This window comes from Patella vulgata, chromosome 3 (genome assembly GCF_932274485.2).
Source record: "Patella vulgata chromosome 3, xgPatVulg1.2, whole genome shotgun sequence".
Classification (NCBI taxonomy): domain Eukaryota; kingdom Metazoa; phylum Mollusca; class Gastropoda; family Patellidae; genus Patella; species Patella vulgata.
In genome coordinates, this window is record NC_065881.2 from 83,424,387 (window position 1) to 83,496,475 (window position 72,089).

At 36.3% G+C, this 72,089-nt stretch overlaps 4 protein-coding genes across 5 annotated transcripts; 2 read left to right on the forward strand and 2 right to left on the reverse strand.

The window, feature by feature from the left end:
• Positions 1-841: 841 nt before the first annotated feature.
• Positions 842-23,206, forward strand: LOC126816444 (chromosome partition protein Smc). Of its 2 annotated transcripts, none has more exons than XM_050543021.2 (14): positions 842-1,066; positions 7,169-7,247; positions 10,003-10,186; positions 11,530-11,593; positions 12,530-12,605; positions 14,248-14,343; positions 15,395-15,538; positions 16,737-16,880; positions 17,297-17,400; positions 17,904-17,994; positions 18,167-18,629; positions 20,089-20,190; positions 20,651-20,757; positions 21,620-23,206. In XM_050543021.2, exons 1-14 carry the CDS (start codon positions 915-917, stop codon positions 21,725-21,727), a joined length of 1,914 nt encoding a protein of 637 aa, XP_050398978.2. In that variant the 5' UTR covers positions 842-914; the 3' UTR covers positions 21,728-23,206. The 2 variants fall into 2 exon arrangements, with proteins under 2 accessions (XP_050398978.2, XP_050398980.2); XM_050543023.2 differs by lacking the exon at positions 842-1,066 and adding an exon at positions 5,345-5,489.
• Positions 23,207-24,865: 1,659 nt separating this feature from the next.
• LOC126816468 (39S ribosomal protein L3, mitochondrial) lies at positions 24,866-35,666 on the reverse strand. The gene is made up of 9 exons (XM_050543076.2): positions 35,546-35,666; positions 33,799-34,014; positions 32,703-32,793; positions 31,719-31,847; positions 30,219-30,318; positions 29,754-29,814; positions 28,932-29,043; positions 27,289-27,366; positions 24,866-26,674 (listed from the first exon to the last, which is right to left on the reverse strand). The coding sequence occupies exons 1-9, from the start codon at positions 35,632-35,634 to the stop codon at positions 26,426-26,428; spliced, it is 1,125 nt and encodes a 374-aa protein (XP_050399033.1). The 5' UTR covers positions 35,635-35,666; the 3' UTR covers positions 24,866-26,425.
• Positions 35,667-39,077: 3,411 nt separating this feature from the next.
• Positions 39,078-54,406, reverse strand: LOC126816459 (sodium-coupled neutral amino acid transporter 7). Its single transcript, XM_050543060.2, has 9 exons — positions 54,137-54,406; positions 52,787-52,908; positions 47,091-47,289; positions 46,545-46,686; positions 44,378-44,476; positions 43,330-43,387; positions 42,146-42,405; positions 41,618-41,817; positions 39,078-40,634 (listed from the first exon to the last, which is right to left on the reverse strand). The coding sequence occupies exons 1-9, from the start codon at positions 54,267-54,269 to the stop codon at positions 40,432-40,434; spliced, it is 1,416 nt and encodes a 471-aa protein (XP_050399017.2). The 5' UTR covers positions 54,270-54,406; the 3' UTR covers positions 39,078-40,431.
• Positions 54,407-54,647: 241 nt separating this feature from the next.
• Positions 54,648-69,146, forward strand: LOC126816481 (E3 ubiquitin-protein ligase ZNRF2). The gene is made up of 4 exons (XM_050543099.2): positions 54,648-55,100; positions 64,195-64,290; positions 65,357-65,462; positions 67,552-69,146. The coding sequence occupies exons 1-4, from the start codon at positions 54,794-54,796 to the stop codon at positions 67,607-67,609; spliced, it is 567 nt and encodes a 188-aa protein (XP_050399056.1). The 5' UTR covers positions 54,648-54,793; the 3' UTR covers positions 67,610-69,146.
• The last annotated feature ends 2,943 nt before the right edge of the window (positions 69,147-72,089 follow it).

Consider the following 72,089-nt stretch of genomic DNA (forward strand, 5'->3'; position numbering starts at 1 on the left):
GGGTGTAGTATGTGTAGAGATCAGGATAATCCTATCCCGCGGACGAGTGACTACCATAGTACAAGATGCGGCAGGGCATAGAAATATAACCAAGGCCAGTCGCCTCGTAGATCTGACTTTCTACAGGGTTTAAGTGAAAATAATACATTTAGTACTTGTATCCAGGGGCAAGGCCTTTGGATGGAGCCTTTATGGTCATAGGTATAGGCGGCCAATAACAATTGCGGGGGCTGAGGCTATTAGCCCGAAAATTGTCTTTGTCACCGAATTTTCAGAATGAATCAGTCATTAACTGAAACAAATTTTCAAGAAAGCTGTGATGGTTGTTTATTTTTAATTAATTACACAATTACACAAAAATATAAATTTACAATATGTTAAGCAAACAACAACTTAATGTTCCCCATTCTCTGATGTTTGTTTCCGAAACACGGAAATATGTTGCCCTAAAAATGGACGGTTCATGTATATGGTCAAGACGAAAACTACCTTGAACACTGTTACTAACTGATAAGGCACTTGTGCCTTCAACTATAACTATGGAAACGGAAGCGATTAGGTCTCTTAATCGCTTACCCGTCTCCAACCAAAGCGAGACAGACCACGTGTTTGACTCCTCTCGCAAGTTTCCCCAGAAAACACTTGTCTGCGATATCACCCTAGGTAGAAGCCGACGTTAAACCCCATAACTGACTGGATTGAATATGAAGTATTTGAATTAAAAACCTTGACCTGCCTCTTTAAGCAATCTATATATTTTTTTTCTCTCAATAGTATTATGTAGTGTGATATAAAAAGTAAAGCCCGGACATTATTACACACACACACAGAGAGACAGACATTGGATATAAAACCCGAGGTTGTTGAAGGAATACGAATCTACGCTAATTAACTATTGACCGAGAAATCGGATTATGTCGAAGCTAAAAACAGCCCATCTCTGGCAGAGTGCTGCCAGACGATCAAGTCAGCTTACTACTACAGTCAAAGATCTTCATTGTGGCAAAATGCTAAAACATAGGACCAGTTTCCAGAATTTAGCTCTTTCTGCAGTGGATAATAAAAGGTAACATTTTTTTTTTATGAATTATGTATTTTAATCGTGATCTTTTCAAATGATTTGCGATGGAAGTGGTAAATGGGGCTTCGGTGTTTTTTAATTCCCATTGTGTTTTGCTCTTGTTTGTTGTGCAAGATATATGTTTGTGTTGTGGGGGGGAGGGGGGCATAGTCTTATGAATTACGTAATTTAAATAAATTTAGCTCTTTCTGCAGTGGATAAAAAAAGGTAAAATTTAACCGTGATCTCTTCAAGTGATTTGCGATGAAAGTTGCTAATGAATCGGGGCTTCGGTGTTTTTTAATTTACAGTGTGTTTTGTTCTTGTTTTGCCGTGCCGGATATAGTTTTTTTGTTTGTTTTTTTAGGGGGGGGGGGGATAGTCTTATCAATTACGTAATTTATCAATTGTTATATTGAGACACAACCCCCGTCAACAGTATAACTCCATAAGTATCTAGTAAAATTTGGATTTTATCTTTAGTTAAAACTTCGTGAAACAGGCCCCTGGCATATTTCGCCGAACATAACTGATTTGAAAACGGAAACGATTGAATTTAAATCAGTTTATATACATATTCATATTACATTATTATATGCGTTGTGACCCATTTGTGTCAATTTCTAGGTCCCAAATATTAGCGATTTAGCTCATTTAATACAAAACATACCCGGTTCATTCTTAGACTAGCATATGGTAATGTGTGGTCTTTTTTTAGACTAGCATACGGTAATGTTGAGTCATTTTTACACTAGATGGTAATGTTGAGTCATTTTTACACTAGATGGTAATGTTGAGTCATTTTTACACTAGTTGGTAATGTTGAGTCATTTTTACACTAGTTGGTAATGTTGAGTCATTTTTACACTAGATGGTAATGTTGGGTTATTTTTAGACTAACATATGGTAATGTTTGGTCAGTTTTTAGATTAGCATAATGGTAATTTTCCCTTCAACGCAATCATCATTAACGCATATTCACCGACAAACTGGACATTATATCCTGTAAAATAAAGATAAAACACAGAATACTCTGTTCATTTTGAAACAAACATTATGGTAGTTTTCGGTCATTTTTAGACTAAAATATGGTAATATTCACTTTACCGCAAACATCTTTAACCCATATTCACCGAAAAACTGGACATTAGATAAAACCCAGAACACTCTGTTCATGTTGAGACTAACATTATGGTAGTTTTTAGACTAAAATATGGTAATTTTCCCTTTTACCGTAATCATCTATAACCCATATTCACCGACAAACTAGATATTATATTTCCCCGTCATGTGACCTATAAAACCCTGTAAATCGATCACCATTATTTTATATCAATCACCCAGCACATATCATACTATTCCAGCCATTAATGGCGATCAATCGATACTTTCCTATATAGGGATTTATTTATTATTATTATTGTATGACAGAATGGTATGTCAAGTTCGTGTAACAGACTATAGAAGTTAACACTAGTTTACCCATTGGTTTGTTTCATCTATTGTATGTTATGAATCGCCAATAGACCTGTTATATATGAAGATATACATATCTATTCATGTCATTTGTCAAGACTTTTCAATATGATAAGAGTGAAATATGTAATGAATGTTATATTATAATCATGTGTTACAATTCGACTCTAGCATATCGCACGTAACCCCTATCTTTTTCGTCTGCTGTACGACCAAAACAGTAAAATATGTAATAAATGTTATATTCGACTCTAGCATATCGCACGTAACCCACAACTTCTCGGTCTGCTGTACGACCAAAACAGTAAAATATTTAATGAATGTTTTATAACAATCGTGTTACAATTCGGCTCCTGCATATTCCACGCAACCCTCAACTTCTCGGTCTGCTGTACGGCCATAACGGTAAAATATGCAATGAATGTTATATATATATATTACAATCCTGTGTTATTATTCGACTCTAGTATATCGTACGCAACCCCTATCTTCTCGGCCTGTTGGGGTGGGGTGGGGCACGTTGGCTGAGTGGCTAAGACGCTGGCTCGCTATCCTGGAGGTCAGGTGTTAGATCCCTGTACTGGCCGAGAAAGTTCATTCAGATTTTCCAGCCTGGTTCCCCCTTGTCAGTGATGCAGGATGGAGGGCCTGACAAGGACAGCTGTCTAGTTGTTCGGATTGGACAAAACCCGAGGTCCCATGTATAAATTATTTTGCGTGTAAAAGATCCCTTGGCAGTTGGAATTCGATATTAGAGTAGGCCATAGTGCCGCTGTCCGGGCAAGTCGGTGTAGAACAGTAGGACGTTAAATCTCATTTCGGTTTATATTACATATTCATACCTATTACTAACTGTTAGTAAAATTTTGCCCAGGCAGCAGTGCTACGACCTATTCTTATAATCAAATTCCAACTGACAAGGGTCTTTTTTACGTGCATACCTATGTTCTGCATTACTGATAAGAGGGCGCGTCGTAAAATCCCGACCAAACTCTCGACCAACACTGGGACTGAACACGATGTCACCTGGTTAGCGAGCCAGTGTCTTTGTCACTGCGCCACCCCGAATTCCAAGTACGTAAAAAAAAAACTTGCAATTTTCATTCATTCGTGCGAATATAGGTCTACGATTGTTTATATTCATTGACCAATAATTGACCATACCTAGAGCAGATGTGATGTATAAAATAAAAGCCATAAACTGATTGTCGTGTCCTGTATAGTGAAGTTATTACTCCCTTGTCTAGATCTTTATACATATATTGGCCTAAATCTAAATAAGGCCAAAAAACAAAATGTGTCTGTTTTCTGTTACTTGCGCCTCAAAAATAGGGTCGGGAGCCACGGTGGCTAAGCAGGTAAGGCACTGGCTCGCTAGCCTGTGGTTCGCTAGTTCGATCCCTCCATTGGCCGAGTTTTCCGACGTGGTTTCTCCTTGTCAGTGGTGTAGGACGGGGGGTCTGACAAGGATAGCTCTCTAGTCGTTCGGGTGAGACGAAAAACCGTGTATACATTATCATGCGCGTAAAAGTTCCCTTGGTTGTTGGAGTTGATATAAGAGTAGGCCTTAGTGCCGCTGCCCAGGCAAAATTTCCCTCATAGCACACTGTATGGCGTATGCCCGTCTTCATTAGCCCTGTTCGGAGCAGAATAGTAGGACATTAAACCACATTTCATTTGATTTCATTTCCAAAATAGAATCGCTCGCATAACCTTTTCTTTCTTTTGTGGGTCAATATTGGATAGAAGTAGATAAATGTTTTAATAACCTACATCGATATGTTGTATTCTATAGTCTTTATGTCATTTAAAACAGTTTATTATTTATTTCCAAGCATTTCTAGCTTAAAGAAGCTAAATCGCTAAATTTGGGACCCAGAAATTGACACATATGGGTCGCAACGCATATGATAATGTAATATGAATGTATATAAACTAATTTACATTCAATCGTTTCTGTTTTTACTGTAATTTCTAATCAGTTATGTTCGGCGAGATTGGCCATCTCTAGCGCCTGGTTATTCCAGTCTACAACGATAGTATTTATTGCGCATGCTCTCCAGATACGAATATGCGTCGCCGTTTGACATGACTTGTGGAATATGTCTAGCCTCGTTCTTTGACTCCTTTTTAAATGGCGCTAAAACGCATTATGGTACACGATTCGTGTACCAATGGTAAAATGTTTAATTGGTCTTATATATTGAATATCAGAAGCCCATCTTTTCCCTGTAAGATCATAGCATCAATGTTGATTTAAATTGACAAATAATTCGTGTTTTCAATATCAAAGACTTTGGATGATGTTGAGTTAGAGACTTAGCTACTTTTAAATAATGTAAACCGTTTGTTATCTATTTAAATAATGTAAACCGTTTTTTATCTATTTAAATAATGTAAACCGTTTGTTATCTATTTAAATAAGGTAAACCGTTTGTTATCTATTTAAATAATGTAAACCGTTTGTTATCTATTTAAATAAGGTAAACCGTTTGTTATCTATTTAAATAATGTAAACCGTTTGTTATCTATTTAAATAATGTAAACCGTTTGTTATCTATTTCCTAATAACTGAGTAAGGTTCTTGAAAATAATACCAATACAGAAACACACACACATCTATATATTGGCCTAAACGAGGTGTGGGTATAGATTTATGATTTTATGGCTAATCCGTTGTCCTTTTCATACGAGGAGTGCATCAAAAGTTTCCACGTATAGTCGTCTTCTATCTTTTATCAAAAGAATTGTCTATTTGTTTGTTCCGTTGGTTTATTACACGTGTTCTTGTGAACTGTGGTGGTCATAAGTAAGATATATTAGGGAGTTTTTCTTTTGAAGTATGGACATTTAGATTAGTGGTCGTGAACTGTGTGGTCAGTCTAATAACATTGGATGACATTATTAGGATATTATAGCAAGGTATTATGTAGAAAATGGCGTTCAGAAACAGGTATATTTTTTAACTGAACGTATTTTTAATTGTGTGTTTTTATCTGCGGTAAATATAGAATATTGTTTTTAACTGACCGTATTTTTAATTTTGTGTATGTATTTATCTACCGTAAATATAGAAGTATTTATACTTTATCTACTATAATATATATATATCTAAAATATTAGGACAACCGTAAAGCTGCACTACTTTGTTTCACGGTAAACGATGATAAGATAAAAGGTATGCCGAGACAAACTGATTTCAACACTGGTTTAATAACATTTTAACGTTTTTAAAGTGCCTTTCGCTCGTCAGTGAAGCTCGTCAGAAATATAGCCTATATTTATGTATGTTTGTATACTTCTACGAGAAAGCGTGTTTTATTCACGAACATATTAATCAGTTCAAGATTTAACTAGTTTGGAATGAAATGGAATGGGGTTTAACGTCCTACTGTTCTGCTCCTATCCCGGGCTAATGAAGACGGGTATACACCATACAGTGTGTTATGAGGGAATTTTGCCCGGGCAGCGGCACTAAGGCCTACTCTTATATCGAATTCCAACTGCCAAGGGATCTTTTACGTGCACGCTAATGTATACACGGGAACTCGTTTTTTTTCGCCCCATCTGAACGATTAGACCGCTGTCCTACACTACTGACAAGGGAAAACCACGTAGAAAATCCCGATTAACTTCCTCGGCCAATGCAGGGATCGAACACACAACCTCCAGGATGATAAGCCAGCGTCTTACCCACTTAGCCACGGTGTCTCCTTAACTATTTTATTTTTTTTTTGTTTTTTTTGTACATTTGTTTTTCTGGATCTTTTCGACATATCACCATCTTCACAACCCACTGATGATGGACGTTTGTAAATTAGGTTATTTTGAACACGGTTGGGAAACTATAGATTTTTAATTTCAAGACTCCATTTGTGGTTTGAAGGTACATGGGCGTTTCAATATTTTGTTATTTTGTGCATGGATGGGACATTATATAATTTTCGATTGTTTATCGTTTGTTTTAAAGGCTCAATACCACTCTTGTAACTGAATAATATGTCCCAATCTTTATTCTAGTCAACAAATTGTACTATTTTACAATATTCCAATTAATTGATGATACAAATTTCATCGTAACACACCTAATTTAAAAAATTGGAAAAATTCAACTAAATGATTTGAAAAGCCTAACGTAAACCTTTTCAAATGTGACTTGGATTTAAAAATATTTTCGAACCCTCTGGACAAGTAAAATAGGATGAATTGATAATTTACACAACAGGTAGGACACTAACACATCTAGTACTTAGATTAAGGCTATCTTTTATTTTCTGGAGTTGTCAAGCCAGCAAGGGTGTTATTGTCCCTTTAAGGTATTTTATTTTTCTTGTTTTGTGGGTTTTTTGGGGGGTGGGACGTTTCTGTGTCTTGTTATTTTGTACCTGAACGGGGGGTGTTTGGGTGTGTGTGTGTTCGGGGGGGGGGGGGGGGTCTTTTTATTTTTTTGGTTTCCGTGGAATTTTTCGACAATTTCACAACAGACTTGGGATGGGCGTTTCAATTTTGTTATTTTGTTTACGGTTGGGAAGCTATCGATGACCTAAATAACAGAACATACCCTTGTTTTATTATCTGTGAACTAATATCTGGTATAACAAACATTTTCTATTTGATTATTATTATTTTCAGAGACAAGGAGTTAAAAGCCAGAACTAGTGAACTAGAAGATATAAAAGCTAAATATAAAACAGAAAATGAAGAAAAAACGGTAAGTTGTGATATCGTGAGGGTCGTGTATTTCCGGCACAATAACATGGAATTGTTCCCAGGTCTACCTAGAAGGGGATGGAGGATAACCGGATCAGGTAAGTGCATCCGGGGTCCAGGTACGCCTAGAAGAAACGTGGTAAAGATCCATACAGCTTTAATATAAAAAATAAAATTCTCGTGGACATTAGAGGTTAAAGTTCTCATCCCATTCATAGGAGCCGCGGTGGTTCAGTGAGTAAGACGTTAGCTCACTAACCTGGAGGTCCCTTTTTTCTTCCCTGTGTGTGCGCGTAAAAGAACCTGGGCAGTTGAAATTCGATATAAAAGTAGGCCGTAGCGCCGCTGTCCTGGGAAACCACGAGGTTGGACAGGCGACCCTACTCCTTGTCACGTACAAGCAGACCTTTAACACCTGGAATCATTTTAATTATTTGTTGAAATTATCTGAATAAGAATAGTCTAAAGGTACGGTAAGTCCCACAAGCGATTGAAGTTCTTAATTAGCTTTGTTGTCTGCCATTTTCTTTGATGTGGATGCGTGTCGACATTCTGAACACAAGAGACACGCTACCTGCAGAGAAGTATTTTAGTATTCAATCGTTATTTACGTACGTCCTGTCGGAATGAAATGAAATGGAATAGGGTTTAACGTCCTACTATTCTGCACCGACTGGGATAATAACGACGTGCATACACCATACAGTGTGTTATAAGGGGAAATTTTGCCCGGACAGCGGCGCTACGACCTACTCATACCGACTTTCACCCTATCGGGAATCTTTTACGTGCTCACCAATGCTTACACGACTTTACCTCTGTTTTGTCCCATGCGAATAACTAGACAACTGTCCCTCTAAAAAAGAAGCGATCGGGTGTTGCGGTCATTTATTTTTTTTTTAATGGTAGTATCGTGTATATTTTTCATTAGCTTATTTGTGGAAACTTTACTATTTATTTGCTACGGATTCGTGTGTGATAGAATCGTGTAGTTTATTTATGGGAAATTTACTATTTATTTGCCGCGGATTCGTGTCTGCTAGAATAGCATTTTCTTTAATTAGTTCTTTTACGGAGAACTTTCTGCTGTAATGACTAACTTCTGTGATGTGGATTCTTCATTCGTGTTAAAGCAAGTATTTTAAATTTTAACGTGTGAACTGATCTAAAAGAAGTAATCAGAATATCGATCTTGTCTTGTAATTATTTGATCAGGTTGATTGATGAGTTTATTGATTTTCATGAAATGGAATTAAAGAGACAATTCACTGAAAAAAATATATTGATTGGATTCCTATAAAGTTTTCTTAATATTTCTAACTTCTTTTTGATTGGATGTCTGTTAACGGTTCGGTGATTTTATTGGCTTCTTGTTAATTTTGAGGTGATTTGATTGGATGTCTATTAATGACACAGTGATTTGTTTTTTTATAGTTCAAAATTTCGTTTTACTTGTTTTTACTACAATGGAATCTGGAAGAGTTGTTATGTAACCCGCGTTCTGGATGATGCGAGGGATTAGCCAATGAAACGGTCCGTTACGGCGAGTTTTTGACGTGAGATGTACAGAACTGTGGGTAACCCACTAGAAACATCAACGCTGATTGGTTAATCGAATGTCTGACGCCATAGGGTCAACAGACTCTCGTATGACCTCTGGCGCGACCTTCCGTTACAACCGGTCATATATTCATGTAACTATTAAAAGCCAGTCAGTGGGCTTCACGTCCGCTTTCACCTGGAGTGATATCGCAGACAATATCAAATGCCGATAAGGAATCTAGCTCTATACTGACAACGATGTAAACAAAAAGCTCGGGTTTAATGTTCGATCACCAGGTCGTTAGAAAGACAATAAAACAAGTCTCGAACAATAGAACACGATAATAACAATAGTCAACTGTCTACTTGAGTTTGAATGGTTAAATTAATGTGGGTTTATTTCATTTATTTATATTGTCGAGTATACAATAAAGATATCGGGGTTGTTACCCACCCATACATCACTTTATTACTGGATAAACATTAGTATTCTATTTAGACAATCTGATTCAAGTACAGATCTATATTTCGTTTCGGTTTTTTATACTTTCGATGGCCTCCACTACATAAAGATCTGACCGGTTGTAGTGAGAGGTCGCGTCAGGGGTTATACGAGCAGCCTCTGACCCTATGACGTCAGATATTTGATTAACCAATCAGCCCTGCTGATTCTAGTGAGATAACTGTCGTTCCGCGATCCATCGTTCGCCAAGAACTCGCTGCAACAGGTCGTTTCATTGGCTATAATACAATCATAGCAATCATTGTAGTACTATAGTAATCATTCTGCCTCTGCTTAATTTGAATAAAATTTCTCTTGTTTTTACATATTTAAAATGTCTTCCTTTCTTATATTTCTGAATACTAGGCCCTATACGGGGCCGGTTGTGGAAAATGCGAGGCCCAGTTAGGGAGGCCCGAAGTTACATGATATGAATACATTGCAGCAGCAGGATATGAAACAATAGCCACACCTGGCAGCTTGTCTGGAAAGTTTTTATGTTGATGAGCTGCGGGGCCAAATTTGGGGGAATTGGTCAAATATGCCAAAAACCGACCCTGGGCCTATACTTGATTCTTGGTAGCATACAATCAAGTAGTTGGCCTCCATTCATTACCAAACCCTTGCACATCGCATATGACGTGGAATTGGTATAACATAATATAAAATCTCGTAGTATATTTTTTTTAAAGGAATTTTTTGAACATTTTAGAAATTACAAGAGAAGTTGGATGGTCTGATCGTAAACCAGACAGAGAGTTCTAGAAAACTCCAATCTTATGTCGAGACAAACGAGAGACTTAAAGTTGAGGTGAGGAGGAAGACAGACGAGGTTGAGAAATTACATAGAAATGTTAATATTCTGGAAGACCGAGTCAGAAATCTTGAAATAAAGGGTAAGAGAAATATTTATCTGAGATTAAGATAACATCTGAAGCATTCAATGAAATGAAATGAAACGAAATGGGGTTTAACGTCCTACTGTTCTGCTCCTAAACTGGGCTAATGAAGACGGGCATACGCCATACAGTGTGCTATGAGGGAAATTTTGCCCGGGCAGCGGCACTACGGCCAACTCTTATATCGAATTCCAACTGTCAATGGATCTTTTACGTGCACGCCAATGCGTACACAGGACCTCGTTTTTTCGTCCCATCCGAACGACTAGACAACTGTACTTGTCAGGCCCTCTGTCCTCCATCACTGACAAGGAACATCTGAAGCAAGCAAAAAGACATACTGGTTTTCTAGAGAGCAATGTTGGCCTAGAAAGTTCCTCGTGATTTTCGCGCGGTTTCCCCCTTGTCGGTCGTGCAAATACAGCCATGGGCGAAGGGGGGGGGGGCAAACTCAGTTGGGGGCGAGGGTCTAAGGCTATTTGCCTGAAAATTTCCTTTTTCAGAATAAATCAATCATTAACTTAAGTATTATATTATTCAAACGTAAACCGCGAGCGATTTTACAATTATATTCCTATGAGATATGGTCTCATTCTCTGGTATTTGTGCCCGAAAAACGGAAATACATTCCCTAAAATGAACGGTTCGCCGAATCTGGACTGGGGGTCCTATGAGGACAGCCTCGCAAGGAAAGACATCTAGGGTTCCGATAGGACGAAAGAGTCCCGGACAGATTAAAATCGAACCTAGCCTCGCTGTCCTGGCAAAATGTCCCTCACTAAACACTGTCTTGCGTTAGGCGTGTACCGGTCTCCATTAGCCCGGTTGGTGCCGAAAAGTAGGACGCTAAACCCCAGTCACACAGTTGAAGAACTTCACCTTTATCCCATAATAAGATCTTGCTGTATTTTACCAACACAAATGTTGCTAAAAATCTGGCTTATCTTTTCTTCGAGGGTTGGATCGCCGAATGGTTAGCACGGGCGCCCTGTATCATAAGGTCTGTCATTGAGTCAACTGGCGTAGTTTCGATTTCCCGGTTGTACGTGACAAGGAGTAGGGTCCCCGTCCAACCTCGTGGGTTTTCTCCGGGTCCTCCGGTTTCCTCCCAGTGCTAAAGATTCCTACGCGCAAGTGAATTATTGAAATAAAATTGAACCATGTGTTAGTCCCGAAATGACCTAGTAGTTTGTGTCGAGTGGACGTTAAGCCCCATTTCTCTTTTCTTCATCCTACAACAACAAAAAATTAATTTGAAGAATTGTTTGTTAAATAATGAATTCGTTCCCGTGTTATTTTCTCTTAAAGTTTGTGGCAAAATGTGTCTATTAAAATTTCAGCATGCGAAGTGGAGAAAGCGGAACTAACATTGGAGTCAACGAAAAAACTTCTAGATAGCAGTCAGTAAGTAAAATATTTATTTTCTTTTGCTGATTACGTTTTGTTTCTTCTTTGTTTTGATGGTGTAGTTATATAAATAAGGGAGCCACGGTGGCTCAGTGAGTAGGACGTTGGTTCGCTAGCCTGGAGGTCCCGTATTCGATACCTGTGTTGGTCGAGAAAGTTCGGGATTTTCTGGAGAGGTTTCCCCTTGTCAGTGGTGTAGGACGGAGGGTCTGACAAGGGCAAGCTATAGTCGTCCCGTGTACACATTGTCATGCATGTAAAAGAACCCTTGACAGTTGGAATTCGATATAAGAGTAGATTGTAGCGCTGCTGTCCAGTCGGAGCAGAGCTGGGGACGTTAAACCCCATTTCATTTCGTTTCATTTCATTTATTATACATGTAGACGAGAAAACTGTCGACTAAGTAACATAACGTGCGCGGAGAAGAAGCCCGTGGGGTTTTCGATCCCGGCTTTTACTTGTCAGGTTTGGTGTGACAATCAACGTTGGATAGACCGAAACACCGAGGCCCAGTCGTGTATATATTTCAGCGCACAAATGGTGAAACTGGGCATTAGTAAGCGGACACGTCGCTTTCCAGACAAATATCTGCATCCTCAGACTGTACACGAAGCCATAGAAATAACAATTAATTTAATGTTTGTCCTAAAATAACTGAAGTACAATTTTGACGCTGGTGTGTGTAGATCATATACCTCCACCACAGCCTGTCAATGGGCACGAATCTTTAAATATTCGTGAATTTGAGACTCTGTTGAAATACAACAAATGAGGTTATTTTATATATTTATAGAAATGATTGGTGTTGTTTTATTAGTTGTAGAAATGATGTGGTTTTTATTTATAGACATAAATGGGGTTATTTTAATATTTATAGAAATGAGGCTATTTTATTATTTATAGAAATGAATGAGGTTATTTTATTATTTATAGAAATGAATGCAGGGTAAAGGAATCAGAAATCAGACGAATGTCATCAAAGTTAGAAGAAACACAGAATGATCTGAAGGTATTTATATCAATCTATGACGTCAGTATGGTGTTGTTTATTACAAGTTAGTGGGGTTGGATGGCCGAATGGTTAGCACGTGCGCGCTGTATCATTAGGCCTGTCATTGAGTCAACTGGCCTGGTTTCGAATCCTCGGTTGTACATGACAAGGAGTAGGGTCGCCTATCCAACCTCGTTGGTTTTCTGTGCGTCCTACGGTTTCCTCCCACTGCTAAAGACCCCTACGCGCAAGCGAATTATTGAAATAAAATTAAACCATATGTTAGTCCCGAAATAACCTAGTTTGTGTCGATTGGACGTTAAACCCTATTAGACTCTCTCTCTCTCTCTCTCTCTGTATTACAAATTTAACGTGCAACACATAATACATGATATTATGGGCAGGTTAGTTTAATTAAAGAAACATTATGGGAGATTAGATAAAGAGCTGGCAGTTCTCACTATAATAGTTACAAACTAGATAATGTAAAGGGAATTTGCTGAAAATTTCAGTCAAATTGATCCACTCTGAATCGAGAATTTAGCGATTGATTTTTAGGCCTGTCCTCGATCATCATTACTAAGGTCGGTGCGACAAAAAAAAAACATAGCCTCGATTATCCTTTTTTTTATTTAACCACGAATGAGCGTTGAGCAGCAGATCGGATTTTAATCCAGTAAATATCGTAGGCTAGCGACGCCATTGAGAGTTGATTATGGTCTGGATAAGTTAATTAATGTCTAATTAATAATTTAGATAACATTTCAGGCCTAGAGAAAGATCTACAATAGGCAGATTTAGCTCTTGCATAATGTATGTTTAAAGTTGTTCACATACGAAATAATGCAACAGGGTAAAACAAAAAAAAGTCATTGTATAAAACTGTCACTTTAAGACTCGGTGTTAAAATTTGCTGTCGCACGAAGTGAGGGCACGTCATCTTCTCTCTTTGTTATAATAAATTGTAGCCCAAAATGGAAATTTCTTGGATTAGATGGGCACGATCGCTACGCGATCTCGGCCTCTAATGATTTACGCGGTATCAAATGGACAATAACAGTCCTCTAAATTCTAAACAGTCTCCTAAATCAAGTTAAAACAGCTGATCCATGTTTGGTATCGTTAATGCGGATAGAAAAAATCGATAGTGGAAAATAAACTGCTTACTTTATGTGGAAAAGCGAAGATCTTACACTACAAATCCGTAGCTGGATTATTTCCAGTTACGTCAGCATGTTTATCTGAAAGTATTTTTATCAATCTGTGACGTCAATATGTTTAACGGAAGCTATTTATATCAATCTGTGACGTCAGTATGTTTAGCTGAATCTATTTACGTCAATCAGTGTGTTTATCTGTGAGCCACGAATTTACGTTGTTTTTGATGAATTGGTGAGACTGCCACACGCCAAATATGTGCACACGCTGCCAACACCATTGTATACTGTAGAAAGCTACAATTACCGCCCCGGACATCCTATCTCCCTTAGAGTGTTGCCACTCATTGGACCACACACAGGGACCACCATCTACAACCTCGTTCATTTAAGATTGACTAGATAACGGTTATATTATCACAATGTGAATACCTTGGCTGAATTTATCCTACTTTGCTTTCAAATATAGCCACCAAAAAATTGATTCATCTTTTTTTCTCCAGTTTGCAACGACAGAGAATAAACATTTAGAAGCTAAACTGGATGATCTGAAAAAACAAGTGCGACAAGAATTGATGAAGAATGAATTGATAGAAAAGGTATCTTATATTTTCTAACACCATGTTGTGAGCGGGCAATTTCGACATCTCACCATTTATTATTAATCTCACCAGAGATCCCAACTAAAGAAGGAAGTGGGGCCATGAATTGTACCCGTGACTCAATCTGATTAAAACACGGACCTTATTTCGTTTCGTTTTTTATAGTTCAAAATTTCGTTTACTAGGATCTGGAAGAGTTGTTATATAACCCACGTTCTGGTTGATGTAAGGGTTAGCCAATGAAACGATTTGTTGCGACGAGTTCTTGGCGGGCTGCGCTGATATGTAAAGCCGCTTGTATGACCCCTGACGCTACTTCCCACTACATCCGGTCAGATCTTCATGTAGTGTAGGCCAGACAGTATAAAAAAACGAAACGGAATATAGATCTGTATTTTAATCATACATTTCCTCGCCCACCGGGCTTATAAAAACGATCATACCCGAGACATCGTCGAATTCCAACTGTCAAGGGTTCTTTTTCGTGATGAAATAAGTACATAGGTTTTACATCCCACCCAAATGACTTTACATACGCTTTCCTTGCAAAGCCCTCCGTCGTGATGCAAGAATTTTTAAATTAACCAGCGTCTTATTCACTGAGTCACCGCAGCCCCATTTGACCCGGTGCCTGGCACCTTAAAGATACATTATGTAAGATTTAGATAAAGAGCTGGCCATTCTTGTTATAATAGCTCAAAAATAGATAATGCAAAATGAAAATATTGAAAATTTCATTCAAATTACTTCATTCTGAGCCAGGTTATCACTGTTTGTTGTTTTGACAGGATGTATGCATTGTGGTAACCAGAAAACTGGGATATTCGAGATATAGCCATTTTTAAATTAAATTTTTAAATGGCGAACCGTTCTAATCTAGTTCTAATCTAGTATCCGATGCCATCGAGAGTTGATTATGGTCTTGTTTTGTCTAATTTATTATTTCAGGCCTAAAGAAAGACCTGCAGATTTAGTTCTTGTATAATGTATTTTTAATTGTTTTAGTAGCACACAGTCATGACATTTTGTTTTTATTTTATATCTGTAGGGTTTGGATACTATACCGCGTCTACAAGAAGAGTTGGGGGAACAAAAGAAACGTTTAGAGGAAACTGAGAAAGAATTAACCGATAAAACAGCTTTATTAACAGCCAGTAGACAGTCTATTAGACATTATATAGATAGAATAAGGGTAAGCAGAAACAGTCTATCATATATAGAAACAGTCTATCATATATAGAAACAGTCTATTATATATTAAAAACAGTCTATGATATATAGAAACAGTCTATTATATATAGAAACAGTCTATCATATATAGAAACAGTCTATTATATATTAAAAACAGTCTATGATATATAGAAACAGTCTATCATATATAGAAACAGTCTATCATATATAGAAACAGTCTATCATATATAGAAACAGTCTATTATATATTAAAAACAGTCTATAATATACAGAAACAGTCTATCATATATAGAAACAGTCTATTATATATTAAAAACAGTCTATGATATATAGAAACAGTCTATTATATACAGGAACGGTCTATTTTATATAGAAGCAGTTTATAATATACAGGAACGGTCTATTATATATATAGAAGCAGTTTATGATTAATATATAGAAACTGTCTATAATATACAGAAACAGTCTATTATATATAGAAACAGTCTATTATATATAGAAACAGTCTATGATATATAGAAACAGTCTATGATATATAGAAACGGTCTATGATATATAGAAACAGTCTATTTTATACAGGAACGGTCTATTATAATAGAAACAGTTTATAATATATATATACATGAACAGTGTATTATATACAGGAACGGTCTATTTTATATAGAAGCAGTTTATAATATACAGGAACGGTCTATTATATATATAGAAGCAGTTTATGATTAATATATAGAAACTGTCTATAATATACAGAAACAGTCTATTATATATAGAAACAGTCTATTATATACAGAAACAGTCTATTATATATAGAAACAGTCTATGATATACATGCAGGAACAATCTATTTGATATCGAAACAGTCTACTTTTTATATAAACAGTCTATTATTATATAGAAACAGTCTATTATTATATAGAAACAGTCTATTATATACAGGAACAGTCTATATAGATAAAACTATGGTAAACATACAATGCCACTAGGGGCCGTGTATCAGCTGTGAAACGGGGGCATATTATGGTATTTATCTGTTACACGTACACAAATTTAGAAGCCTAGTCTACTGAGGAAACTGAATTCAATTGAGTATCATACCATTTTTAGAGTTCCACATCCCACATATATAGGAAGTGTGGTTACATTTCTCATTTATGTTTCGGGAGTTGGTTTTGGTAAAACTTAAGATATTTTTATTTCAGGAAGTTGAGGAGAGGGTGACAGAATCCGAAACATTAAAACAGAATCTGGCTACAGCTCACCATGAGATTCAAACATTAAAACATTTGATGAGAGGCAAAGATGTCGTCATGTTCCAGAAATTACAAGCTATTGAACAGGCTAAGGTAAGATAGAGGGAGAGATGGGGTTTAACGTCCACTCGACACAAAAGACCAACTGGACCCCCAACGAGAAACTTCATCGGGATTCTTCGACGTGGTTTCACCTTGTGTGTGGTTCAGGACAGAGGGCCTGACAATGACAACTGTCTAGTCGTTCGGATGGGATTAACAACCGAGGTCCCGTGTATACATTGGAATGCACGTAAAAGATCCCTTGGCAGTTGCAATTCGATATAAGAGTAGGCCATGGCAGAATTTCCCTCATATTATCACACTGTATATGCCGGTCGTCATTAGCCCAGTCGGAGCAGAACAGTAGGACGTTAAACCCCATTTCATTTCATTTCATTTATTAGACCAGCTAGTACAGCCAAATCATTTTTATGGAAGAATGAAGAGATAAATAATTTGTGTTTCAGTGTGTTTTATCAAGGAATGTGAAGAATGGAGACGTGACACCTGATATCAATCAACTAAAGACTTCCGTCGATAAACTCAGTAAACTCATCCGAGCTGATAGTTGGTAAGAAAAACATTTTAATAGATACAACAGGCTACGAAACCCGGGGTCTGGGCGTGGACCTAGAAGAATCTCTCGATTTGAGCGTGGGCCGAGAAGAGCACCGAGATCCTAGCGTAGACCGAGAAGAACCCCCGAGGTCTTGGCATGGGCCGCGAAGAACCCCCGAGATTCTAGCGTGGGCCGACAAGAACCTTGGAATCCTGGCGTGGATCGGGAAGAACCTCGGGCTTCTGGCGTGCACCGAAAAGAACCTCGGGATCCTGGTGTGCCCCGGGAAGAACCTTTTGATCTTCGCCTGGACCGATAATAACCTCTTGATTTTTTAATCCCAGCTCCCACTTGTCAGGAATAAATTGTCCTTGCCTTGTCATTCGGATGGGTCCAAATAGGCCCATTCGTTTACACAGAGCAGAGGAGTCGGCTTGAACGGCACTGTCTGGGTAAAATTTGCAATCCTAACATTACTAACGTGACTCTTAAAATCTCCATTCTGTTCTTTACAGTCAAGAAATAAGTGAAGATGATAAAACTGGATCGAGTTTTTCACGACAGAAATCAACCTCGTTTAGATCAAGTTTTATAACTAACGGACATGTAAGTAATTACACAACAAATCTGTGACGTGGAGGTCTGGGCTAGTTCCACCATTGTTTTCTTAAAATCGGGACTGATCAAGATAATTGTACTCGGATTTCTCCCATTTTAAGGGAATATAATTACCTTTCGTAAATTACCAATAATTTTTTTTTCTTTTGTGTATCCAAAGGCAAACAGTATAGACGTCAATATAAAACCATTTAGTTCGGATAACCGAAGCAACAAATCTAAAATCCAAGATCACCGACGTCCAGTAACAGCAATAGTATATCCAAGTGTTAGACCAAGTACGTCAACGGCACGAAACAGGACATTTCACACTTCTGAGTTCCATTCTGGAATTAGTTCTGATCGCCACATCTTCTCACGACAGGGTTCGAATCGATTCAAGGAAAGCACAAGTCCGCGGCAGTGTCGGTTTCAGGACTCTAGTTTAGCTTCCAACTCTGTGGACAGTGAAAATGAATCGTGCTTAAGTAGTTCAGGACCAGAAAGGGGTGATAGAATCCAGCATGATTTAAATCGTATAACGGGGAAGGAAAGGGATGAAATTTTGACCGGTTTTATAAACGTTGGAGACAGAATCAAGATAACTGTTCAACCAAAACAACCCAAATATGGCCGCAAAAAATGTAAGTGATTAGATGTGTCTTTCATATTACTTTCCACGAGCGCGTAAATTTGTGAAATGGTCGTTCCTGTCTTTAATCCTAAAATGAAGGGTGTGTAAAGTGGATGGGGAGAGGGGGTGGTGGTGGGGGGTAACCGCCAGTTTTCATACAACTCAACAACACAAAATATACATTTTCCAGCGATGTACATGTATTGTAAAAAAATTCAATATGGAGATTCTAGCAGCCACACACGTTAATGGGTTTGGATTTTTACCTCTTGTTTCTACGTTTCACTGGAAGGCCCGTTTTCATGTACGCGTTTTGTGGGGTTCCCACTCTCGTTTTCACGGGCCAAAAATTCGGTCTAAGGCAATTGTAATGGGTCCGTTTCCATGTAACATGCGAAAGTGCGCGCGGAAACGGGCTTAAGGCTGTTATGGCCTTCGCGGCTTGTTGATTTTCGGTAAATGCCCAGCCGGCAATCCTATCACAGGTCAATTGCTTTTTGTCACACTAGTTCTTCCATTCAAATCTAGGGAACATATAAAGGTTATTGAGTTTTTAGTTGGGTTGTTATGGCGTGGTTTACATATTACCTTTACGGTCGTAGTCAATCGGCGCAGATTACAAACCAACACAAAATCATATTATGTTAATCTTTCGAACGGAGTTCCCCAAGGCTCTATGCTGGGACCAGTGCTATTTGTGATATATACAGTCAGTGTCGCCAATATACTTACAAGACACCAGCTTCAGTACCTCTGTTACGCTGAAGTTACACAAATTGTTGACAGCTGAAATTTAGTAGAATAACAACGGTTTACACAATATATAAAATCTGGGATATGCTCAAATTCAGTGATGACAAAACGGTGATCGTGTTTATTGGTTGGTACCAAACTGCAGCTATCAAATAAATCATACAAATCACTGACTCCAAGATAAATATTTTTGACTTGGTTAAGGATCTGGGTGTCCATCTTGATTCTGAGCTTAGTATTGCAAACCATGTCGATCAGGTGTGTAAGGTCTAGTACTTCACTCTCAGATATATCTGACAAATTCGACATCTTATTACAAAGGTTGCTGTTCACGCCTTAGTCATATCATTAGTGTCCTCACGATTCGGTTAATGTAGGCCTAATAGTCTACTCCGTGGTATCAATCAGAACCTAATAATAAACTTCAGATTGTTCAAAACACTGCAGCAAGGATCGTCAGTAGACCAGAGATAAGCTTCCATATTACACCGATTTTAAAGATACGTACCTGCAGCATCAATTTTAAACGGTTTAAGTGGAACAGCCCCAAAATATCTTGGCTCGATGCTTTCTGAATATATCAGTGGTATAGTGAAATATAAAGGTTGTTTATCTATTGTAGTTAGACCTATAAACTACAGTGGTATAGTGAAATATAAAGGTTATTTATCAGTGGTACAGTATAGTGAAATATAAATGTTATTTATCTATTGTAGTTAGACCTATAAACTACATTGGTATAGTGAAATATAAAGGTTATTTAGATAAAACAACATATGATTCGAGATTAATGGTGGGTGTCAAGCTAGACGATTCTAGTAAGTTGTTTTATAATTATTATGTTTTATGATAAATGTTGATGGATGTAATTCTTGTCGTACTTAAATCAGTGGCCAAGTTTTCTAACGAATGGGCTTTAGATTATATTAGGGGGATGCGATGGTCCAGTGAGTAAGGCTTGAGATCCCGTGTTCGATCCCGGTTTTGGTCGAGAATGTTCATCGGGATTTTAGGTGGTACAGTACGGAGGACCTGACAAGGGACAACGTATAGTCTTTCGGCTGAGACGGAACTTGGAATTCCATATGTGAGTAGGCCATAGCACACTGCATGGTGTATGCCCATCTTCATGAACCGGGTCGGTGCGGAAACGTAGAATGGCAAGCCCCATGTCGATTTAAAATGGTCCACACCATCTAAAAATTTTATTTTAATGTTGTTTTATATTTACAGTAGGTGATGGCAGGGTTAACCATAATGTTGTTTTATATTTTACAGTAGGAGATACAGAAGGCACGGTTAATGGAAAGAGTTTTATGTATACACCGCTAAATCAAGGAAAATATTTTAAAATACAGGATATCTCATCAGTTTTTGATAAAAAGGTAAATCTTGTTTCAAATAATTCACCAAATATAATTATTATTTATTTTAAAACATTTAATTAAGAAAACCACAGGCAGAAATTTAAGACCGGCGTCCTTACCAGCTGTGTCTACGTCTGCACATTTCTATTTTTTGGGGTGTGTGGTAATGCCCAAAATATCCCAATGCCCGCGCTGCACGACAAACGTTTTAGGGCTCGCCAACTGCGCCTCGGTTTGTTGTCCCTTGCCAGGACCGTCCTACATTAATGGCAAGGGCGAACCAAGCCGGAAAATCACGATGAACTTTCCCGGCCAACGCAGGGATCGAACATAGGACCTCAAGGTTAACGACCCAGCGTCCCACCTACTTAGCCACCGTGGCTCCCTACTAAATAATTAGTTATAACTAATTTTGGGGCACCTTTAATATTTGGGGTCTCTGTCTACGAGCCCCCCCCCCCCCCCCGAAAAATTAAATCCAACCCCGAATTTATATCCTACGTATCACTTTAGTGGTTTCAAAGAATGTCTAAGCGCGATCATTAATCTAAATACGATACTGTAGGGTAAACCAGTATTTGAATTTTCAAGTATTAATGTTAATTTGAAAATAATACAGTAATAATTACCGTTTAGTAATAATAAATGAAATGGGGTTTAACGTCCCACATTTTTGCTCCAACATACAGACCACGCAGTATGCAACTGTCAAAGTGTACATGGGACCTCGTTTTTTTTTTGTACCATCAGAAAGACGAAAGGCTGCTCCACTGAAAAGGGTAAACTATGTTTAATAAATAGTAACCGTTTATATATGTTTCAGACTGGTGGTTATATGTGTGGTTATAACTATATAATGAATATGTTTTATATATTTCAGACTGGGAGTTATATATCAACAGAGATATTAATGGTCCAGTTTGCTAATCAATATAAACAACATCAAGATAAACAACAATATGATGATTCCGATGACTCAGACTGTTGACCGTTACACCAAGATAACCAACAATATGATGATTCAGATGACTGTTGATCATTATGTGTGGTTTAATGGTCTCGAGCTTAAGACATTGTGTGATATATTGAAACAACACGAGGGATGTAGTCGCAATGTCTTAAGCTCGAGACCATTAAACAACTTAAAATACAGACACTCGCACGTGCTTTGCAATGAAATATGTCGCACAGGTCAAAAATTTCAACTAGTATAAAATAATGTACGCTTGGCACAATGTCCGTACCATTATTTGAAATAGTGGTACGCCAACATCAAAGGATGACGTCGCATCTGTATTTTAAATTTTAAATTTTACTAGAAACCGCTGATCGTAATGTCAAACTACAAGAAATATCAGTACAAAAATTATTTAATTCTATTCAGTATTTAAAAAGCTATGATGGATTGAAACGTTCGGATTAGTGCTCAACCTGGGTTTCATTTCTCCCTGCCAGATTTTAATTTAAATTTCATAACATATATTTTTTCCGCCAATAAAATAAAAATGTCCGAACCTCGGATTATTCCCCTTTTTGTCTACCAAGGCATATTATAATGTATATTTCTGTAAGGCAATCCCTCCAACTCTACTCAAAATTCATATAATTGTGTACATTGTTCAGATATGAGCTAGGTTTATAACGTAACTTGAACTATTTACAAAATTTTATTTTAGGTTACTTATATTGTTAAATTATTATATATTATTTACCCAATGAACTATCTGTGATATTTTTGTATTTATAAAACATAATTTTGTTTTAGACCAACTGTTTTCCCCCATACTGACAATTTTTTATGTATAAGAATAAGGCCTGTCACACCCTGTAAATTATATGCAGTTATATACAGAAAGCATCTGGCCAACTGCTCTAATTTGATAACAAATTTGATTTTGTGCATTATCTTGGTGATTCTTACATATGAATCCCTTTTTGGGATTTTCCGACGTGGTTTCCCCTGTGTCAGTGGTGTAAAACTGAGGGCCTGGCAAGGACAGCTGTCTAGTCCTTAGGATGGGACGAAACATCCTAGTCGTGTGTATACTTTGGTGTGCATGTAAAAGATCCCTTAGCAGTTTGAATTCGATATAAGAGTAGGCCATAGTGCCGCTGCCCGGGAAAAATTCCCCTCATAGCACAATGTATGGCAGATACCCATCTTCATTAGTCCAGTATAGGACCAGAACAGTAGGACGTTAAACCCCATTTCAGTTCATTCTCCTTTTTTTACGGACACTTAGTATTTTAAATTTTGTCTTGTTTTAATGTTGATCTACTAAACTTACAGGGGGGTTGGGTGGCCGAATGGTTAGCACGTGCGCGCTGTGTCATACGGTCTGTCATTGAGTCAACTGCCGGGGTTTCGATTCCCCGGTTGTACGTGACAAGGAGTAGGGTCATATACATACTTGCAGGCCGTTCACCATGCTTCATGTTCCTATTTGAAATAAATTGACATATTATATTAACAAAAAATATAAATTTGTTAATGTGTTTTGGTAAACTCTGGCTGTTACCTTGTCCCTTCAATATTCAATAACAATTGGAAGCTGGTGCAAACCTACACATCCCCTGGAAGCCTCGGCAAACCAACCTATCCTTCAGCAAACATCCCCATCGATCCTCTGAAAGCCTCTGCAAATCAAAATCCACCCATGGTCTGAAAGCCTCAACATACCTACCCATTTTCTGTAAACCTCAGCAAACCTACCCATCCCCTGGAAGCCCCAGCAAATTTATCCACCCCCTGGAAGAAGCCCCAGCAAACCTATCCATCCCCTGGAAGCCCCATCAAACCTATCCATCCCCTGGAAGCCCCAGCAAACCTGACCATCACCTGGAAACCCCAGCAAACCTACCCATCACCTGGAAACCTCAGCAAACCTAGCCACCAGCTGGAAACCTCAGCAAACATAGCCATCCTCTGGAAACCTCAGCAAGTCTCAGCAACCCTACCCATCCCCTGGAAGCCTCAGCAAATCTATCCATCACCTGGAAGCCTCAGCAAATCTATCCATCCTCGGGAAACCTCCGCAAACCTACCCACCCACTGGAAACCTCAGCAAACCTACATCCTCTGGAAGCCTCGGCAAACCAATCTATCCTTTAGCAAACATCCCCATCGATCCTCTGGAAGCCTCTGCAAATCCAAATCCATCGTCTGGAAGCCTCAACATACCTACCTACCCCCTGGAAGCCCCAGCAAACCTACCTATCCCCTGGAAGCCTCAGCAAATCTATCCATCCCCTGCAAGCCTCAGAAATCCTATACATCCTCTGGAAGCCTCGGCAAACCAACCTATCCTTCAGCAAACATCCCCATCGATCCTCTGGAAGCCTCTGCAAATCCAAATCCACCCGTCGTCTGGAAGCCTCAACAAACCTACCTACCCCCTGGAAGCCCCAGCAAACCTACCTATCCCCTGGAAGCCTCAGCAAATCTATCCATCCCCTGCAAGCTTCAGAAAACCTATACATCCTCTGGAAACCTCAGCAAACCTACCCAGCCTCTGGAAACCTCAGCAAACCTACCCATCCTCTGAAACCTCAGCAAACCTACCCATCTGCTGTAAGCTTCAGTCAACCTACCCACTCATTCTCTGGAAGCTTCAGTACAGCAAACCTGCCCATTCATTCTCTGGAAGCTTCAGCAAACCTGCCCACTCATTCTCTAAAAGCCTCTGAAACCACCGCAAACCTACCCATCTGCTGAAAGCTTCAGTAAACCTACCAACTCATTCTCTGGAAGCTTCAGTACAGCAAACCTGCCCACTCATTCTCTGGAAGCTTCAGCAAACCTGCCCACTCATTCTCTGAAAGCCAAAGCAAACCTACCCATCCTTTGGAAGCTTTAGCAAACCCACCAGCCCTAAGTCAAGTTTATGCCATCTTAAAACGGTAGCAGTATTGTGTTTTATCCAAAAATACATCAGGTAGAAAGGAAATGAGGGGTTTAACTTTTGCAAACGAGATACAAAGGACTTTGATTTTCCATCCAAATGACTGATCCCTCCCTGTTCCTTGCCAAGCCCTCCATTCTGCACCACTGACTCCGTCCAAGTGAATTTTCTGAGCAATCACCGGGCTTGTATTGGTACCTACTTGTCAGAGAGTCACACGCTAAATTTTTCATAAAATCTATTAGATATAAACCAATTTTACAAACTATTTAGCACTACATGTCTTGATGATACAAAAACAATCTGACTATACATTCAAGCCTGGACATAGGGCACCTGTCATAGACAAATTATCAGATGTATAATTATCAAAAAGGAAATGAAATGGAATGGTGTTTAACATCCTACTCCGAACTGAGCTAATGAAGATGAGCATACAGTGTGCTATGAGGGAAATTTTGCCAGGACAGTGGCACTACAGCCTACTCTCAGATCGAATTCCAACTGTCAAGGGATCTTTTACGTGCATGCCAATGTGTACGCGGGGCCTCAGTTTTTCTTCCCATCTGAATGACTAGACAGCTGTCCCTGACAAGGGGGAACCATGCTGGTAAATCTGGATGAACTTTCTCTGCCAATGCAGGGATTGAACAACTGACCTCTGGGCTAGCAAGCCGGTGTCTTAACCCCAGTATAATTATCAGACAAGGTATATATAACGTCTGATAATTTGTCTGTGGTACTTTACGTCCAGGCTTCTATATATACATGTATGTAAGGGGGTTGGATGGCCAAATAATTAGCCTTTGGGTTATCATAAGGTCTGTCATTGAGTCAACTGGCGTGGCTTTGATTCCTCAGTTGTACATGGCAAGGAGTAGGGTCGCCTGTCCAACCTTGTGGGTTTTCTATGGGTCCATCGGTTTCCTCCCACTGCAAAAGACCCCTACACGCAAGCGAAATGACCTAGTTTGTATTGAGTGGACGTTTAACCCCAGTTCTCTCTCTATATATATATATATATACGTTTATATATGCTGTGTGATAATTTGTGTCTGACTATGTCTGTAACAGGTGCTTTATGTCGGCTTGTATACATTAATGTTTGACTCAACAATATAATACACCTGGCCCCAAGTTCCCAAAGCATTCTCAGACTTAAGTTAACAATTTACTCAAAATTGTTCGCCTTATTTTAACTCAAACATAGCACTTTATAAAACTTTTGGTTTTTTAATGTTTCAAATACATCAATAAGAAACTATGTACAAAGTTTTGTGTTTCTGGATTAAAAATATTATTATCATAAACTGTGATTGGAAGTAGAGTAAATTCTTAACTTAAGTCTAAGAATGTTTTGTGAAATCGGGGGCCAGAACCGGTTAATATGATTCCGGTCCATAAACTTGGGCCACATCAATTTAAATTTTTGTTCTTTCTGAACACTGTGTTTCATCTTTTTTTATGAAAGTCCTTTGTGCACTTCTCAAAAACTTTTACTTCTTAATCTTAAAGTTTTGTCATATGACTTAGGTGGCTATTCTTTTTAAATCTGTCGTATCATCTGGAGTTGAGTTCGGCATATTCAAGGCAACAAGAAGGCATACAGTTGATGCTTCTGTGCCGTAGTACAAAATAAAATTGTGCGACAAGCACCTGGTTTCGTGGGAACAGGTCACATTTGTACTTTGTCTTCAAATCTATAAAAAACATCCACGATTCCTGACCCTTCAACAATGTTCACTGATATTGTCTTTTTCAAAAGTCAACACACAAACACATTCTCACTTCTTTTCTGCAGCAAATTTCACGGATTCCTCCGTAAACTGAAACAAGTCTTTATCAAAATATTCCTCTTCTATAGGTTCTGTAGCATCCTCCGGGTACCATGTAGGCATCGGAGGTGGATTCTCAGGTGCTGGTTTACGTAGAGGTAATTTTGTGTCCATCACTCGAACGAATCCATGTGTATTTCCTGGAACGTTTTGTCCAGTCACGTATAAAACATTATATTTCGTATTCACCCTCCAAATCTGAATAAAAAGCAAATGATATTAAATTGAAATCAAATGAGTTTTAAGGTCCTACTTTTCTCAGAGATACAGAGAGAGAGAGAGAGAGAGAGAGATGTGGTTTTAACCTCCACTTGACACAAGACTAGGTCATTTCGGGACTAACATATGGTTAATTTTATTTCACTATTTCGCTTGCACATAGAGGTCTTTAGCAGTGGGAGGAAACCGGAAGACCCAGAGAAATCCCACGAGATTGGACAGGAGATCTTACTCCTTGTGACACACAAACGGGGAATTGAAACCAGGCCAGTTGATTCAATGACAGAACTTAAGATGCAGCGCGCACACGCTAACCATTTGGCCTTCCAATCTCCCAATTTTGATCATTAAAACAGTACTGTGCCAGAAGGTCAATATAATAAGAGTAATGAGGACAGCCATACGACATGGCAGTGTGCTACGATTTCAACTTTTCCGAGACAGAGACATTTCAGTTTGTTCTTAATGAATGTGGACATGGGACCTTGTTTTTTAATCCCATCCAAAAGGCTAGACAATTTTTTTTTCTTGCCTCACCAGAGGATTTAGAATAGGATGGTAAAAGTAAAACTGTCTGATAAAATAAAACTGACCTTTAACCCTCTTGCTGTTCGCCATCTATTACCCATCAATCCAGGCATTTTCTTGCCCTTCCATATACCTCCCTTGAACTAAAATAACAGAGTTAAATATGCATTATGGGAGATTAGATAAAGAGCTGGTAGTTCTCACTATAATAGTTAAAAACTAGATAATGTAAAGGCAATTTGCTGAAAATTTCAGTCAAATTGATCCACTATGAACCAAGATTTTAGCGATTGAATTTTCGGCCTAGCCTCGATCATCATTACTAAAGTCGATCATCATTACTAAAGTCGGTATCATAAAAAACAGTCTCGATTATCCATTTCATGATTCAATTATGAATGAAAATTGAGCAGCAAATGGGATCCTAATCCAGTAAATATCGATGGCTAGCGATGACATCGAGAGTTGATTAAGGTCTGGATAAGTTAATTAATGTCTAATTAATAATTCAGATAACATTTCGGGCCTGTAATAAGCAGATTTAGCTCCTGCATAATGTATGTTTAATAAACATAGAGCAGTGTTTGTCGGGGAAGGTCCTGATTAGAGAGGAGGAAGGCTGCAGCCAATCGGCCCCCAAATATTAAATAGCCACCTAATTAATTCTTAAACAATTTGGTACCATAAATAAGTATGTCATAGCGCCATACACGTGGGAGGGGTTCATTGTCAAACTTGACACTTCAAGGAAGGGTTGATGAAAACTGCCGATTGCTGGTTTATCCTATCCTTGTTTGCTTTCCTATCGGTTCTTGCATAAGATTTACTGTTTAGCATACCTTTGCTTTAGTGGGTTATGTTTAATTTGACGTCAACGTCAACCGAGAATACTGCAAGAACTGGCCGTGGCACTGCAAGGGGAGTGGGTCAGATTGCCCCAAATCATGATTGGACGGTTGATTAGGAGCATGTCACGACGAATGGCTGAATGTCTGAGGATTGGTGGAGCAATTACTAATTATTAAGACAAAAATCAAAAACGTCTATTTTCACTTGACAGTGCATCTATTTGCGAGTGAAATGGGGCCGTCAGATAAGCCGCCCATATGAACTGTTTATGTTCATGTGTAGGCAATTGGCCTGTTATTAACATACACTGGTTACCTCTAATAAAAACAGCAGTGCATTTCCACAGTCTTGTATTGTTTCTGAAAATCCCCTACTTTTTTTGAAGAGTATATAATATTGTATGTTAGTGCCAAATAAATCTATCCATCTGCCATACTGACACACAAATGCAATTTGTGACGGATAATGGCCAGACCATGCCCCCTTTTCACTGTTGACGTAAGGGCCCCGTGACATTTTCAGACAGGGGCCCCATGAAAGCTTCTGTAGAATGTTCAAAAAATTTCAGAAATTGAAATGAAATGACTGTTCTGCTCCAACTGGACTAATTAGGACGAGCATACACCATACAGTGTGCTATGAGCAAAATTTTGCCTGGACAACAGCACTACCGCCTACTCTTATATCAAATTCCAATTGCTAAGGAATCTTTTAAGGGCACGCCAATGTGAACACATTTTTTTTTTCGTCCATAAAAGACTTGGTTATTTGTGCCCAAAATAGATTAAATTGTCCAGTCACCTGTGTCCAGATTAATCCATGTCCTGAAGAAAATAAACCTGAAAGAAAGATACATTACCTTTCCTCCTGCTGTCGTACCCATTCTACGATGTGTTTTCGTGACTCCGTGAGATTTTGGCATACCCTTCATACCCCATCTTTTAACAACACCTTGAAAACCGTGGTCAATTCTACAAAATAAACATTTACACCTTGAAAACCGTGGTCTTTTCTACAAAATAAACATTTACACCTGGAAAACCATAGTCTTTTCTACAAAATAAACATTTACACCTTAAAAACCGTAGTCTTTTCTACAAAATTAACATTAACATGATTCACAAAAGATTTACACATGCGTAAATGTTTCTTGGTATTTTGGGGGGGGGTCACCAATTCATATCATCTGCACTTTTTACAAAAATACCATATTTCCTCTGCTTAATCCATGCTAAAATGTACTCAATTATAATATTTGCAACTGACATTCGTATTCAAAACAGCCTCAGGCTCAGCATATGATTGAAAATCTGACTTAGATGAAAGCATCGTTCACAAGTGTTTGTTGAACTCTTTTAAAAAACACTATAAATAAACTGATATCAATTCTTAAAACAATTAACTATAACACATACTTATGGAAAAACAGCTACTTATTTATTTGGGCAACATTTCGAAGAGTATTCAAGCTAATACAGTAATACAATACTGATAACGTTGAGAGAATACTCTTCGAAACCTCGCCCAAATGAATAAGTAGCTGTTTTTCCATAGTTTAATGCTCTATCTAGTTATTAAATGCCTCTCAAAGATTACAATTCATAAAAGTCGGATTTTTGGCAGATCAGCTTCAAATTCTGCATAGCCAGAGTTTGTATAACTAGCGTAAAATGTAACTTACGTTTTGGCTGAACAATCTACGACATCACCAACTCGGTAGTGCATTACATTTAACGGTGTTCCTGAAACAAATAAATAATAATTTGCTTGTGTGTAGGGGTCTTTAGTAGTGGGAGGAAACCAGAGGTCCTGGAGAAAACCCACAAGGTTGGACAGACAACCCTACTCCTTGTCACATACAACTGAGGAATCAAAACCACGCTTCTTGACTCTCCTCATATATTATCTGAGGGTACAATAGTTCTTGTGGGTAGCCATAGTTATTGACATGATTCAAGTGGTTTAGGGCTCCAGTTTCTATCAATCCAAGTGCTAAAGTGTTAAAATAAAGTTTTGTTAAAAAGGGGAATAACTCTCGACAGTTACAGTAAGAAATCATTGAAGATTAATAGAATTCTTCCTCTGATATAGGTAGAAAAACGAAAAAAGGTTTAGAAACTATAGACTGTCGAATTAAATGATTTACCTGGCTGTACAGCTGCATTTTCTGTGATTAAAAATCGGGTTAATTTTTTTTTGGGTGGGACACCAGATTCCATAAATAAATTATTATATTCCTTCGTATACTGTAAATATAGAATCATGTTTAAAATTATGTCATCTTCAATGTTTATATATTTTATTCTTAAGAAATGAAATGAAATGAAGTGATATTTAATGTACTATTTTTCCGTAACAAGAATGGCAGATCTCCTGATCTCTGGAATACTATGGACACCAATAAACCAAAACAATCATTCTGAAGCAATACATATGCCAAGTTTGACAATATACACTGTATGGGTTTACTGGAGGCTAATACTGTGATTACAATTTCACCATTAGGGGACTAATAAGTCATTATTTAAAAAGCATTTAATGAAAGCAATAAATGGACAACATCGCTAGGTTTATTAACTGCAACAGTTCAATGGGGATACTCTCACCATTATCAAGCAAGGATAAAATCATACAGAAGGCTATATACAAACCAGCAACAATAAAACTACATGTAATTAATGTAAATTAATAGACTTATAAGCCATTCAAAAACACCATCATATGGTGTTAAAGATTAGTCAGAAACAAAATTCTGAAACCTCAAGGTTGTGTTTGTTCATGAAGCTAAACCGCCCATATCATTAGAGTAAATTCAAAAGACCAAAAACAAAGCTCAAGCCGATACAGGAGAAATAAAGAAACTGTAGAGATATTTAGTTTTAAACACATCCGTGAGTACTAAACAACAACAACAACCAAAAACACAAACAGGGGTGACTATTGTTAGTAATTTTCACTATTGCGATAGTATTGCTATTGGGTAAACAGCTATTGCAATACCATTACTATTGGGGATTAAATATTGCGATACTATTGGACTATTGCGATAGTTTGATTTGTTTATTAGTTTAGGTTTAAAACAAACTGTCGGGTATACATTTATTATAACATTTAATCAAACTAAAATCAATGAAACACTAGAAAGTTCTAGGCAATGTTAGTTAATATAATGACTACTAGTTTAAGTACTAGTAGTAACGGAAAACATAACAGTGGCTCTGGTATATTGATGGATACCGACTTTTAATCTCTAATAAAAACACAATCTCGAACACGTATTTTGGAAGTAAATATTCGACAAATACGAGAGAATTATTTAGGAATTTGTGCTATTTAACTTTCCCTATTACAAACTATCGAAACAATCGATAATTTGGTTGACTATCGCAATTTTTATCGATAGTTTCATTTTACTATCGATACAGACTATCGGCAGTCAAACTATTGCGATGCATCGATTGTTCGATGTATCGTTACACCCCTAAACACAAACAACAACAGCAACAAGCACAACCACAATAAACAACAAACAAACAAACAACAACAACAAACTCCTTTAAGTTTTTGACGGTCATCTGTTTAACCAGTGAAAGTGAAACAGACATTCCAGATAGATAACAACAATAATAGTAAAAAGTTTACTCACTATTCGAGGATTTGTACTCAGAGCTCCAACAACAGCAACACCGTATTTATTTCCCCACCAAGGTTTCCAACCAGCTGATTTCATAAATTTTTCTGGTGGTGTATATCTAATTACATGATTGTCTATAATCTACAAACATTAAAACGTTCAAATAGTAAACAAAAAGTCTCACAGTTTAATACATGCTAAATATGAACTCACATTGATTATTTAACATTTAATCCAGCAATTAAATACGCCATACAGTGTGCTATGAGGGAAATTTTGCCCAGGCAGCGGCACTATGGCCTACTCTTATATCGAATTCCAACTGCCAAGGGATCATTTACGTGCACACCAATGAATAAATGGGGACTCGGTTTTTTGTCCCATCTGAACAACTAGACAGCTGTCCTTGTCCTGCACCACTGAAAAGGAAAAACCACATCAGAAAATCCTGATGAACTTTCTCGGCTAATGCAGGGATTGAACACGCGACCTCCATGCTAGCGGGCCAGCGTCTTATCCACTTAGCCACCATGGCTCACTTTTAATTAAGAAAACAAAATCTAAATATCAATGATATATAATATTCCGGTTTGGATTCAATCAGATTTATACAAGCCTTTCAGGTTTCTCCACTACCAATAATAGATGGCAGCGTCTTGTTTAGCTCCTGTGCTTTAAGAAACGTTTGGTATCCAAGGACCTTTTTATTTTGTGTTTTTAACAATTTTCAAGTGTAAATAATTTAATTAAATCAACCTGTCCATAATATCATATTTATTGTATTGGACGTTAAATCTTTAATAAACAACAACAACATGTTTAGCTCCAGAATAGATCGATAAAATTTCAATTTATCATAACTTTGTAAATACTGAATAGAATTGAACCATTTTTGAACTGATATTCATATTAGAAATTAAACTTTCAAGTTTGCAAGGGTGTGTACATTGTATTTCTGGATATCTTCTGGATATAAAAACAAACTGAATGACTTACTTGTAGCATTGTAGTTGTGAATCTTTTACCCTCTTTCGTCCATTGAGGAACAACTCCAATTTTTATGGCTAATACTCCCGTTCTACGAGTACTGGAACAAAAATAATTATATATTACACAGGAAGGATTGTCTGAGAACCACAATATTTTTTTTGTATGACCTAAATACCCAGACAGCCTGTAAAATATTATTAGACGCAACTCAGTTACATCGACAAATTATAAGCTTTAAAGATGCATTATGTAAGAGCTAAATCTCCTACTGACGGTCTTTTTTATGGCTTCAAATGTTGTATAAATCATTAATTAGATATTTATTCACATGACAAGCCCATAATCAACTCTCTAGGCTATCGGATGGATCTGATTTTAAGTAGATTAGAACACTGTCGGCATTCAAAAAGATAATCAAGACATAAACATGATTGTCAATTATTGGGGCTGCGATAATAAACTCAATTTAAACTCCCTTGTGAAGCACTGGGGCTGCAATAATAGACAATCTAAGCTACATTTTGTCAAAACTTTGACATTTATTAATATTTCATTATCTATATTTCAACTATTATAGCAAGAACGCCCAGCTCAGCTGTTTATCTGAATCTTACATAATGCATCTTTAATTTAACTAACAAACTGAAAATCTGAGCTGTAAAAATTATCAAATGATTGATACTGTGACATAATAAACAGATTCAAATATGTGCTGCCCAGGCACAATCCCTCAAATAGTTGTCTTTTTGTTCGGCAATATGAGTATTTTCAGACACTCATGGCAGAGCCTATAGAAATGAAATGAAATGAAATGGGGTTTAACATCCTACTATTCTGTCAGAGCAGAGAGAGAGAGAGAGAGAGAGAGAGAGAGAGAGAGAGAGGGGGGTAACTGACTGCATGCAAACTAGGTCATTTCGGGAGTAGAAACCAGAGAACCCAGAGAAAACCCACAATGTTGGACAGGGGACCTTACTCCTTGTCCCGTACAAGCATAGAATCGAAACCACGCCACTTGATGGATGCAATGTGCATATGATAACAATTCGGCCACACAACCCCGCTCAGACTATAGACTGGATTACCAAGACCAGAGACTTACTATTTGTTGTAGTCATTTCTTTTCCATGGACCATCTTCTAAAGGGCTAAAGACTCGATCAAGTCTCTTCTTATAAACATCTTTCATCACATCATCTAAAAATTCTTCATTTTCTTTCGTCAGATTTTCGTCCAAATCTGTAGTTTTTTGTTTAACATACCAGGCAGCAGGAGGAAAAGCTTGTCTATGTCGAATTTGTTGAAGACACGTCCACGATCTGAAACAATGGTAGGAGAAGAGAAGAAAATATTAATACCATTTTTCAAAAAAAATTTGGAAATTAAATCAAAATTTTCACATTCTATCATTATTGACAACAAACTTAAAATTTACAAATTAAATTAATATTTCACGTCTTTTATTTATTAAACTTTTTCATTATTCAACTTTAACAACCTTATTTCTGTTGCAAGCAAGCTACCAAGACAGGCACAGTGTAAGATGAAGGAAATTTTTCCCTAACTACGGAGCATCAACCTACTCTTATCTCGATTTCCAAATGTTAGGGTTTCTTCAAAACCCTGCCAATGGTACATGTATATGTAGTAGTGTATATTTGGTTGTCAATTGTTATATATTTAGTATTAAGAAGTAGCCTCTTTCATCCTGTGTATGGTTTTAGTTTATTTAGTCAGTTAACTCAGTTCTTTAATAGTCTTGTTCAACTAGACACTTCATATAGCTTGTAGTCTTGCTTTTCTATGTCATCTGTAGTTTCCACCTTATTTGGAGTGAGTAGTAATCGGTAACTTAGATACTGTTCTAACATCCTGTTTCACCTTTGGTGACTTTTTCTTACATCTCCATCTTGGATACATCATTTTCTTCCACAGCAGCGAATTTACTAACTCAGTGTTTCGCTCTTTTGTACATGTATATATGGTTTTCATGATTAGCTCTATAATTCTTCATTTCTTAAAGGTGCTCTTGTCTTCTACTTCTTTCTGTAAATAATTGGCTGTTTTGTTCCTGTGTATTGTAAATAAACTGTATAGCCGTGTTCCTGTCTTGTCTCTTTTGGTTCGTGGATAGTCCGTCGTCCATCGATCCTGCTACATATACATGGGCTTTGGTTTCTTCTTGCAATTTCAGACTAGAAGCTACATGTATTCCATACCGGGTCTTCCATTCTGCATACCAGAGAGTCTGATCCTTAGGATTTTCCTCTGCCAGGACTCAAAAGTCGTTAGACTGAGTTAGAACCGTCATTTGACATTTTGTGTCGAGTCTGAAAGGTTGCGATTCCCCAGTTGTACATGGCAAAGTAGTAGGGTCGCCTGTCCAACCTCGTGGGTTTACTCCGGTTTCCTCCGGCCCACTGCTAAAGACCCCTATACGTGCAAGTGAATTGTTGAAATAAAACTGAACCATGTGTTAGTCCCGAAATGACCTAGTTTGTGTCAAGTGGACGTTAAACCCCATTTGTCTCTTTCTCTCTCTGAAAGGTCGAAGGACTAAAACGTTGTGCTACAGTACCTAATAAACTTTACAGGGCGCCGAGTTTCTGGCCCTCTCGTGACTGATATCTGTCAGATAAACGTTCCTGGTGAATGCGTGTGTCGGATAATTCAGATTAGTCCTTTTCTGATATGATAGTTACGAAAAATCTTGACACTTTGACCTTTATTTTAATCACTTTCTGTCAGAAAATTTTAAGTCTGGAGTTTAATGATTGTCAACTTTCTGCGTTCTGTCACACCATTTTGATATGGAAGATAAATTTTCTAAACTCTGCGTATTGATTTTACCTGCTGTTATTAATCTTTTCTAGAAGGACGGACGTGAAATTACAGTTACTTATTCTGCACAACACATTTCCTATCCTGGGGGCTGCCATCTTTAATTTTGATATCGCTTACATCATGATCAATCGATCATATTTTTATCGGGTTTTTACAATGGGTTGATTAATTTGTGCAATATTTCAAATCCTTTAAAACCTAAAATAAATATATGAAATGGAAAAACGCCTATAGTTTTCTGTAATTAATTTCATTAATACAAAAAATTCGTTAACGATGTAAGCAGTTCAATGCGAATTTCTTATATCAAGGGAGACAAATCCAAAAACCATAAAAAGGAGTTATCTCCCCTATACTACAATCTTGAAGATTTATTCTCTTTTTTTTTTTATTGAATATAGAAGGTGACATTTAAGAGAAAGAATAAAAGTGTGAGATCAATTATTCCACATTTTTTTTCATAACCTGAAACCAATAATGATAAAAAAAAAATTATCAAATGAATGGGATTTATTTTTACATCTGCACTAAGTGCTTTCAAAATCAAATTTAACCAATTTATTAAAGGGCCAATGCCGATAATATTTTGGAGAATAAAACTGCCTAATTTTGTGTTAAAATCCCTTAAAATCCTCTACCTTAGGGCCGAGCAACTAACTCAACATATGTGATACGTTTTCAAACAACTTAAACCCGTCAGTCTTCATCTGGAAATGGAGACCGGTGCCCCAAGTATGCGGTGTTTGGATAAATGAAATGAAATGAAATGGGGTTTAACGTCCTACTGTTCTGCTCCTAACATGGGCTAATGAAGACGGGCATACGCCATACAGTGTGCTATGAGGGAAATTTTGCCCGGACAGCGGCACTACGGCCTACTCTTATCTTTTACGTGCACGCCAATGTGTACACGGGACCTCGGTTTTTCGTCCCATCCGAACGACTAGACAGCTTTCCTTGTCAGCCCCTCCGTCCTGCATCACTGACAAGGGAGAACCACGCCGGAAAATCTGGATGAACTTTCTCGGCCAATGCAGGGATCGAACACCCGACCTCCAGGCTAGCGACGTGATCCCTGTGTTTGGATAAAACCATACTTTTATTTTATAAAAATAATGTGTCGGTGGTGAAATTTACCTCTCGTTATCTAGTATAGCACATGGGTCATTCACTGTATAAACCTCAAAAGGAACGGGAATCGATTATCAGGTCACCCATCGACAAAATTGACTCGAAATCTTAAAAGGGTTACGTGTCCGGATAAGCAGTTTTGATTTTCACGTCCAAACGACTCAATATTTTGAGCTAATATTTTGAGACAGGATAAATACACCATTCCTCTATATTTTGGCGTTCAAATTTCATACATACTCGGAATTTTATTTTTAAGACTCTGTTCAAATCAGGATAGTCACTTTAAGCATTGATAGAGGATAGTTTATCAATTTATTAAGGTTCGCCAATAAGAGAAACTTTGCTCAAAATGTTCAGGGTTCTTTTATGTGAACGTCAGTACATACACAGGACCTCAGTTTTTTGTTCCATCCTAACGACTAGACACTATTCTTTGCCAGGCCTTTGGTCCTGCAACATTGACAGGTTGAAACCACCCAGAGAAAAACAACAAGGTTGGACAGGCGACCCTAGCCCATGTCACTTACAAGCGATGAATCGAAACCAAACCACTTGATACAATGACAGACCTTATGACAAAACTTGCACCACATCCCCTTTTCAGTCGTCACTTGTCACAAGCTAACTAATAAAAGGGAGAGAACATGTGATTGTCTAGTAAAGATATCTAAGTATATGAGCTGCAGGAAATGTAAGGTAGTAGATAAATAACTTTGCATCGGAACAACGGAACCACATACTACCAATCAGCACCATTCCCCCCATAAAGTGAGTCTGAAGGTGGGAGCAGTGTGAGGTTGCCTATCCAGAAATTGATTGAATTGTCTCCCTCTAGCCTATATGATGAGTATTCATGATCCTTCAGCCCTCTAAATAGCCATAGAATAATAGAGAGGGAATCCAACATTTCAGAGTGATCCACAGAGAGAGAGTGTGCGGGGAGGGGTGAATATTAACACCCATCTTGCTCCTAATGAAATGTTTTAAATTCCAACTCTTATGATTTTTATTATGGCCAAAAAACAAACAAGATATTTGAGATAATATTTTGGTACAAAAATAATTTATTTGGTTCAAAAAGAAAAAAAAAATGATTAAAAGTATCATATACCTGTAAAAAAGAAAATGTTGGGACTTTTTTTTTTACAAACTTTATGTAGAGGTCTCTTTATAGGCTGCCCATTAAAATTAACGTGTTACCTAATAATAATACCAGTATTAAAGGGAAATTATGGCAGTTCTCACTATAATAGTTACAAACTAGATAATGTAAAGGGAATATGCTGAAAATTTCAGTCAAATTGCTCCCCTCTTAACCAAGATATTAGCGATTGAATTTTAGGCCTAGCCTCGATCACCATTACTAAAGTCGGTACGATAAAAAAAAAAATAGTCTTGATTATCCATTTTTGCATTTAATCATCAATGAGCGTTGAGCAGCAGATGGGATTCAAAGCCAGTGAAAATCGAACACAAGATGGCATCGAGAGTTTATTAAGCTCTTTTCATATTAATAAATGTCTAATTAATAATTAAGATAACATTTCAGGCCTAAATAAAGACTTGCAATAGGTAGATTTAGCCTATTCAGCCTTACTTTATGTATGTTTAAATAATAATATTTTCTAGAGGAAACGTAGTGGTTCAGTGTGTACATCAGACTTAAGGAATTGAAATGAAATGAAATGGGGTTTATCGTCCTACTGTTCTGCTCCGACTGAGCTAATGCAACGTGCTATGAAGGAAATTTTGCCCAGGCAGTGGCACTATGGTCTACTCTTATATCAAATTACAACTGCCAAGGGATCTTTTACGTGTACTCCAATGTATACACGGGACCTCAGTTTTTCATCCCATCCGAACGACTAGACAGCTGTCCTTGCAGGCCCTCCCCCCTGCACCACTGACAAGGGAAACCACATCGGAAAATCCTGATGAATTTCGTGGCCAATGCAGGGATCCAGACTTTAAGAAGCTAAAATTAATTGATTTATTTAGGTCCCCAAAAAATTTTGAATGTTTTTTTTTATTGTTATTTGTTAGTTCTTTACGATTATATTGGAAAGATTAAGTGGAAATCAGCTTGTTTGCTATGTTACTATGTAAGATTAATTTTAAAGTAACACTGTTTTTATCGTAAGATATTGTTAGACAATATCTGACGATAAAAACAGTGTTATAGTCTCTTTTGTTTATCTACTTTAATATTTATTTAGTTAAGAACACTTCCGTATTCTTGTTGGATGCGGATTCTACACAAGTTTAAGATTAATCTGGGCTTACTGGTGTTAACACTGGAACGTAAAATCAGTTATATCTCAACAAAGACTTTATGAATAGACGTAGAGTTTTCAAGCAAGATAGACTGATATCCCACCCAAACAAATCATAACGTAAAATTAAATGAAATTGACACTTTTATTTTTGCCCCAAATCAAAGGGGTCTTGCCGTTTTAATAATTCATACATGATCAAAAATACTATATAAATAATGTGATTTACATTTTAGAAAGACAATGTGGCATGATGAACAAAACGTTTAGTCACAATCAACCAGACCCCAAATATAACCATAGAAAGTTTAATATATGTAACTTGTGAACCAGGTGCTTCCCCTCTCCCCTTATCATTCTTTGTTTAGGTGGGATTTAGTAACTGGATGAGAATAACACATGACACAATCATATGTAATACAAGTTATTTCAGCGACGTTTCCAAATGATTATCTCTGGTTATAGATGTTTGTCTTTGTTCCAGGTTTTGTATATATATATATCTTCATTGCACGATGGTTGTCATTCTTTGCTTGATTATGACGTGAGAACCCTCATCGAATCGTCGCTGAAATAAACTCTTCAACTTGTATTCCATATAATTGTGTCATGTGTTACTTATCATTCTGTTTTTATGAAACATGTAACATTGATCATTTTGTCTGTTGGGATGAGGTAGCTGATAAAATTAAACATTATAAACAGGTATGCATTAAAAATCACCACTGACACTTCCTAGAACCACCCCCAGCCCCACCCCTATAACCAAATATCCCTAGAAACCCCCTCCTCATTAAACAAATATCATGCATACGCCACCGTTCAATAATTTCTTAATGGTGGAACAAACTCCCTCCATATATGTATATTTTGTTGTGAGGATAAAGGGAGGGTGTTCAAATGATTGCCCCACCCCACCCATATAGTATTCTCAATTGGGTCATATTTACTCGTCTCGACAGAATGTTAAAAATGAACAAAATTATTTATATTGGGGAAATCATTGCTAAAACCAAAATAATTAAGTCTCATAAACAATTTTGGAAAACAGCTCTCAAGGTCCATTGTTAATTTAAACATGTATATTTTTTTGAACATGGAAAACAGCTCTTACTGTTAATTTTTAGTCCTTTAGAGCTCTTGATAATAAATAGCAACTCAATTCTTTGCAAAACAGTTCTCAGTGTCCATTGTTAATTTGAACATGTATATTTATGGGAAACAGTTCTCTGGTTCCATTGTTAATTTGAACATGTATATTTATGGGAAACAGTTCTCAGGGTCTCTTGTTAATTTGAACATGTATATTTCTGGGAAACAGTTCTCGGGAACCATTGTTAATTAAAACGTATATTTCTGGGAAACAGTTCTCGGGTTCCATTGTTAATTTGAACATGTATATTTATGGGAAACAGTTCTCAGGGTCTCTTGTTAATTTGAACATGCATATTTCTGGGAAACAGTTCTTGGGGAACATTGTTAATTTCAACATGTATATTTTGAAGTATCTGCTTTGGTTCCATGAATATCTTTCTGTATAGCTTGACATAAAGTCAAACCAGTAATAAACGCCCCTAATGTTATAAACGCGAACGAAAAATATATCAAAAACTTGATTCGTTTCGAGTTGGGTTGGAATTCTGGACCTGCAGCTTGTTTATCTAACATCGATTTCAACAAACACATACCTTTAAAAAATAAATAAAAATAAAATTTAATTAAATATTTTGACAAATATCATTAGTGTTGAATAAATGATTATTATACAAACTTTTTTGATAAACAGGATTTTAACGAGCTATGTATGAGTCAAATGTCAGGTTTTCAGCTGATTTTATGCCAATTATTTAATAATTCATAGATCTGTAGTTCTATAATAAACTTGTGGGATGAGTAATAAATGAAATGGGGTTTAACGTCCCACTGTTCTACTCCTATACTGGGCTAATGAAGACGGGAGGGATGAGTAATAGCTATAACACCCAGAACAGTTAAATAATTTTGGAAATTTGAATATTATTCACCACATCCTGATGTCCGATTGGACATATTCCTGCACAGACGTTTGTAAAATAGGTTAGGACATGATTGTCTGGCATATACGGGCGAAATAGCATCCATGGAGTAAACTTAAAGGAGCTAATATTTGGGATCTAGAAATTGAAACAAATGGGTCGCAACACATATGATAATGTAATATGAATGTATATAAACTGATTTACATTCAATCATTTCTGTTTTGCTGTAATTTCTAATCAGTTATGTTCGGCGAAATAAGCCAGAAGTCTCAATTGAATGACAATCTTTAGCATCTGGTTAAACCGATGGTATTTATTGCGCATGCTCTCCAGATAAGTATATAGCGTCACCATTTGACATGACTTGTGGAATATGTCTAGCCTCGTTCTTTGAGTCCCTTGTTCCAAATGGTGCTGAAACGCATTGTGGTATACGATTCGTGCACCAATGGTAAAATGTTTATTTTGTCTTAAATATTGGATATCAGAAGCCCATCTTTTCCCTGTAAGATCACAAGACCAATGTTGATTTGAATTGACAAATAATTCGTGTTTCAAATGTCGAAGACTGTGGATGATATTGAGTTAGAGACTTAGCTACTTTAAGTCATTGAAGGGAAGAGTATAGTATTTTTTAATGCTCACTCACTTACCTGGGAATAAAAATATAAATAAGGCAGCAAAGGCTCCAAGAAGTTGAATGACTACGCCTATATTTGGTATAAATATTGCTAATGCCACGGTGATCGTAAACCATATTAACGTTACGACAATCCGCATCTTTCTTTCTCGTTGTTCAATAATCTCTGGTGTTAATTTTAAAGCGCTATTCCACACAGAATCAAAAGCAGCTCTGAAAAAAAAAAGAGAAATGTCTTAAAAGAAATGAAAAGTGGTTTAACATCCGTCTTTTCTGCACCAACCAACTGGACTAAAGAAAGAGGGAGACAAATAGGGTTTAACGTCCACTCGACACAAACCAGGTCATTTCGGAACTATCATATGGTTCAATTTTATTTCAATAACTGGCTTGCGTGCAGGGGTCTTTAGCAGTGGGAGCAGCCATCAAAAGCTATAAACACTTTATTGAGAACGAGACGACTTAACATGTAGTTGTAATTTCAAACACGAAGAAAACACAACAAATAGGCCAGTATTACTACAAGGACTCGACAACTTACCTCCCACAAAATAATAAAATCGGATATGTTGTATATGTTTTTACTGCTATTAATACTACGGCTATAATGACTGTGACATCGGGGTCAAAGGATATGAGAATATCACTAGCTATTCCGTGTCCAAACTGTAAATATCCTAGAGTAGCTGTCACAGTATAACATAAAACACACAACACCATCGCTAGAGACACAGTTTTAGAAAACTCTTTTAAATTTCTTTTTTCCATACAGGAATAAATAGGAATAATGCTCACGTGGCACTGAAATTCAAACAAACATCAAATATTAGTTTTTTACTTTTTAATTTCTCATTAAAAGAGCCTTACCTGTCAGCACCAACCAGGCGAAAGAAGACGGGCAATAAATCAAATGAAATGGGGTTTAATGTCCTACTGTTGTGCGCCGACTGGGCTAATGAAGACAGGCAATAAATGAAATGAAATGGAGTTTAACGTCCTACTGTTCTGCTCAGATTGGACTAATGAAGACGAGCATACGCCATAGAGTGTGCTATGAGGGAAATTTTGCCTGGGCAGTGGCACTAAGGCCAACTCTTATATCGAATTCCATCTGCCAAGAGATCTCTACGTGCACGCCAATATGTACAAGGGACCTCGTTTTTTTTGTCCCATCCGAATGACTAGATAGCTGTCCTTGTCAGGCCCTCCATCCTGCACCACTGATAAGGGGAAACCACGTCGGAAGATCCCTATAAACTTTCTTGGATCGAACAATAAGTCATGCAGTGTGCTGTGAGGGAAGTTTTGCCCCGAAACAGCATCTCTGTCGACACTTCATTGAATTCCAACTGAAATGAGATCTTTTACATGCACTGAAACATACTGTATATTATACAAGAGCTAAATCTGCCTATTGCAGGTTTTTCTTTAGGCCTGAAATGTTAATTAGACATTAATTAACTTATCCAGATCATAATCAACTCTCGATGTCAACGGATATCTCTGATATTAAGTAGATTAGAATGGTTCAGCCATATTTTGATTTAATTTAAAAAATGGAGAAACGAGGCTTAGCTTTGAACAACCAGTACAGTGGTTGCAATTAATGCAAACCTTCAAAGGCTAATATCTTCGCTCGCAATACAGTAATTTGAATGAAATTTTCAATATATTCATTTTGCATTATCTATTTTCGAACTATTATAGCAAGAATGGCAAACCAACCTGATAAGCAAAACATATATCTGGTACTACTAGAAATATATCCATCCAAGAATCTGGTCTGAAAATAAAATAATCTATGAATCTTTAAATTGTTTAACTGGCATTTAGTAATTGAAATGTAAGTAGAGAGAGAGAAATGGGGTTTAATGTCCACTTGACACAAACTAGGTCATATCGGGACTAACATATGGTTCAATTCTATTTCAATAATTCGCTTGCGAGGAAACCGGGGGACCCGGAGAAAACCCATACCCCTTGTGAAATACAAGTAGGGAATCGAAACAACGCCACTTGACTCAATGACAGACCTTACATGTATGAGGTCCTGTGTATTCATTGGCGTGCACTTAAAAGATCCCTTGGCAGTTGGAATTCAATATAAGAGTAGGCCACAGTGCCGCTGCCTGGGCAAAATTTCACTGTATGGCATGTGCATGTCTTCATTAGCCCAGTCAGAGCAGAACAGTAAGACGTTAAACCCCATTTCTATAAAGTAAATTACTCTGAACAAAGTAAATTACTCTGAACAAAGTAAATTACTCTGAACAAAGTAAATTACTCTGAACAAAGGTAACTAATTTAAGAATAGGAGTTTTCAAACATTGTATTTGAGAAGTGTGAGAGTTTGTAAGATTCAATAAGTAGATGAATATGATATGGTATTTTTAACTCCATACCAAGACTGAATGTGGTTGGTTCTTTAGATTAAAAATAATATTACTACTTTCACATAACTCGGATCTTGTGTAAAACATATTACTTTGTTTTAACCTAACTTTCATTGAGTCAACTGGCGTGGTTTCGATTCCCCGGTTGTACGTGACCAGGAGTAGGGTCACCTGTCTAACCTCGTGGGTTTTCTCCGGGTGCTCCGGTTTCCTCCCACTGCCAAAACCCATACGTGCAAATTGAACCATATTTTAGTTCCGAAATGACCTAGTTTGTATAAAATACCTTACTTTGTTTTAACATAAGTTGGTTTACCACTTGGATCTTATTTTGTTTTAACATAAGTTAGTTTAACACTATTTTGTATAAAATACCTTACTTTGTTTTAACATAAGTTGGTTTATCACTTGGATCTTGTATAAAATACTTGACAGCCACCATAACCATTACATATAAAATACCAGCCACGCCTACAAAACTGAAACAAAAATAGGACAACTATTTAAAACATTCAGGGTCCTCTGTAGACGATATAAATATAGATTCAGATTTTTATATGGCCGTCATGATCAATCTAAGGTTGTTTTAACTAAAATTTAAGTCCATTTTGACCAAAGTTTTGAGCCGTTTCAGTTTAAGGGCTTTTTGTCTGTAACCCATATAAATAAGTCATGTTCATGTTCCTGAAGCAACGATCGCGAGTTTTACAACATCTAACCGTTGCTTCAATACTGGGCAATTCCCAAACTTTTGCACTCGTTGTGTTTACATGTGACTAATTAGCATTGTCCAATCAGAGGTCGTCACACATAACACAGTGTAAACAAATATGGCGGACTCCTTTGAAACTCTTTGTTTATCACATATATCTATGGTTGATCAGGTATGATTTCCAGCAACCTTGACATTGATCGAACCTTGAACTTTGCAACTCGATTGTCACATGTAGACATTTTAGCTATAAGCGCGAGATTTGATAATCATAACAATATTTTTAATGAAGGAATCTGATAGGATCACAAGCTGGGCTTGTAGCCAATCGAAAGTTGTGCCAAAATATGTGGGGTATTACGTAAAGGGCTTGATAAGATGTACGTAGTTAAGGCGAGATTAAGCCTTCTATTGAAGATGCTATAAGTTTAGCTAGAATCCATGATAAACATACATTATATAAGAGATAAATCTACCCATTGCAGGGAGGTTGGATGGCCGAATGGTTAGCCGAATGGTTAGCACGTGCGCGTTGTATCATAAGGTCTGTCATTGAGTCAACTGGCGTGGTTTCGATTCCCCGGATGTACATGACAAGGGGTTGGGTCGCCTGTCCAACCGCATGGGTTTTCTCTGGGTCCTCCGGTTTCCCCCCACTGCTAAAGACCCCACGCGCAAGCGAATTATTGAAATAAAATTGAATCATATGTTAGTCCTGAAATGACCTAGTTTGAGTCGAGTTGACGTTAAACCCCATTTCTCCCTCTCCCTCTACCCATTGCAGATCTTTTTCTGGCTTCAAATGTTATATAAATTATCATTAACTTGACAGGCCTATACTCAACTCTCTAGATCATCAGATGGCTGAGATATTGAATGGTTTAGAACACTAGCACCATATAACAGTTTAACCTTAAATGACAAGCCCATAATCAACTCTCTAGACCACTGGATGGCTGAGATATTGAATGGTTTAGAACACTAGCACCATATAACAGTTTAACCTTAAATGACAAGCCCATAATCAACTCTCTAGACCACTGGATGGCTGAGATATTGAATGGATTACAACACTCTCACCATTTAATAATCTAAAAATAAAACAAATAACCAAGACTTTGATTTATTATCTTGGCAATGGTTCTAATCTAACAATTAAGACCATATTGTCCAAACTTCCAACACTTATAACTCTGCTCAGAAATTTTCAAAATGGAAACAGGAAAAGGGTACGGCAACACTCCCTTAGAGAGTAATTAAATCTGGACAGGCTGATACATCTGCGAGGAGACTGGATCAAAAGATGATACTGGCGGGGCGGAGTAGTAAAATAAAATTAAAGAATCCCATGCGGGGCGGAGTAGTAAAATAAAATTAAAGAATCCCCGCTCAACAGAATACACAACAGACTTGTAGAAGTAAAAGATCGTTTAATGGGTCAACGTTTCGGGTGAAATATCTTGATAAAGGGTATTTCACCCAAAACATCGACCCATTAAACGAACGATCTTTTACTTCTACAAGTCTGTTGTGTATTATGTTGAGCGGGGATTCTTTAATTTTATTAAATTTTCAATATATTCATTTCTCATTATCTATTTTTGAAGTATTATAGTAAAAATGGCCAATTTGTTTTATCTAAATCTTACATAATCAATCTAATTAAAACACAGATGCTATTTCGTTTCATTTTTTTTAAAGTTCAAAATTTTGTTTTACTTGGGTTCATTACAGTAGTGTAGGGCATTGAAAGTATAAAAAAGATGAAATGAAATATAGATTTATATTTTAATCCGATTGATAATCAGATATAATAAATGTTATAAAATAATTACCTGGCATATTTTAAAAAATCAATTCTTTTAGGAAAACAGAGTGGTAAAATAAATAGGAGTGAAGTGACGGCTATGATAAAACTTCTATCCATATAAACTGGGGTGTCATGACAATAAGTTTCTTTACTTACAAACAAAAAAACTGAAATAACAAGATTCACTAATATTACATTTTCATAAAATTAGCAAAAGTTGTTCAGTTAATAAAAAGAAACTCCATGTATTTTTGAAATCATAGATGGCAGCACACTTCTTCATTCTATGCAGTGCAATTCGGTAAATAATACATAAATAGACAAGAACAGCTGTCTAACCATTCAGATGGGACAAAAAACTGAGGTCCCATGTATACAATGGCGTGCACATAAAATATCCCTTGGCAGTTGGAATTCGATATAAGAGTAGGCCATAGTGCCGCTGCCTGGGCAAAATTTCCCTCATAGCACACTGTACGCTTGTCTTCATTAGTCCAGATGGAGCAGAATAGTTGGACGTTAATCCCCATTTCATTTCATTTCATTTTTGTAGATATTTACAAAAACTTACATTCCTCCCACTGGTCACCAATAATAATCAGAAAGGTTATACACGTCCCAAAACAATACAAAAGAAGGCAAATGGCCGCCCCAGTCTGAGCCTTCTTTCCACAAACTGATAAAACTACATCTTGATATGTTGACGCTTGTTTTAAATCAGAACAGTAGGCCAATATCATGATGGCCGCCACGATGAACACAAGAAATATCTGAAAAATAATAAAATACAGAATAGGTATTAATGTCTTGTCATTAAATTACTCGCTTTGAAGATCTATATGTTGTTTTTTGAAGCCAACTGAGGATTTTAAGATTAACTGGTTTATTGCCTATACTAGGGATTATGTTAGGATAACTCCCTATAACACTATTGTTTTATGCCTCAAAAACTGAATTCGCTAATCACTATGAGGAGTCAGTATTGAGCTCTGTTTTTCAGAAATTGGGTCGTTTTTGCTCCTTTCCCGTTCATAATTGCGCCAGGAGTCATGGTGGCTCAGTGAGAAAGACTTGGCTCGCTAGCCTGGAGGTTCCGTGTTCAATCCCTGTGTTGACTGAGAAAGTTCATCAGAATCTTTCCGGCGAGGTTCCCCCTTTTCAGACGTGCAGGACAGAGGGCATGGCAATAGATAATATATAGTCGTTTCGATGGGATAAAAACAAAGGTGCTATGTACACATTGGCATGCACGTAAAAGAACCCTTGACAGTTGAAATTTGATATAAGAGTAGGCTTTTGTGCCACTGTTCATGCAAAATTTCCCTCATAGCACACGTATTCCCGTCTTCATTAGCCCAGTCGGCGCAGAAAAGTAGGACGTTAAATCCCATTTTATGTCATTTCATAACTGCGCCATTCATTGAATAAACCAAACAAGGGATCTCGATTATTTCAAATCATCCCAAATCATCTAATTTGTACTTGTGTCCAGTCTAAAGTTGGCTGATTAATTTTGATAATGAGTGTTCAATTTAGGTTTTACTTCCAGTTCCACCTAAGGTGAAATCGCAGATTAAAATATGGTGCAATATAAAAGTTACAATTGACAATTAGAAACATTTAGCAAACAAAACAATAACTACAGGGAACTAGCAAGATGAAAGATGCAATATATAAATAACAATTAGAAACCATTTAGCAGACAAAACAATAACTACAGGGAACTAACAAGATGAAAGATACAATATATAAATAACAATTAGAAACCATTTAGCAGACAAAACAATAACTACAGGGAACTAACAAGATGAAAGATACAATATATAAATAACAATTAGAAACCATTTAGCAAATAAAACAATAACTACAGGGAATTAACAAGATGAAAGATACAATATATAAATAACAATTGGAAACCATTTAGCAAACAAAACAATAACTACAGGGAATTAACAAGATGAATAAGACTAACAACATAAAGGTAAGAATTTGAAAGGGTGGTATATTTAATTAACACCAAGGAAAGATACTATAACCCCTATTACCCCTGTGTATAGTATTATGTATTACAGCATACTGTGTATTGATAGATAATCAAAAGTGTGATATAAGCACTTATACCACCCCCTAGTGAGTTGTGTATCCTGTGAATCAAACACCTTCAATACACAAGTAATTAAGAAGGTGATATATACACTGTATATACACCTACATGTACAATATACTAACTGTGTTACATGTGTGTATTATAAATAATAACCTATGTGATCTGGTATACAAGTTATTAAGGTGATATTTGTAAAAAACACAGGTTGTCAAGTTAGTCCCCCATCCTGTCATACATACGGCATGCTTTGTATTTATTACTTATACATAAATTATGCAAGGGCTAAATCTGTCTATTGTAGGTCTTTCTTTATTAATTAGACATTAATTCACTTAAACCGATCATAATTATTTTGAAAATTAATTAAACGTAATAATGGATAAACAAGACTTTATTTTTTATTGTACGGACTTTAGTAATGATGATTGAGGCTAGCCTAAAATTAAAAAGCCAATATATAAATAACAATTAGAAAACATTTAGCAAATAAAACAATAACTACAGGGAATTAATAAGATGAAAGATCAGAGTGGAGCAATTTGACTGAAATTTTCAGCATATTCTAACGTTATTTATTTTTTCAATATTATAGTGAGAACTGCCAGCTCTTTATCTAATCTAATCTCCCATAATGTATCTTTAATTAGATGTGTCATACATAGTGGGCTGTTACATGTATGTATTCTAATTAATACTAGAACTGCGATGCAGTAATGACGGGTTTCACCGGTGCCACGTTACCCTAAACATGTCACTTCCGGTACCAATTAAACCATTAAACAGGTTTCCACATAAGCATTGCACACATCAAATAAAATGGACGCCGAATCAACCAAATCCAGCAATATCAATTCATTTTATACATTTGTTACATGTAAGTGTACAGTACTTCCGGTGATAATGAAAATGTTCAATTAGTTTTATGAAATCAGAAATGGCATAAGGCATCACATGGTGAAAATTTTATGTAAATCGAATAATAATTGCCACTTTTATAGACCAAAAACCTTGAAAAGTGACTTGTAGAAAATCGTCTATTTCTCTGCAACCGTACAAGTTAGAAACCATTTTCTGGTATCTGTATGATCGTATGGGTTCAATCTATTTGCTGATTGGAATCAAATATCATAATTTTAAAAACATTACAAATCAGACTCATTTGAATAAAATATCTGTTTTGAAGGCTAAAAATACAGTTTTTGCCAAAATGACGTTACTTCCGGTGATAATGAAAATCTTAAATTACTTGTATGAAATCGTAAATGGCATTAGGTATCACACAGTGAAAATTTCATGAAAATTGAATAATAATTGACACTTTTATGGACAAAAAACCTTGAAAAGTGACCTGTTGAAAATTGCCCATTTCTCCGCCACTGAACAAGTTAGAAACCATTTTGTGATATCTATATGATCGTATGGGTTCATTCTTTTAGTTGATTAGAATCAAATATCAAAATCTTAAACAAACAACAAATACGACTCATTTGAATAAATTATTTGTTTCGAAGGCTATAAATACAGTTTTTGTCCAAATTTCGTCATTTCCCGTGACATTGAAAATGTTAAATTGAGTTGAACTAGTCACAATTGACATTATGCATCAAATGGTTTCACTTCTATGAAAATCCGAAAATAATTGACTCTTTTACAGGCACAATAGTGTAAAGAGTGACTCATGCAAAATTGACCATTTCTCGGCAACTGCGCATATTACTAATTAATTTTCACATACATTCTCTCCGTATAGATTATTGCTACAAGTTTATGAAAGTTACGAAGTAATATTTTAAAATATGAAAACGCTGGATGGGTTGTAAATAGCTTAATTTTACACCTCTTTTCACCTTTTAATCGAAATAGCCTGAAAACGGAATCGAAATTAAAAAAACTGGGCCCAACATTTTGTGTGCTTTAAAGGGCGCACCCATTCAGTTATACCAGATTTGAAAAAAATAATATTTGCTTTCGAAAAGTGGTACATAACTGTCAAAATTGTAGTTTTTGGTAAAATTAAGCCACTTCCAGTGCCGACAGATAACTCTATCGGTAACAAAACAAATGGCAATTGAGACAACGGAGCATATGAACTTTGTTTTATACAAATCGAACAATAAATAATTAGTCTAGGACTGAAAAACTGAATTAGCCAATGGCGGCAAAGCAAAATTACTGAGACAAAAAAAAATCAGATTTTTGCGCAAGTCAGATGACTCCTCAATTTTGTGTAAAACACAACTAAAAAATATTCATAAATAAAAAAGTTTTTTGTAAAAATTTAAATTTTCTAAATTTGGCGCCTAATATCTGCGAAGATTTGCAGAAAATCAATAATCAAAAGTAGCGTAGCTATGTGCCCTGTCTCCGGCTATGCCAAAATGTATCGAAAGTTAAAATCCAATGATTATTGTTAAAATTACTGCAATATTTCTAAAAACGATAGCTTTGGTGATTTCGGACATTTCGCATTGTCGCAGAACGTTCAAAATAGCTTTATCCTCTAAGTCACACCCACTTTCCCAGAAAAACCGAAGAAATCGTAACGATTCGACAAGCAGTTGCTGAGATCTACTCAAAACAAAAGAAGAATAATAATAAGAAGAATAATAATTTTAACAAAAACAATAGTGTTTCACACAAGCTACATAGTGTGAAACCCTAATAAGGGGCGCCTGTCCAATCTCGTGGGTTTTCTCCAGGTCCCCAGGTTTCCTCCCACAGCTAAAGACCCCTACGTGCAAGCGAATTATTGAAATAAAACTAAACCCTATGTTAGACCCAAAATGACATAGTTTGTGTCAAGCGGACATTAAACTCCATTTCTCTATCTCTCTCTAAATAATATAATTGAATTATTACACAACAATACTGTTCTGTGAATTGTGGTTAGCCCTCTTTGACTGAAAAAAGGAGTCTGGGTGACTTTCATTCAATCAGTTTGAATAATTGAATTATTGATATCATACACAAAAACGTGGCCAAAACTTTCAAACCGGAAAAATGGAGTCTGGGTGAATGTTTCTTGCACTCAATTTCAACAAAAATGTTATGTAAGCAATCCACTGCAATACCCAGCCCCGAGTTCACAAAGCATTCTAAGACTTACAGATACATTATGAGAGATTAGATAAAGAGCTGACAGTTCTCGTTATAATAGTTAAAAACTAGATAATGTAAAGGTAATTTGTTCAGTCAAATTGGTCCACTATGAACCGAGATATCAGCTTTGTAAATTTCCGCCTAGCCTCGTTCATCATTACTAAAGTTAGTACGTTAAAAAGCATAGTCTCGATTATCCATTGTTTTGATTTAATTATCAATGAGCGTTTGCAGCATATAGGATTCTAATCCAGTCGATATCGAAGGCTAGCCTTGACATCGAGGGTTGATTATGGTCTGGATAAGTTAATTAATGTCTAATTAATAATTTAGATAAGATTTCAGGCCTAAAGAAAGACCTGCGATAGGCAGATTTAGCTCTTGCATAATGCATGTTTAAGTTAAGAAATTACTCAATCATTGTTTATGAGAAATATCTTTGATCCAGAAACACAAAACTTTGTGCATATTTTCTTATTAATGTATTGGATACATTAAAACAACAATTATTTTATGAAGGGCTATATTATTTGAGTTAAAATAAGATGAACAATTTTAAGTAAATTCCCACCTTAAGTTTGAGCATGCTTTGTAAACTCCAGGCCCTGACAAAGCATTCTCAGACTTAAGTTAAGAATTTACTCAACTTTCAATGAGAAATATCTTTGATCCAGAAACACCAAACTTTGCACATAGTTTCTTATTGATGTATTTGATACATTAAAACAACGATCATTTTATAAAGGGCTATATTTTGGTTAAAATAAGGTGAACAATTTTAAGTAAATTATTAACTTAAGTCTGAGAATGTTTTGTGAACTCGGGGCCAGGAAGCAGATGTTAATTGCCAGTTAGTCAGTCCGCGATCCATAGTCTATTAAACAGATTCACATAATGATCCCATCTCCTCTCTTCAGCCATCGCATCCCTTATCGTCATGACTGGGAGATTAACGAAAGCTATCACAATATCACAGACAAGATCTAAGAGAAGCAGAAACTTGCTCCTGTATATCTCATTCCCCCTGAGCAATATTTTTATTATAAAAGTTATAAACTTACAGATTGTATGCTTACGGCGACCACCACGCCTCCAGCTTGATCATAAGCAGCTGGAAAATTGAGCAATCCAGCACCAAGAGCTGCATTTACCACCAGAAACGCTGAACTGAACCATGATGAACCTAAATATATATTAAATGTTCAATAATAGACAATGGTGCTGAATTATCAAACTAAACACCAACAGAAAACATCTGACAGCACCCAAAATAAGATTTGGTAAATACTAGAATTGGGGGGGGGGGGGGGCACAGCTGAACATTTGTGTAGCCAAGATTTCTTTTATTGGCATGCATGCCAATGTGTAGGCTACACAGTACCATACTTTGTTAAATCCAACGTCTTACTTAGTGAGCCACCACGGTTCCCAGCATCCGATGATCTAGAGAGATGATTAGGGGCTTGTAAGTGATGACTAAATATTACTGTTATGGTACATGTATGTAAAAAAATTTGTTCCTGGTTTTATGTATTCTTGATGTTTTAAAAGAGCCTAATGTAAAAGATTATCGTTATTATTTTATTATATTCATTACTTTATTTTAAAATAAATTTCACAATCTACATGGAGGATTAGAGAGAGAGAGAGAGGAATGGGGTTTAATGTTCACTTGACACAAACTAGGTCATTTTGGGACTAACATATGGTTCATTTTTATTTTATTAATTCGCTTGCGCATAGGGGTCTTTAGTAGTGGGAGGAAATTTGGAGAACCCGGAGAATACAAATGAGGTTGGACAGGCGCCCCTACTCCTTGTCACGTACAACCGTGGAATCAAAACCACACCAGTTGACTCAATGACAGACCTTATGATATAATGCGCTAACCATTCGGCCATCCAACCCCCTTGGAGGATTAGATTATTTATTAAATCTAATAGACCACACGAAGACATTCTAAAATTTGTTGTCAGTTATCATCAAACTTTCAATCAATTCCTGAATCAGCGAGCCACAGTGGCTAAGTGTGTAAGATGCTGGCTCGCTAGCCTGGAGGTCGAGTGTTTGATATCTAAATTTCATCAAGATTTTCCGACGTGGTTTCCCCTTGTCAGTGGTGCAGGACAGAGGGCCTGACAAGAACAGCTGTCTGGTCATTCAGATGATACAAAATACAGAGGTCTCATGTATACATTGGCGTGCACGTAAAAGATCCCTTGGCAGTTGGAATTCGATATGAAAGTAGGTCATAGTGTTGCTGCCCGCGCAAAATTTCCCTCATCGCACACATGGCGTATACCTGTCTTCATTAGCCCAGTCCGAGCAGAACAGTAGGGCGTTAAACCCCATTTTTTCATTTCATTTTTAATTCCAAAATGCTGAAGGACTGTCTGAATTATTTGTTATACCTGCTGTTTGTTGAACTGGTTGTTTGTCTCTACCTAAAACTTCAACAAGTTTCACCTGTTTTGGCAAAAGTGGATCATTTTCTGACGAAGAATTGGTAACTTGCCACTCGTAATCTGGATTCTGAACGGCCATTATCACGTAAAATAAATAATTAGACAAGGCGGCTGTAACTAGCCATTTAACGTGCAAGAATGAAAATTCAGGCTAAACGTAAAAAAATCAAAACAAAGTCATGGCCGCCATTTTGTGATCATGTGATCTCACCAATTAAATCGATAAATTTTGACCGAATTATTCCTAGTTTTTACTTTAAGTCCAACTTTGACAACACTTCAAAAATGTTTAAAAAATCGAATTATAACATATTTACATGCTAATTTTCATCTAAAATACTAATATTAATAAACATTCCGAACAATACGGTCATATCATTTATCGGTTAGTATTTTGAAAAGTTATTTTTAACCCAGTCAGATGGCATAATACGTCACATTTGTATTGGTTCCCTGACGCAAAAACATAAGGAAAGGAAAAATGGCGGATGGTGTTGTTGTAATAATGTTTCTTAAAAGATAGTAAAATGTCATTTACAAACGAATTGTGCGTCCTTGGAGTGGACTAATTTTCTTGACAATAAAACGAACATTGTAATCACCATGGGATTAAAATTAAGCACAAACAATTCGCCGAGACTGAGGACTTACTCTGGCAGCAGCCCAAGTGGCACAAATGGTGGAAATACAGGAATCGCAGTCCGGGCAGGTGGCTCGGGTGCTCGGGCACGTGCAAGAAGTTTTGGTAGTTTCCAAACTTCGGGACATTCTTCATCTTTGAGTATTCCTGCTAACGTAGTTAGCCACAGGGGGAATTCTCCTGATTCTGACTCAAGTTCCCCAGAAGATGGGTCTGCCTTTGGAAGAACATTTACACATTCTCTCCCAGTTCATCTCTTTGCTTTACAAGGTCCGTTTGTTTTTAAATTGTCATTCCATATGATTTATTCAATTATGAAATGTTCGTCTTTGTCTATTTAGTGACGGAAAGCAGTACATGTGTACTAACTAGAAAATATGGTGGATATTGGATAAGTTAATTCAATTTATTTTATGATCAGTAGTGGAATGAACGAACTTTGTGCCTGACAATGTCCAAGCTTGTATGGTACATGGTTGTGTCTCTTGTCTTATATACTAGGTTTTAATTATGGGTGGGGAGGTCCAGTGTGATGGTCACTTCCGTTTATATTGCCAGGTATTTATGTAAAATGTAAGCGCTTGTTTAGGGACATGTGTCTTTAGCCACATCTGTCAGTCATGGTTCGTCCACATCGATCTCCCCAATAGTACTGATAGGGACAAGATCTCAATATTAAATTTTTTTCTTCTGCAAATTAAATTGTAAAACAATCTGAATGGTCTAACGTGTACTCTTTATATTATAAGGTCTGTGAGTGTCATGTAGTGGTGTTGTTTCATGTAGGATTGCTGCCTAACCTTGTTGGTTTTGACCAGGTGCTTGTTTTGTCCCCCCCCCCCCCCAATTTCACAACTGCTAAAGGCCCCTATGCGAAAGAGAAATAGTGAAAAAAGATTGTACCATACATCTGGTGGTTAAACCCTCTCTCTCCCAACCAGTAGGCTTATACATGTACATGCACATGTTCTGAATTTGATACTATTTAGACCTAAAGCATATTTTTGTAAACTCATACCGTACCCAATAATTACTGGATATAATAATTGATTTGATCTGTGCTCTCTGAAATTTGATATGAGTAAATGGAGGCTGTAGTCAAAAAAAGAGAATTCTTTTTACAATAAAATAGTTGAGCACTAGTTATTGAACTGTGAATAATTGATTAGATTTTAAATAGATACATGTATAAGTTAACTTACAATTACATGTTATCCATATTTTATTCATTTATTTTGTAGAAAAATGATTGTTTATTGATATATTTTTTGTCGACCAAATATGTAATTTTTAGGCTAATTTAGCATTACCCGGTTTTATTGATGTAGAAAAAGCCCTTTTCCAATCAAAATTTAAATGTATGAGAAGGAGCGCATACATGTACATGTACACCATACAGTTTACCTTAATGAAATATTGTTGGGGCCTACTTTTATTTCGATTTTCTAATTTTGTGTTTTTTAAAATAAACGTGTGGACCTCGGTCATTTAAACCATCAGAATGACTAGACAAAAATTCAGGCGTTGTCAGAGATAATCCCTTTGGTGACTGACATGACTGTCATTATATCCAGCGTAGATTTGTCAGGGTTTTTCAGTGCCTTTATTGATATTATTATTTAATACATGTCTTGGACAAAGTATAAAATTATGTTTGTTAAAGAAGGCAAGTCTCTAAATCAATATCATCCACAGTCTTCGATTGGGCAAACACGAATTATTGGTCAATTTAAATCAACAATGATGTTGTTATCTTACCATGAAAAGTTCGGCTTCTGATATCTAATATTTAAGACAAAATGAAAATTTTAAAGTTGGCATACGATGTTTGAGTGTTTGTTCTTTAGTTAGTGCTTCTGGGGGATGGCCGAAGGGTTAGCGTGTGCACGTTTATCATAAGGTCTGTCATTGAGTCAACTGACAAGGAGTAGGGTCGCCTGTCCAACCTCGTGGGTTTTCTATGGATCCCCCAGTTTCTGCCCACTGCTAAAGACCCTTACACGCAAGTGAATTATTGAAATAAAATTGAACCATGTGTTAGTCCCGAAATGACCTAATTTGTGTCAAGTGGTCGTTAAACACCATTTCTCTCTCTTTCTTAATAAAATATTTAATAATAATATTGATTACATATTAGCATGGATTAAGCCATAAGAAATTTGTTATTTTAGCGAAAAATTCAACTGCTGCGTGCTACTTTATTTTGATATGATTCTTTATACTTTGTTTGATTATGTAAGTATTTGATATTGTAAGAGGTTCAGTAACACAGTATTACATGTGCGTATTACAATATGTAAATGACCTTCTTCTCTATTGAAGTTATTGAATATAAGCTTATATTACTGTATAGAAGTACTGACTTGTTAAAGACTTCAACAATCTTTTGTCATTTAATGACTGTATAACAAAACAAAATGCATAAACTTAGAAATGTTTCCCTGTAAACCATTGTTAGCAGACAGTGAAGTTACAAAAAATCAATGAAAATATTGTTTGATAATAAGATTTTGTAATGGTGTATTTTGTTTTTGTTTTGATGGTGTTTTTTTTTTGTTTTCAATAGAGAGAGTGGCGTAGCGAAATATTGTAGTATGTATTTTTCTTTTCTTGATTCAGTTTTTTGGAGGGGTTGGATGGCCGAATGGTTAGCACATACGCGCTGTACATGTATCATAAGGTCTGTCGTTGCGTCAACTGGCGTGGCTTCGATTCCCCGGTTGTACGTGACAAGGAGTAGGGTCACCTGTCCAACCTCGTGGATTTTCTCCGGGTCCTACGGTTTTCTCCCACTTCTAAAGACCCCTACACGCAAGTGAATTATTGAAATAAAACTGAACCATATGTTAGTCCCGAAATGACTTAGTTTGTGTCGAATGGACGTTAAACCTCATTACTCTCTCTCTCTGATTCAGTTTTAAAAACTTAAAGGGACATTAGATAAGATTAGATAAAGAGCTGACAGTTCTCGTTAAAATGGTTAAAGATAATGGAAACAAAATGGGCTGAAAATTCACTCTGATCCGAGAAATTTGTGATTCAATTTTAGTCTGGTCTCCATCTTCATTACTAACGTTGGTATGATAATAATGCATGCTTGTTTGATCGTAAGGTCTGTCATTGAGTCAAGTGGCGTGGTTTCGAATCCCCTCTTGTACGTTTGCAGGAGTGGGGTCGCCTATCCAACCTCGTGGGTTTTTTCAGGGTCCTCCAGTTTCTCCCACTGCTAAAGACCCTACGCGCAAGTGAATTATTGAAATAAATTTGAGCCATATGTTAGTTTCGAAATGACCTGATAGTTTGTGTTTATTGGACATTGAACTCTCTCTCTCTCTCTCTCTTAATGTAATGTAATTGCGTGTTATGGTATTACAACATTCTGAAGTTTACAGGGGTTTTTGTCAATAGATCTATTATAAGTATGATGATTGTTGTCAACTCCTTTCAGTTGTCGAGTTTTTGATAATAGTTCAGTCAGCTGTAGTTAAATGTATTGCCATCGTTATTGTGTTAATTTTAACGCTGTCATCCGCAATTGTCATGCATCAACGACCGCAACTATTAACCTATAAAAAGACATACATTATTTTCAACCTGTGATGTTTTATGGATTGGGCCTTTTACTAAAAGTTTTAGTACTGAACGGTAAAGATCAAATATCACAAACATGTACGTTTGACCCATTCCCCCAAAAAATGAAAAAAATTTTAACCTTAAGGCTATGTATGTACATGTATTGGCAGTGTTTTAGCTAGAGTGGAAGATATTTTATTGTTCATTGGGTTTAAATGATAAACATGGTGATCCATAAGATCAAAGAGGTCAAAGTTCATTATGTAAACTGTAAACACACTTAAAATACTTAGATAAGATTACTTAAAATATCAATGACTATTGACTTGACCCATTACTCTATTAATTTGAGTCATTGTCATTTATATAACAACGCTTCACACCATTCTTAAAGGGGAAGGCCCAGCGATATTTTAGTTAACAAAATTTAGGGTGAATGACTTTTACAAATAATTATTCTAGTCCTGTGTCCTTTTAAATCTAAGGGGAGAAAAGGGGATAGAGAAATAGGGTTTAACATGCATTTGACACAGACTAGGTCATTTTGTGATTAACAGATGATAGATCTTTATCTTAGTAATGCGCTTGCACATAGGGGTCTTTAGCAGAGGGGGGATCTGGGGAACACAGAGAAAACTCTCAGACTCGAGCAGGCGATAAATTAAAAGTGAATTTAGTCATTTTCGGTGACCCATTTTAAAATGCATTATGTAAGAGCTAAATCTTTCTATTTGCAGGTCTTTTTCTAGCTTCAAAAATTATATGAATTATTATTTAGACACCTCTAGGTCATCAGATGGCTTAGAAATTTAATGTATTAGAACCTTTTCACCATTTAATAATTCAATCATGAAATGGATAATTGAGACTTTTGTTATATATTGTAGCAGCGGTACTTGACAATCAAGACTACCTTATCTAAACTTCAAACATGCATAACTTTGTTCAGAATAAAGTAATTTGACAGAATTTTTCAATATAGTCTGATGAATAGATGTCTGATTAATGATTTATTTGATGTTAAACGAAAGATATGCAATAGCAAGCGCTGAAATAAGCGTCCGGACACGGACAATGTCCGGGCGAATTGACCCCTTTTGACAAGCCAAATTGCCTTTCGTCCGGACATAATTGTCCGACCGTGTTTTTGTAAAACATTAAGTCAAAAATATTCGAGTCGATCGCTATTTATTATTAGACTCGAAAGTCCAGAACCAAAAATATCAATGACCCGAGACATAGTGAAAATGTTACTATTTATATCTCGGCCGCGTGCAGATAAAATCTTCAATAATTTTTAGAATCGACTCTTTTATGCTGGTTATATCAACGACCCGAGTCATAGTAAAAATATTACTATTTATACATGTATCTCTCTCGGCCACGTGAAGAAAAAATAATGAATAATATTGAGAATCGGCTCTTTTACACTGGTTATTCGAGTCTCGTAGCTAGCTTTGCGTTACTTTCGTATATGATTAGCTCTAAATCACACCTAACATGACATGTAATTATATAAATTATTAGTAATAAAAGTAATAATATTTTAAAATTAGTTTACAAGAAAATGTCCAAGTTGACTATGGATGTAATTAGGGACAGACTTTTTATACGAAAATATCTCACTTTGTTGGACACTTCCGATGAGAATGTAAATAGAAGAGCCGTGAAAACATGTCGAATAAAATAACTTCTTACTTTTCCCAACCCTCGGACACGGATATCCCGGCTAGTGGGACCGTTCCAGAAAATTCAAAGACTGGTACTGTGTCTTAATCTTATGTCTCTCATAAAGACACTTCTAAACGGGGGCCGTCGCCGTCACCAGTTCGAAAGTTACAAACACGAACCGTAGAAAAGTGGATCAAAAATGACTTGGCAGATTCTGAACCATTAAGGATAACTCAAGATGTCTATTCTTTAGTTAAATTTGAATCTTAATCAGAGTTTTTAGGATTTAGTCCCCAGCCCCACCAAAGAGATTAATGACATTATTATATGAACTATAAAGTTGTATTCCATATACATATAAAAACTTAAAACTCCAGGTTGTATGTGAGTCATCAATTTATTTTATTAATAAATGTATGTATAATAATATATATAAACATAGTAAATTTCAACAGTTTTTTGGTTTAATATACTTTATAAAGTATTTGTCAGGTTGAAAATCTGAAATGTCCGGCCGAAAATCAGTTCAGTAGGAAGATGTAGCTCTTACATACATGTACATGTAATGAGTATTTAGAATTTAATTTAATACTTGTCAGAAAAAGAATTAAATTGTAAAAACATAAAATGGTTAGTTTCTCCATCGCATATAGTTTTTCAACATATAAATCTTGAAATGTGTCGTGAATAGCTCTATATGGTCATGTGACATCGTCGTTCATGACGTCATTATGTTTTAAGACATTTTAATGGGTATTTCTGAAATGTCATAATTTATGCTCTGGTATAAAAAAAAGATACATGTTCAACAGTAGATCATTTGTCAGAAGGCTCAGTATTAAAATAGCTACTATCGCACATTAGATCAAAATGATGTTTAACCTGAAATCCCTTGCAATACCGGTATACAAAGGGGTGTTGGATGGCCAAAGGGTTAACACATGCACGCAGTATCATAAGGTCTGTCATTGAGTCAACTGGCGTGGTTTCGATTCCCCGGTTGTACGTGACAAGGAGTAGGGTCGCCTGTCTAACCTTCTGGGTCCTCCATTTTCCTACGGTTTTCTCCCATTACGTAAGACCCCTACGCTCGAGCAAATTATTGAAATAAAATTGAAACGTGTTAGTATCGAAATGACCTAGTTTGTGTAGAGTGGACCTTAAACCCTCTCTCTCTCTCTCTCTCTCTCAGTCTTAATGTGTCTTTAATAATAACAGATAAATTGTATTGTAATTACTAAAGCTGAACTTTACTTGACAAATACTCTTACTGTACACAGTTAAATGATACTTGATATACTGTTGGAAATTAAAGATGTCCTGATATTACATACTTATATTACAGTGTCAAATATTTTAATAATCAAATGTCTATGGTTACAAAAGTGTACATGTATTTAGATAGATTAAAGATGACTTCCCACGTTCAAACATTTGATTTGATGATATATTTGGACTAAAAACATATTCAAACTAATAATAGGTTGTATTAAAGATACCTTCCCACATTCAATGATGTGATTTGATGATATATTTAGACTAAAAACATATTCAAACTAATTTATCTATCAAAAGTTTGCATAAAATCCCTCTCGAAACATTTAAATCCAAAGAAAACTACCCCATGCCAAGAGAATCTATTTTTATCAGCAATGTTCACCACACAACATAATTGAGGGAATCCATTATCGACCTGTATTTGTTTTTACAATGTAGTTGTTGTTCATTTACCATAAGTATCGAAGTCTAAGTAAATCCTGTAGGTGTTTTTGGGGGAATCCAGTACTTCTCTATTGGAATACTTTTGTGAATGTATCTTTAAGTTTGGTTTCAACCTAGATTAATCCAAATTAAAATGGGGGGGTTGGATGGCTGAATGGTTAGCGTGCGCGCGCGCTGTATCATAAAGTCTGTCATTGAGTCGACTGGCGTGGTTTCGATTCCCCGGTTGTACGTGACAAGGAGTAGGGTCGCCTGTCTAACCTTCTGGGTCCTCCATTTTCCTACGGTTTTCTCCCATTACTAAAGACCCCTACGCGCAAGCGAATTATTGAAATAAAATTAAACCATATGTTAGTCCCGAAATGACCTAGTTTGTGTCGAGTGGAAGTTAAACCCCATTTCTCTCTCTCTCCCCAAATTAAAATAAATTGATTCACAGTGTAGTTGGCATGATTCTTTTGTTCCCAGATAATAATTTGCCATGTAAACAGACATTTTTTTATTTGATACTTATAACTTATTCATTTGTTTTTGTTTTCAGTCATTTTGTGATATTGTCATGAATCATTCTGTTCGAATTCCAGATCTAACTTGCGTTTAGTTTTTTATGTTTTCCATAAAATATATGGGGTTTTAACGTCCTACTATTCTGCTCTGACTTGGTTAACGAAGACATGCATACATGTGGGTCATACATTGTGCTACGAGGGAGATTTTCTCCGACAGTGGTGCTATGACCTATTCTTATATCAAATTCCAACTGCCCAAGGATCTTTTACATGTACACAGGACATCAGTTTTTTGTCCCCAACCGAACGACTACATGTATACGGTGTCCCTTGCCAGGTCGTCTGTCCTGCATCTCCAACCTCGTGGGTTTTCTCCGGGTCCTCCGGTTTCCGCCCACTGCTAAAGACCCCTACGCGCAAGCGAATTATGTAAATAAAATTAAACCATATGTTAGTCCCGAAATGACCTAGTTTGTGTCGAGTGGACGTTAAACCCCATTTCTCTCTCTCTCTCTCTCTGTCCTGCATCTCTGATAAGGAGGAACCACACTGGAAAATCCTGATGAACTTATGTAACCTAGTGGGTTACTTCCATAAAACGGGAACAAGGGTATAATCTGGATATGAATTTATTCAAGTAGTAACAACATTAAAATTGACTAACAACTAAAAAGGAATGAACAATATGATGTTCATTCTTTTGATAATTAAAATATGTTTTTATAATGAACTTGAGTGTAATTTATATGACTTTGTTGTCAAGAAACTAATCTCTAATAGTTTTAAGTTCAATTTGTTGTGCAATAAACAATTATAAAATGTTGCCACTAGTGACTTAAATTAAATAGTTAATTAAATGGTAAGCCTACTTAATGATATTCAACAACTATACAATAATACTTATGTTGATAAATGATCAAGATTAAAACAATGAATACCTTTATTTATATTGTAGGGGATTATAGCCGTTACAAACTATAATATTGGGTTCTTAGAATTATTTCTGAATAAACAATATAATAAAAATATGTCTGCCAAGCATCATATTGAAATGCTTGGTTATACATGTAGGGCACCTTTCACAGACATTGTCAAGTACAAATTATCACACAACCTTATATATTATAATCAAAATGTTGTATGATAATTTGTCTGATAAAGTCTGTGACTTGTTCGGCACACAAAGAGTTATCTACTTTGAGAATAAATCTTTGCCCTGAATGACCACCATATTGAAAACTAACTGCTCTGTTTTGTTATGTGCTTCTAGTCCGTTTTACATCCTTCATACACACAAAGATTAAATAAACATTTTCAATTTCATTAATATGAAAATGGAAGCCAAACAAATTCTTCTCAAAATTTTAGAAGCACATCTATTCTTGGTGTTTTGGGGTAGAATTGTCAAGACAGCTGCTGTTCAGGGGTAATCCTACGCTTTGCTCAACTATCTTATTTATTTCAGGGATCAGATATATTGTAATTTATCCAAGTCAATATTTGTAATATTTCAGGCATCAAATACAAATGTATATGTATCCTGTTTGTTCCAATTCTATATTCTATACATTTCAGGAATCAAATACGTGTATCCTGTTTAGGAAGATCCAACCTCATGGGTTTTCTCCGGGTCCTCCGGTTTCCGCCCACTGCTAAAGACCCCTACGCGCAAGCGAATTATTGAAATAAAAATTAAACCATATGTTAGTTCCGAAATGACCTAGTTTGTGCCGAGTGGACGTTAAACCTCATTTTTCTTTCTCTGTCTGTTTGGGAAGAGGGATTTTAAATAGGCTAAGCCTGTTCCCCAATCCCCAAACCTGAAGAAGATATTGTTAATAATAAAAAAAAATCCTATTTGTTCCAATTCTATATTTTATATATTTCAGGCATCAAATGTCCTGTTTGTTCCAAATTTATATCAGCTGAAGATATTGAATGTCACCTGGTAATGTGTTTAACGAAGCCTAGAATAAGTTACAATGGTATGTAAAAATATACCAAACTCCTTATAAGGCAGTTAATTACAAATTTAATTTTGAATATATGAATATTTTAGATAAATGAATAAATTTAGTGTATAAGTTTGACATCAGTAAAAAAAAGCTATTCATAAAATATAAATCTTTAAACAGCTAAATCTGCTTATTGCAGGTCTTTCTTTGTGCCTGAAATTTTATATAAACTATTAATTAGATATTTATTAACATGAAAAGACCTTAATTAACTCTCAATGTCATCTTATGTGTCGGATTTTCACTGGATTTGAATCCGATTTGCTGCTCAACTCTCATTGATGATTTAATCCAAAAATGGATAATCAATACTATGTTTTTTATCGTACCATTTTTAGCATTGATGATCGAGGCTAGGCCTAAAATTCCAACGCTAATATATCAGTTCAGAATGTAGCAATTTGAGTTGAACTGAAATTTTCAAAACATTCTCTTTACATTATCTAGTTTTTGACTGTTTTTAATAAGATGTGTGTTTAAATTTATCAACACTCAAAACAACATCCATGATTTTAAAATGCTTGAAGTATTTTTTTTATAGTTTATTTTTGCTGATGTCATACCTCAAACTTATTCATGGCTCCCAATTTCAATAGGTTCCACCTCCTAATCTATAAAGAGGGTGCTATTCAACCCATAAATATTGTTTCAATGGCATTTAGTAATTGAACTAGAGTATACAGGTCACAATTCTATGGAATACAATTACTGAGCGACGTTTCTTTTTTTTTATAAACAATATTTTATTCAGTTTGTCTGAATGAGATTGGGGAACAGGCTTAGCCTATGTAAAACCCCTCTCTCTAGATAATATACATGCATAATATTAAAACAAAGGAACAAAATGGGTGTGTATACACAGTTAAAATGGCAAACACATACATAAATATATGTAAATACATATATCATGAGACGGATGGCAATGTGCAATATATATATTCGACTAGGCTTCTCTAGTCATTATCAAGCAATTGTTTGTAATTTTATCGAAGGGTGTTTTATTAGAGCATGTTATATGTTTTGTTTGTAATTTTAGAGGATGTTTTATCAGAAGATAAAGGTGAATGTGTAATATGTTTTGAAGATTTAGTACAAGGTGATACAATTGCTAGATTACCTTGTCTATGTATATACCACAAGGGGTGAGTTATACTCTATATTTCATCTTTATCTCTTAAAACTGCATATCATTTGCATTCTTAAATAGTAGGATATTATACACCTTCCTCTCTGGGGGGTTGGATGGCTGAATGTGAAGCACGTGCGCGCTGTACAATAAAGTCTGTCATTGAGCCAACTGGCGTGGTTTCGAATCCCGAGTTGTACATGGCAAGGAGTATGGTCGCCTGTCTAACCTTGTGGGTTTTCTCCGGGTCCTCTGGTTTTCTCCCACTGCTAAAGACCCCTACGCGCAAGCGAATTATTGAAATAAAGTTGAACCATATGTTTATCCCGAAATGATCTAGTTTGTGTCGAGTGGACGTTAAACCCCATTTCTCTCTCTCTCTCTCTCACCTTCCTCTCTTTTTATCACTTGCCTTCTTCCTCTTGTCTCTTTTCTCTTATCTTCTCTCCCTTCTCTAACCTCCCCATTCTCCCTTCCCTCTCTTCTCTTATCGCCCTTCTCTCAACTCCCTTAGCCTATGCACATTGTATCATAAGGTCTGTCATTGAGTCAACTGGCATGTTTTTCGATTCCCCGGTTGTATGTGACAAGGAGTATGGTTGCATATCTAACCTCGTGGGTTTTCTATGGGTCCTCCGGGTTTTCTCCCACTGCTAAAGACCCCTACGCGCAAGCGAATTATTGAAATGAATTTGAACCATATTATATGTTAGTCCTGAAATGACCTAGTTTGTGTTGAGTGGATGTTAAACCCCATCTTTCTCTCTCTTTCTCTCTCTCTCTTTCACTCTCTCTCTAATATGGCAGTGACCTAACCAACCAGCCTGATCTCCCCCAGTGAGCCTATTAATAAACCACACCGTTTTTCTGTCCCATTTCAGAAAATATGAAAGGCAGGAAACAATCAGCTGTGATTGCTTATGTTATATCATCTTTTGATCTTAAAAGATTAGAAATTTTATTTTGAAATCAGAATGTAATTGGTCTAGAAATGATTTAAAACAACAAAAAAAACGAACAAAAAAAAAAAAAGCTGTTCATCCGATGAGTTGAGATATTATGTAAAGCAATATAAGTCATTGATCTGATAATGCTTGATGATTTTGTTTGATGTTTTGATGTTAATAAGTATTTCATCATTCATAGTCGATAAATACCAAGGTTTATGTTTTCCTGTAGATGATTTAATGACGTAGTTCAAAGCTAAGTCAATATTTAAAATAACCATGCTTGATTTGAATTTTTTGTAAAATATCAAATGTTCTCAGATTGATTATTTAAAGCGATAATTTCATATTTTCTAAGAAAGTCAAAACATAATTATTTTTATGTCTTTTGCTCAATAGGTTGTCAACTCACTATTATACGATCATAGGTATAATTCTCACACTTTAAAACCATTCACCCCGGAAATAATAAAGGATTGACAGTTCTTGCTATAATAGTTAAATAACGTAAACAGAATATGTTGAAAATTTCTGTCAAATTGCTCCACCGTGAACCGAGATATTATTTATTGAATTTTAGGCTAATCTCGATCATCATTACTAACGTCGGTTCTGATTAAAAACAATGTGTCGATTATCCATTTTTATGTTTAATTCTTTTTCAAAAAAGGTATTTCAATACCCTAAATATGGCAGACAAGCGTAGGTCTGGAGTTGATTATGGTCTGGATAAGTTAATTAATGTCTAATTAATAATACTTACGATAACATTTCAGGCCTAAAGAAAGAACTGCAATCGGCAGATTTAGCTCTTGCATAATGTATGTTTAAAGATACATTACATAAGAAATGAAATGAAATTTGGTATAACATTCTGTTGTTCTGCTCCAACTGTGCTAATGAAGAGTATAGAAAATTAAGACCTGGCTGTTTTTGCTAAAAAAAAAAAATATATAATGCAAAATCAAAATGTCCGTTATAATCTATTTAATATCGGAGAAATCCAATGCCATCGATAGTTGATTATGGCCTGGACCAGTTAATTAATGTCTAATTAATTTAGAAAACATTTCAGGCCTAAAGAAAGAACTGCAATAGGCAGATTTATCTCTTGCATAATGTATGTTTAATGAACTTGTTTGTATTCTTCTTTTATAGATGCATTGATAAATGGTTTGAAGTTAATAGGTCATGTCCAGAGCACCCCTCGGATTAAGAAATCAACTCTCTGAATCTGTTACATAGAAGATTCCAATATTATGGAAAAGGGGGTATATAAGAGACTATTTAAGATATTGTGATATGTTGAATGTGGATTATTTTGTGATTTTATGTTTTAATTTTTTTTTAAAATTGAAAACTACTTTTCATAATACTGTATACACTGCGATTATACAGTGGACCATTTTACATGAATTTGCATAAAAAAATATGTGTGAATATTCATAATATTATAATAAGACGACGGCTCTTTTTGTGAGATGTCATGGTTACGACTGAAACAGAAACAACATTTATGTTTAATAACAATTGGCTGATTTGTTTTGACGGTTTGGATCAGAAGAAGTGCAACACCATTGTTTCTACTGTTAAATGCCATGTGTATGGAGAGAAAGATAGAATTAGTTTAGAATTTGACATATTTACAAGTTCTTTCTCTCGACTTTGTTGGAAATTTATGAAGGTTACAGCAGAATAATAAATACCGGTATTTGCAATTTCAATAGCAGCTTCTATGAATAGAAGGGCCTACTTTCAATAGCAGCTTCTATGAAGAGAAAGGCCTATTTCTACAAGAAAAGACAAAAACAGTTCACGTTTTTACAAGTTTTTCAGCTGGATTATATGAATGTCAAGCAAGAATTCCATCTGTGATTTCTAGTAAACTTTTCTCTGAGGAGGTTTTAGAAATGACCTATTTTCTACTGAAGAAATTAACGCAGACTAATTCCTCAGTTGATTGGTGTCCATTCAACATGCAGAAGACCAAGAAGAATTCATATTTTTTTCCTATCTATACTTTGGGATGTCACCTGGGCGCTTTATTCATGAAAACTTAACATGAAAAATGTTACGGATGCAGCCATTTTATTGGTTGAGGTTCAAAATCCTAGTTTAAATTTTGTGCTCTTAGCGAATGAAAAGGCTGCATTCTTAAAATGTTTCAGCTTAAATTTTCATGAATAAATCCTCACAATCTCTATTATGGTTCACTGTAACTTGACAGATATCAGTAGGTCTGCTGCAATAAAATAATTTATAGCGAGCAAGTAATTATTGTGTTGAATGAGAGATCTAGAGATTAAAATTGAAATATTTAAAGGATGCAGCCGTTTCATTGGTTGAGATAGTACAAATTAGTTTTTTGGCCAATGAAAGGGCTGAATTTTTAAGTAAGGTTAAGATGAAGATATAGTATTCTGTTAAAACAAACCGGCTAAATGAATTTCTATTTATAAAAATATGTGACAAAGTGATATTTTGGTTGACATGGATACAAGAAAGATAACTCTTATGATACATGACTATGACTATAAGTGCCAATTCCTATCCCATTCCTCTAGATACTACAGTAGTCAAGATGCTCATATATAAGTTGTATTGTTAACTAGTTCACTGTTGTATTTATAATGGTTGTTATTGGCAACAGATGCTTGTTGTTATTGGTAACTGGTGTGTGCTGATAGTTATTTTAGTCACCGATTTTGGTTGTCATTGGCAACTGATGCATGATCGATGCATGCCGATAGTGACTGCTGCAAGTTGTTATTGAAAGAAATCTGTCTTATATACCTAAACCTTTATAAATCTGCAATCTGGAGGGATGGCAAGGGGACGGCAATTTTTTAAATTAGGTTAAATTAAAGTCTTTACTTTTTTGGGGTATTTGGCTATCTCTGTCTTATTTCAAGATAAAATTTTAACATTTTGTATCAACACATATGTATTGCTGATGTCACATAGTTACCATGTCACCATAGTTACAGCGATGTTGCATAGTTACCATGTAGGCCTAAAGCTTGTCAAGATAAGCATGTAGAATATTTTATAAATACTTGCAATAGTTAATCTATGAACGTATAAGCTAATGTTTTACACAGCTGCAGGCCCTAGTCTAAATGTTCAACTAAAAAAAATACATGTTTTGCTTTTGTAAACATCAACTTAATATTGTAAGAAATATTGGCTTGTAATTACATTCAACTTATAAATCATTAGAAAAATCAATTCTCACAATTCTCACTTGCAAGAGCAAAAATAAATTTTAGAAGAATTCATTGGCGAGTACCAAAAAATACCGTTCATGGTCTTCACAATGTCAAATATTACGATAGACATTACAGTATTCTATGATCAGATGTATATATTTAATTACGATAGGCATAACAAACATTTATGGACTTGAATATTCTTTTTAAAGATTTGTGATACATGAAAGAAGAGTAATAAGATAAAATACATTTGGTTATGTCTTTACGTTTCTCAAAATGAGAGGGGTGGATGGCCGAATGGTTAGCATGTGTGAGCTGTATCATAAGGTCTGTCATTGAGTCAACTGGCATGGTTTTGATTCCCCGGTTGTACGTGACAAGGGGTATCGCCTGTCCAATCTCGTGGGTTTTCTCTGGGTCCTCCGGTTTGCTCCCACTGTTAAAGACCCCTACACACCAACGAATTATTGAAATGAAATTGAACCATATGTTAGTCCTGAAATGACCTAGTTCATGTCAAGCTACATTATACCCCATCTCTCTCTCTCTCAAAATGATCAAGATGATATTGTGTTCCTGAGGCACTGCCGGATCCCTTCACTAATGAGCAGTTTGGCTACTCATCAATGACGCTCTCCGTTGCACAGATGGAACATGCGCTGTGATTGGTGTAATGAGTGAGTTTCTGATGTCATTAACAAGCTGCTTTCAGTCTGTATCTGTAACACAAGTAGTGACATGTATTGTGCTCGAGACCATGGGTTCCATGTCGGCCATATATGCCGGTCGGGACCGAGGACTTTGGAGAATGACCGATACTGGATTAGACCCGTAGGTCATTTTGCATGCCGGAAAAATAGCATATTTTATGCAAAATCATAAAATCCCGGGATACGACGAAACTCTGTACATGTTGTGATGTAAACTGTCTCGAGATAGTGTGTTTACATTTTCTAGAACACCTTACTATACCTCTCCTCATACCACTACTCATTTGCGGAAGTGCTTGGGACAGAGTGTGCTTCCTCTTTCTAGAGGGGGGTTGGATGCTGTATGGTTAGCATGTGCGCGCTGTATCATAAAGTCTGTCATTGAGTCAACTGGCGTGGTTTTGAATCCCCAGTTGTACGTGACAAGGAGTAGGGTCTCCTGTCCAACCTTGTGGGTTTTCTCCGGGTCCTCCGGTTTTCTCCCACTGCTAAAGACCCCTACGCGCAAGCGAATTATGGAAATAAAATTGAACCGTATTTTAGTCCCGAAATGACCTAGTTTGTGTCGAGTGGACGTTAAACCCCATTTCTCTCTCTCTCTCCTCTTTCTAGAACACCAGATATCACTTATCTTTTGAGGAATTCACATAGTCTGTCGTGATATTTTTGTATAGTTCAAATTCTGTTGATCAGGGAGGATGGGTTGTTTGCCGTGAGATCATGTGATCCGGTGTCGTAAAACCTTGACATTGTGTAGATAATGACTGATTAGGAACGCGCAAGATTGGAAACGGTCCTGCACATATGACGGCATATGTGGATTGTGCTTTAGAGTAAGGGTTAGGCTTGGTCCAGGGTTAGGGTTAGTGCTAGCCCTGTTTACATCTCGAGACGAAATCTGCAGGTCCTGACCCTTACCCTAACCCTAACCCACAATCCACATATGACGCCATGTGCATGACCATCTCTGATCTAGTGTTCTCTGACTGATTATAGATCTGGCTTTGTGCTGCATGCTGAGGTCAATAAAACTTGCAATCTGATTAAAATGCAAATCTATATTCTGTTTCGTTTTGGTTTTTTTTTTTACTACTTTATGATGGCCAACACTACATGAAAATCTGACAAGTTGTACTCGAAGGTCGTGTCAGGGGTCGTACAAGCAGCTTTTGAACCCTATGACTTCAGACATTGATTAATCAATCAGCATTGACGTTTCCAGTGGTTTACCCAAGAAGTCTCTGTAACAGACTGTTTCATTGGCTTATCCCTCACCTTAACCAAAACGCTGGTAATATAACAACTTTTCCAGATCCTAGTGTAGTGAAGACAAGTAAAACGAAATTTTGAACTATAAAAAACGAAACGAAATAGGATCTGTGTTTTAAGCAGATTGTAAAACTTGAAATTTGTGTAAATTATGTGTTTATATTGTAATAAACCACACATGTATATGTTCATGTAAATAGATCAAATATATATATAATATTATTAATCTTATATGCTCATCATGATTTTTTTTAGATTTCATAATCGTTGATTTTAATTTCAGTTGTATTAGGTTACTATGGTTACTGGATAACTGTACATAGTGCTTCTATGGTTACTGGATAACTGTACCAAGTGCTGTTATGGTTACTGGATAACTGTAATGTAGTGCTGCTCTGGTAACTGGATAACTGTACCAAGTGCTGCTATGGTTACTGGATAACTATACCATGTGCTGCTATGGTTACTGGATAACTATCCCATGTGCTGTTATGGTTACTGGATA

Bases quoted from the DNA above. Each gene is read 5' to 3' on its own strand.
- LOC126816444 (XM_050543021.2), top strand. From the start codon at position 915: ATGTCGAAGCTAAAAACAGCCCATCTCTGGCAGAGTGCTGCCAGACGA. The intron at 14,344-15,394 runs GTATCTTATATT...TTATATCTGTAG, and splicing joins AGAATGAATTGATAGAAAAG to GGTTTGGATACTATACCGCG. The intron at 18,630-20,088 runs GTAAGTGATTAG...TATCTATTGTAG, and splicing joins CAAATATGGCCGCAAAAAAT to TTAGACCTATAAACTACATT.
- LOC126816481 (XM_050543099.2), top strand. From the start codon at position 54,794: ATGGGATTAAAATTAAGCACAAACAATTCGCCGAGACTGAGGACTTAC. The intron at 64,291-65,356 runs GTATGTAAAAAT...TTGTAATTTTAG, and splicing joins GCCTAGAATAAGTTACAATG to AGGATGTTTTATCAGAAGAT. The intron at 65,463-67,551 runs GTGAGTTATACT...CTTCTTTTATAG, and splicing joins CTATGTATATACCACAAGGG to ATGCATTGATAAATGGTTTG.
- LOC126816468 (XM_050543076.2), bottom strand. From the start codon at position 35,634: ATGGCAGCCCCCAGGATAGGAAATGTGTTGTGCAGAATAAGTAACTGT. The intron at 31,848-32,702 runs GTAAGTCATTCA...TAATGTTTGTAG, and splicing joins TCACAACTACAATGCTACAA to ATTATAGACAATCATGTAAT. The intron at 29,815-30,218 runs GTAAATCATTTA...TATTTGTTTCAG, and splicing joins AAATGCAGCTGTACAGCCAG to GAACACCGTTAAATGTAATG.
- LOC126816459 (XM_050543060.2), bottom strand. From the start codon at position 54,269: ATGGCCGTTCAGAATCCAGATTACGAGTGGCAAGTTACCAATTCTTCG. The intron at 44,477-46,544 runs GTAATTATTTTA...TTTTTGTTTCAG, and splicing joins GATTTTTTAAAATATGCCAG to TTTTGTAGGCGTGGCTGGTA. The intron at 43,388-44,377 runs GTAAGGTATTTT...TTTTATTTTCAG, and splicing joins CCAACTTATGTTAAAACAAA to ACCAGATTCTTGGATGGATA.